The 72,089-nt window shown below is 37.7% G+C and overlaps 1 protein-coding gene and 2 non-coding genes across 3 annotated transcripts; 2 read left to right on the top strand and 1 right to left on the bottom strand.

The window, feature by feature from the left end:
• Positions 1-4,360: 4,360 nt before the first annotated feature.
• LOC112785993 (uncharacterized mitochondrial protein AtMg00810-like) lies at positions 4,361-4,741 on the bottom strand. The gene has a single exon (XM_025829416.1). The coding sequence runs from the start codon at positions 4,739-4,741 to the stop codon at positions 4,361-4,363; it is 381 nt and encodes a 126-aa protein (XP_025685201.1).
• Positions 4,742-27,410: 22,669 nt separating this feature from the next.
• Positions 27,411-27,518, top strand: LOC112787403 (small nucleolar RNA R71). The gene has a single exon (XR_003194819.1). It is a non-coding gene; the product is annotated as a small nucleolar RNA R71 (small nucleolar RNA).
• A 21,429-nt stretch (positions 27,519-48,947) lies between these two features.
• On the top strand, positions 48,948-49,055 carry LOC112787985 (small nucleolar RNA R71). The gene has a single exon (XR_003195368.1). It is a non-coding gene; the product is annotated as a small nucleolar RNA R71 (small nucleolar RNA).
• The last annotated feature ends 23,034 nt before the right edge of the window (positions 49,056-72,089 follow it).

Below are 72,089 nucleotides of genomic sequence, written 5' to 3' on the forward strand. Positions count from 1 at the left end.
CTGGCCTGACCACGATAATAAGGGTACTGATTTCGAGGAGGCCCCCGATGTCCCAATTGTGGATTACGCCGATACAGATGATCTCTTTTCTGAAACTCCTGACAGTTTCGAATCCACTGAACACGTATAGCTTGAGATCGGCTTAAAGGTGTAGCAGTGCTCTATTGAGGGGTCTTAGAACTTTGACCCTCAAAATGCCGGATAGGTTGTCTCTGGCGCGCCTACTCTTCTTTGTGAGCCAATTCTTTCTTCATTCTCTCCTTCTCAAAAATTTCTGCTGCCTCGGCATCAAAGACGGCATTACACCGTCGACACAGAGATACGTCCCGGTCTTTGATCCTTTGCTGAACTAGAAAATCCAAGAAACCGTCTCTTGCTCGGGGATACACAGACCTAACCTGTGACTCAAAATCATCAAGAGCCACATCAAAATCATAGGACATGCCAACCATGTTAACCCCAAAACATGGTTCCACAAAGCTTGCATCTGCTTTGAAGGGATCAGTATCAACCTTTCTTTCCTTCTTGCCATCATCAAATTTCAACCGTCCTTCCATAATTGCTTCCTGAATTAAGTCCCTGAAACGAACGTAACTATTAGTCGAATGACTTGTTGCTTGGTGAAATTTACAAAAAGGCTTTCCTTTCAAATTTTTCACCGAAAGTAATGTTTTACCCTCAGGTAGAATTAACTGTTTATCTTTAAGCAACACATCAAAAATCTGATCAGATTTTGAAATATCAAAACTATATTTCTTTCCACTTTTTAGTTTTGAATCATTCGACTTCTCATTACTAGGAAGATTTTTGAGTAATGAACAAATATAAGGAAGGCCTTTCTTAAGTTCAGCCAAATCGACTTCAGTTTCGAAATCGAATTCCTCTTCGGAGGACTTCATAGTCACATAAGCAACTTTTTCTTTTCGAATAAAGAGTTTACGCTTCGTTCATTGCTCACTCCTATACTTCTCTTTCTCCTTTTTCATAAGTTCGGTTTGACGAACCCTTTCAGCCAAATGGGCTAAATCAGGGATATGGACATTAAGTAACTTCCTGTGCATATAAAATCCTAACCCCATAGTTGTTATTTTCATCACTTCACTTTCTGGTAATGAAACATAGCATCTGCTCCTAGCATTCTTGAAACGTATCATGTAATCATCGATGATTTCACTATCTTCGAATTTCAAGGCTACTAAATCAGTAACTACTACATTCATTTCTCCTCGATAAAACTGTGCATGAAAAGCAGTTTCTAATTGATTACATGTTGTTACCGAATTTGGTCGAAGATTCGAAAACCAAGTAAATGCATTCTTCGTTAACGACGAAGGGAAAAACTTCATTTTCAAATTTTCATCATTGGCTAAATTTCCAATCTCTACCAAATATCGGGCAACATGTTGAGTAGTTGATTGTCCGACTTCTGCAGCAATTTTTGTGATAATCTTTAGATTCTTCACCCCTCTTGGCACTTCAGCCATTTGAACAACTTGGGGAAAAGCAGACACCAAATGGGGTTGATTCATAAAACCAACATTCAAACTAATTCGGTTCAACACTTCTTCCACAATTCTGGTGACTTGATAACGTTCACCGCTATGCTTATTACATAATCTGGCTAAAAAATCATCAGCATTTTGATTCCAGGGAACTACATGAGGAATCTCTCTATTACCAACAACATTTTCATTTTGAAAAATATTTTCAAACCCCTCAATATTTCCCCTGGCATTATTCCTTTCACCATAATCATAATCAACAATTCGAGCAATTCGTTCAACGTCTCGAGCAAGGCATTCGAATTTCGATTCGTGATCAGCCATCATAGGGTTCAGAATTGTAGTCATTTGTTGAGTCAATAAATTAACTAAGTCATGATGACTTTCCTCTACTTTTTGTCGATATACTGCCAATGAATTCGCAGCATTCGAAGTAGAGCCCAGGTTATAATCACGAGAATACACGGAATATTGTTGTGGGTTTTGGGAATTACTCCCTCCATTTGTACTCCCAAAACGAATAGGTGGAACAAAACCACCCACTGGTAGTGTATAACAAGAAGGAAGACCATATGGAGGCCAACCAACGGTTAGTGGAGGCTGAAATGGTGGCAAAGTGCCACGTGGATAAGTATTATGTCCAGCATTTCCAGTTTGAATAGTCGTAACTGCTATACTCTCTATTCCGATTGCACTTTCCGAACATGAAGTTACGTCCGCTTGTTGCACAGACACTAGTATACTATCACTGGTGGTTGAACCACCATTCACATTTGACATTTCATCAGTCACGTGAAAGATCTTTCCACTTCGTAATTGCATACACTGAATGACACCACAAAATACTTATTGACACACTTCAAAATTTTTAAAACTGTGCCACCGGGCCTGCCAACTTGTTTTGTCGATTTTTAGCAAATCGATGATGGTTCGATATCTAGTGCTCTAGGAGTGAAACCTACTCCTCTTTGCAGGTACCAGTTTTCTAAAAGTGCATCAAAGTGTCTTTGATTAGATGGGATTTGGGAATAAAGACAAACTAAAATCTGTAATTCAAGATAAAAGATGAAAAAATAAAGTTTTCAAAAAGAAAATGTTAACTGGAATTTGAGAAATTGCGTTGAAATTAAACAAAGCAATAAAATGCTTTCAACTGAGTCAAAGGGCTTTAGCATGAAAAGTAAAGGTACTGAAATATAAATTGAACATGGAAATTAAAGATTAATTGAAGGATAATTTTACTTGAAAAAAATAAAATCTACAGAAAATGTAAATGAAAGATTAAAAATATGGAAAGAACCCTACAGAAATTGAACTCGAATGCAGACTCAGGAATTCTCTAAGGATGTGAGTGTGCTTGAGTGTATTTCTAAAATGAAGTTCCAACCCTAATCCCCTAAGACTTCCTAGTATTTATAATCTTCTTTTGGTAACTGACAATTAATTACAAATTTAAAACTTTGAAATGCCTTCTCCTTGGTAATCGTTGTCGCTTAAACGTTTCCCATGATTTTCTCGTGTGATAGAAGCCACTGACTTTTCCACTTCCACAATTACTTGAACCACTTTATTCGAATAACTTATCTCGATTACCTGACTTAAGTACCTTGTTCGATTTGACTTGCTCGACTTATCGAAAACCCTTAAAATCGAATCTGTGTCAAGAATCTTCATCTAATGCTTGCGCATGTGTCTTTTCAAAAACTGCTTATGTTATCGACTGCTTTACCGATTTGAACAATTCACCTTCATCAAAAATATTTTCCCGATCAACAATTTCATTTTATTTTCTTTTTGAATGAAAAAAATAAGATAACTTAAAGAAATAAATGGCTCCTGATCAAACATTAAGAAATTTAGAAAGCAATTTTTTTTTAGGTATTAGCAGCTCAATGAAAAAGAAGATCAAATTGCAGTGAAAGCATGCAAGTGAACAGAGAGAACAGAGAGAGAAGTAGAGAAGAAGAAAGGAAAACAGCTTTGCATTGTTGATAGAATGTGCAAAATTATAGTGATTGAAAAAAGTAAAAGTGGAAGATTACAATGCTGATATATATAAACAGAAGCTAAGTGACGTGTGAAAGGTGCGATGACACAAATTGGTTAAGGGTTTAATTAATTGAGGATGAGCTGGCATAACTATTTTTCAGTTTGCACAACTACTTTTCAATTTGGAGAAGGTTCTAGGAGGTACACTTCACTAACATGCCTCCTCAAGACAAGGGCCTTCTAGGAAGTATACTTCACTAACATGCCCCCTCAAGACCAGGGCCTTCTAGGATTCTACATCAAAGGCTCTTAGCAAGCTCCTAAACTTAAGAAAGGCTGCAGCTGAGACGGGTTTAGTTAAGGTGTCAGCTAAATGATCATGAACTGGGATGTGCTGAACAAAAATTTCTTTTCTTGTGACATAATCACGAACAAATGATTGGTTGAGGACAAAATATTTTGACTTGTTGTGAAAGATTGGGTTGGCAGAGAGGAGAACTACACTCTAGTTGTCACAGTACACCACAAGCTTAGTGGAGCAAAAACTCTGATTTTAGTCAGTAGATTTTGCAGCCAGATAATTTCTGTAACAGCATCTGCTATTCCTCTAAATTCAGTCTCAATACTATTCTTTGATACTGTTGTTTGCTTCCTGCTGGCCCAGGAAACTAAATTTGTTCCAAGATAGATACCATAACCATTGATTGATTTGCAATCATCAATGTCACTGGCCCATTCAGAGTCACAAAACCATATATTCTAAAGCTTGTAAACTTGCTGAACCTCAAACCATATTGTACAGTGCCTGCTAAGTACCGAAGAATTATTTTGACTACCTTCCAATAGGACTCAAAAGGTTTGTAAAGAAATTATGCCACCTTATTCACAGAAAAAGATATTTCAGGCCTTGTGATTGCGGCATATTGCAGACCACCTACGATGGACTTGTACAGGGATGGATTGCTAAATGAACCATCTCCAAAGGCAGACAGTTTCAGTGAGGAAGTCATAGGGGTGGGCACAGGATTTGCATTGCTCATTTTAGCTCTTATCAGAAGATCCTTGATGTACTTTGTCTGCTTGAGAGTGATTGATCCATTTGGGGTTATAACTACTTCAATGTCAAGAAAGTAGTGCATCTCACCCAGCTTTTTCAAGGAGAAGATGTTGTGATGTTGAGTCACGGGCTCCTTGTAACTAGATGAAGAGGAGGTGAATCTATGGTCAACCCTCCTTAAAATCGTGACCATAGCCCTATCTATGGTCACGGTTTTTCACCGTGGCCAAAGCCTCTATGGTCACCCTCCTTAAAACCGTGACCATAGCCCTATCTATGGTCACGGTTTTTCACCGTGGCCATAGCCTCTATGGTCACCCCTCCTTAAAATCGTGAGCATAGCCTTATCTATGGTCACAATTTTTTAAAACGGTGACTATAGCCTGTTGTTGTTTATAAGATTCAAGTTTTTTAAATTATAATCACATCCCAAAATGATAATAATCACAAAATAAATCTAAAAATAAGAAATTCAAGAAATCTAAATCATAAAATTTTCATTATAAGATAGATATGTTTAATTTTTAGTCTAAACAACACAAATCAAAATAGAGTGTAATTTTTCCAATTACATGTAATACCTCAAAAAAGTACATAACACATCAAAATATTACATTTACATAACTAAGGTCATTGTAAGACCCATCCCATGTGATATTTGTATGGAACATATTTTCTTCATCACATCATGCTTTCCTGCACATAAAAGAAATAAACATGTTAGATATCTTGCAAAAATGCTTTTGATGATACAATACATATGCAGCAAAAGAAGGGAAACATTCATCCACAACAACACTCAAGAATTATTCACAACCATCATTCACTTCAAACAGCAGCTATTGCAAGAATGCAGCAGTAGTGATAGCTTAGACTCAGAAATTCATCAAAGTTATCACTACTGCACAAATAATTCAGAATTTGTTCATTCCAGCAGCAGCTAACACAAGAATAAGGCAGCAATAATACTATGCAGCAGCATCATATAAACCAGTTTAGCACAAAAGTAAATCAATGAAACAGCAATATAGTATCAATAACAGTTTAAACCTAATCAATAGCACCAAGCAAACTAATTTAGCACAGGGCAGATCAATGAAGCAGCAGCAGAAAACTAAATTAGAACAAGGCAAGTCATTACCAGCACAGGAAAACCAATTTCAGATAGAATAAACATCAAAGTTCAAACCTAAATCCACTACAAAATCAATTGACTACCTAACCACCTAATTCAACTAAGCTAACCTAATCAAACAACAACCTAATCAACTAACACTAACAAGGAGTTTAATCAAAGGAAATTTTTAATAGAAAAACTAATTCCACTCAACTTTGTAAACTCAATCCCATTATTCTTGCAATTAGCTATCACTACGACAATTAAGTTCTCAAAAAAATACCAAGTGACAAGCAATTGAGACATATTCTTAATATATTCTTTCATTAACATAGAATAGAGAGCAACATATATACAGCCAATATCCATGCATAATTATAAATGATTCACAATCCTAAAAACTTAACTTTAACTCAAATTCATGATATATCATTTACCAAAAGCATACTATTAATTTAACTAGAAGTTTTGAACAATACTTCCTTCCATATCCTTTGATACATGGTTCGATCCAAGTGAAGGAGGAATGCTTCGCCGCGCATCATTTGGTGCACTACTCGCGTCAGGCGGAGATTGTTGGGCGGCTTCTATCATTACTTGCACTTGTTCTGCACTCATACCAGGATTGACTTGTTGCAACAACATTTTAATCAAGTTTGTTAAACCATCCAACTTGGAAGTTAAGTTATTTTGATTTTTCTCCATAGTTGAAACCACTTCATTATGTTGTTGCTGTATTTGTCGGATTTCCTTCTCCTTTTTAAGAGAGGATTTTATGACTGATCGACCATAGAAAAGAACTCTTCCATGTCTCTCTGACGATGCAGAAATTGGCAGATTAAGAAATTAATATAAGAGATACGTTGCAAGTACAGTTCTTAACCAACAAAAATCCGCTTATCAATTTAGAAGGGTTGTCACAAAATTAGAATTAAAATACTGGGAGTATGAATCCCAGGTCGTCTCCCAACGAGTTGCAGAAAGATATGCTATTTTATTAATCAGATGTTTTCGAAAATGGTTTTGAGTTTGATAAATAGGAAACTAAATCAGAGAATTTATGTAATTTAAATAAAAATCTTGACCGGGAGTAAATTAGTCGGAAAGTCTATCCTTGTTGGAGTTCTCCCAAGATTAATTTATAATTGAGGGTTGCTCTGCTTAGTTATCCTTTACCAGATAGAGGAAAGTCAAGAAAGTTGGAAGTCTATTTCTATTCATAAGTTCTAATCCTCTCCCTTGGGAAGGATTAGTGTCAGTGACTAGAGGACGATCCAACAATAAACCCAATTACAATTTTACTCTTGAGTATTCCAACTCAAGGTTCTCCTTTCAATCAACTCTCAATCAAGTGATGGAACTACTCGCTCATTATGAATGTAAACTTCACAAAATAAGAAAGGGAAATAAAGGAAGACATGATAAATAATAATCCAAAAGACCAATTAAAAATAAAAATAGTTCTTGTATTAATAAATTCTAAAAATAATCCAATAGTAACTCTGAACAAATTAAGGATATGAAAGAGTAAGTGACAAGTAAGGAAAACAAACTAGAGTGATGAAGTCTTGGCAGAGGTAATAACTCTTCTCAATATTCCAATCCAAAAAGCAATAAAAACAAAATCCTAAGAACTATGAATGTGTAGAGAGAAAACCTAGAGGAGGAGTAAATTCAGATCTAAAAACTTAAAATTATGTAGAATGAATGTCTCTTGGTCTCTGCATGTTCCCTGGCTCTAATCTGCTTTTCTGGGCCGAAAACTAGGTCAAAACATGGCCCAAAATCGCCCCCAGCGAATTCTGCAAATTCTACAGATCGCGCACGTCACGCGATCGCGTCATCCACGCGGTCGCGTCATCCAGCATTTTGCCTTGCCACGCGTGTGCGTCGTCCACGCATTCGCGTCATCCGTGCAGTTTCCAATCCATACGTTCGCGTCAGGCACGCGAGCGCGTCACTACGATTTCTCCGTTTCGCGCGGTCGCGTGAGCCATGCGTCCGCGTCGCTTCTCTCTGGTCATCTCCTTAATTTCTTGTGTTCCTTCCATTTTTGCAAGCCTCCTCTCCGATGTCCAAGTCATTCATGCCCTATAAAGCCTGAAACACTTAACACAGGGATCACGGCATCAAATGGAATAAAGGAGAATTAAAATACATAATTAAAAGTCTCTAGGAAGCAAGTTTTCAACCATGGAGTAATTTTGGGAAGGAATTGTAAATACATGCTAACCATATGAATAAGTGGGTAAAGATTTGATAAAACCACACAATTAAACACAATATAAACCATAAAATAATGGTTTACCAACCTCCCCACACTTAAACATTAGCACGTCCTCATGCTTAGTTGAAGGAGATAAAATAAATGAGTAGGAACATGTAAAGCTCATGCAATGCAATGCAACCTATATATATGAATGCAACTATATGGTTCTTGTCCACTTGGTTAAAAGTAAATAAGCTCTTCAAGACAATCACAAATCAAATTCCACTAACTCAATTCTTATACAGTAAGAACAGATAAAAATGCAAGAAGGTAGTTCATGAAAGCAGGGAACATAGAATTTAAGCATTGAACTCTCACTAATGATGTATGTACACTCTAATCTCTCTAGTGTATAGGGTAATCACTCTATCCTTCTCTAATCATGCTTTCTAATTTTTTTGTTCTTCACCTAACCAATCAACAATATTTAATGTACCAATACAAAATCATGAGGTCTTTTTAAAGTTGTGATGGGGCCAAGGTAAGGGTAAGGGTACATATATGGCTAAGTAAGCTTATAAATTGAATCTTTAATTAACCTAAGCTTTCACCTAACACATACATATATTTTATATAACTTTAAATTTCATACCTAGCTACCCAAAATATCCCTTTCACATTCCATACTCATGTATCAATTGTATTTTAATTTTATCATATATGCATTGATCTTTGAATTTTAACTTAGCATTGGAGTAATTTTGTCCCCTTATTTATTTATTGAATATTTTTGGATTATTATTATTTTTTATTTTTATTTATTTATTTATTTATTTTAAAACATGAAAATAAACATAGCTTACCAATGCACATGGATTTTTAATTTTTATAAGTTCACATGAGTAGGTACCCAAATTCCCATTATGTTATCATGACACATTCCCTTATTATCTTTTGTTCCCACAATCTTCCCATACTCAATTAACATATAATTCTATCTCAAGCTAACCAAAGATTCAATTGGGATATATAATTGTTTCTCTGCTTAAGTTTAGTAATGTGGTAAAATACAGAACAAATGGGATTTAAAGGCTCAAAGTGGCTAACAAAGGTAACTTAAGGGGTAGGCTTAATTTGGATAAGTGAGCTAAACAAATAATGGCCTCAATCATATGCAAGCATATAAATATATTAAACATTTGACATATAGGATGAAACAAAATATAGATTACAATCATAGAGAAGTAAACACACAAGAATTAAATATTTATGGTTAAATAATGTAACCATGTAACTAAGCTCAAATCTTACGGGTTGTGTGTTCTTAGCTTTTTGAAACTATGTTCCAAATACAACTTCAAGCAAATTTAAGATAAAAGTTTTGATTAAAATTAGTGAAATTTTTGTTCTAAAAAAATAGGGTCTTAGAAGAAACTTATTATCTTTTCAATCAAGTAGAACATGCATGCAACTAACCTATTACTATACAATTTATCCTATTATAGAAAAGAAAAACTAACTAAATATCCTATTTTATTGGTGTTAAGGAAGAGAAATTACCTTTGGAAGTCAGGTACTGACCGACCTCCCCACACTTAAGGCTTTGCACCGTCTTTGGTGCCATCTGTCAGGAAAAAAGGTGGGTTGGTAGCAGTATCTCCACAGTCGGGACCGTCGTGGCTCCCTGTGCTGGTAAAGGAAGTAGAGTCCGGGGTGTCTGGGTCTTTGTAGTTTCCCATAAGTAGCTCCTTGAGGATTGTGAATCGGCGCTTGTTACGGCGCTCTCGTAGCTTTGCTTTGTGTTCCTGCCGATCTAACCTTTCAAGTATCTGATAGAGCAGTTGGTTTGTTGTAGGTGCTTGTGGTGTTGAAGGAGGAATGTCTTCAGCCGGTTCAGTATATTGGCTTGTAGTGGCTGCTGGAGGTCTGATATACTTTCCGTTAGGGACGTATTGATCATCCCGTGGAAGCATGGCTTTGGTGTCTCTAGCTCTGTAGGAGACTCCGGCTGCTCAGACGAGATCTGAAACCAAGGCGGGAAAAGGTAAGTTGCCCGCAATTTGTACATGTCTCATGGCATTCCGGATGTGTCTTGGTAGGTATAGAGGCTAGTCTGTAAGGATGCACCAGAGTAAAACAGCCATGTCTGCAGTGAAGAAGGACTCGTGAGTGCTCGGAAAGACATAATGGGACATGATCTGTGCCCATACGCGAGCCTCCAAGGTAAGTGCAGAAGCTGATATTCCCTTAGGACGGGAACGATGGTATCCATAAATCCATCTGCTGCCAGGTAGTGCGATAACTCTAAGAACAACGTCCAAGTCAAATTGGTACGTCTGGCGCTTGAGTGCGGCCTCTTGAAATGCGTCTAGTCCTTCTGGAGTAAGGGGAAGATCTAGAGCTCGTTGAATGGCCTCTTCCGTAATGGGGACTTGCTTCTGCCGAACGTAGACAGACTGCAGGGTTGGCAGGTGGAAATTAGAGTAGAACTCGACTATCCAGGAAAGATTTACCTGCCGTGGCTGTCTTTGTAGGAAACCCCATTGTCGTTGCTCAATTCGTGGCTCAACAAATTCAGCAATATGGTTCGGAAGGATAAGAAGGTATTCGTTGTTGTAACTCCTTTCTGCCAGGATAGGGAACATCTGCTCACAGTAGTGGTTGGTAAAACGCGCAGTGTCCTTTACTGGGAAGGCTTTCTCTTTTTCATCAACCTTTATAATCCTCTTAATTCTTTTTGTTGAGGGCTTAACTGCAGTTGAAGATGGCTCTGCCACTAATGCTCTTTTTGTTCCTCTTCTTGCTGGTAGTTTGGGAGTAGCTTTTTCTTTTCCTTTCTTGGTGGCCATCCTAAAAGAAAGAAAAGAGAAAGTATGTTAAAATGTCAAGGGTTAGGGCAACGAAGAGGGCGGGAAAGGTGGTAATCAATGCACAGCAAGGAAGAATGACGTTAACACATGGTCATGACTACATGTGAAAAATCATCAATGGAAATATAGCAAGTGCATATGTTGACAATTAAATGCAAGGTGTTTATTGGCATGCTGGCAAAGGCATGAGTAGCATAGATCAAGCATTCAATGTCCAAGTTAGATTACCAAGCCTTTCAAACTAATAACCTGTTTGTAATAACAATTATATTTGAATAATATAATATAAAAAGGGTTTTGTGAAAAGCAAGCATTTAGAGTAGTAGAATAAAAGATATCGAAAAACAGTGCACAATGCCATACGGACGTTTTCACAAACACATAGCATGCATGGTAAATAAGCTATTGAAAGTATTAAATTGAACATGCAAGTAACCCTATAAAATTAATATATAATTGTCAAACAATTCCTTAACAATCCACAAGCATATCATAAGAAATAATAATGACGTAAATAAATTTCCAACACCAATTAAAAGAAAAAAAAGAAAAAGAAAACATGGATAATGAAATTAAAAAGAAAAAAGAAAAGAAGAAAACATAAAAACAAGAAGAAGAATAGAAAAGTAAGGAGAGAAGACGAAAAGGAAAACCTTGATAATGGTGGTGAGAGAGAGAAAGTAGAAAGTGACAAAGAAGGAAGAAGGAAGAAAGGGAAAGAAAGAAATAAGGAGGGAAAAGAAAAATAGGATTTGGGGAAGAGAAAGATAAGATATTTTTGGCAAATATGGATATGTTGTGCGGCGCTAGCGACGTGGACGCGTGAGGTACGCGTTCGCGCGAATGGCGCTTAGATGAAATGATGCAGACGCGTCAGTCACGCGGACGCGTGACTCGTTCTGTGCTACTGGCGTGAGGGCAGCCTCGCGCTCGCACAACTCTCTGTTTGAAACTCATTGTTGCCAAATTCCAGGGTGACGCATTCGCGTAGTGGACGCAATCGCGTGAATGGCCAAGATTGAGAGACGACGCGGACGCGTGGGGCACGCGTTCGCGTGGTAGGGCTTGTGCGTCTAGCGCCATTCCAGCCCTACTCCTTCACAACTTGCTGCCATGCACCCTTTCTTACGTCGATTTTTTGGGCACGCGTTCGCGTGGTTGATGCGGACGCGTGGGAGGCATTTTTCCCACATGATGCGGACGCGTCGACGACGCGGTCGCGTGGGTCAAATTGTGCCAAAGGCACGCCTCCAGCCACGCTCTCGCGTGACTTTCTGTTCGATTTCTTTTTCTTCCTTATGCATCTGTGACGCGGCCGCGTCAGTGATGCTATCGCGTCGCATATATATATATGCAAATGAAGATGCAAACTAAATGTGCTAATAATGAGAAGAGTTATTGAAAGAGAAAACTAAGAAGAAAGAAAGGAACGATCATACCATGGTGGGTTATCTCCCACCTAGCACTTTGCTTTAACGTCCTTAAGCTGGACACTCCACTAGCTCAGTCTTCTGCTGTTGGTGGATCCTCCACGAGGAAGATTTCTAACTCCTTGTTTTTCGTCGCCTTCTCACCATGATATAGCTTTAAGCGATATCCATTAACATTGATGAATTCAGAGCTTGAAGGATGACTCAGGTGGAAAACTCCGTATGGCTCAGCCTTCTCTACTCTATATGGACCTTCCCATCTTGATCTCAACTTGCCTAGCATGAGCCTCAGTCTAGAGTTGTAAAGGAGGACTAAATCCCCAGGTTGGAAATCTCTCCTCTTGATGTGCTTATCATGCATAGCCTTCATCTTTTCCTTGTACAGTCTTGAGTTCTCATAAGCTTCTAGGCGAAGGCTTTCTAATTCTTGCAGTTGCAAGTTCCTTTTAGCTCCGGCTTTCTCAAATCCCATGTTGCACTCCTTCACTGCCCAAAAGGCTTTGTGTTCCACCTCAACTGGGAGGTGACAAGCTTTTCCATAAACTAAGCAGAAGGGACTCATCCCAATGGGTGTTTTGTAAGCCGTTCTGTATGCCCAAAGTGAATCTCGTAGCCTGGTGCTCCAATCCCTTCTACGAGGCTTGACTATCTTCTACAATATAAGCTTTATTTCACTATTTGACACCTCGGCTTGCCCATTAGTCTGAGGATGGTAGGCTGTTGCCACTTTATGAATTATCCCATACTTCTTCAGTAATCCTGTTAGTCTCTTGTTACAAAAACGGGTGCCTTGATCGCTCACGATTGCTCGTGGTGATCCAAAGCGACAAATAATATGGTTTCTAACAAAGGAAACAACAGTGTTAGCGTCATCAGTGCGGGTAGAAATTGCTTCCACCCATTTAGAAACGTAATCTACAGCTAACAATATATAAAAATAACCATTAGAATTTGGAAATGGACCCATGAAGTCAATGCCCCAAACATCAAAAATTTCACAGAAAAGCATAATCTGTTGAGGCATCTCATCCCTCTTGGATATATTACCAAACCTTTGGAATGAGGAACAAGATTTACAAAATTCAACAGCGTCTTTAAAAAGAGTAGGCCACCAGAATCCACAGTCTAAAATTTTTCTAGCTATTCTTTGAGGGCCAAAATGTCCTCCACTCTCAGATGAGTGGTAGGCCTCTAAAATGGACTGGAATTCTGATTGAAGCACACACTGTCTAATTACCTGGTCAGTGCCACATCTCCATAAATATGGGTCATCCCATATATAATATTTGGACTCGCTTTTCAGCTTATCTCTTTGATGCTTAGTAAAGGTTTGAGGAAAAGTGCGGTTGACTAGATAATTAGCTACAGGTGCATACCAAGAGACTACTTCAGATACTGCTTGCAGGTTATCAAATGGGAAATTATCATCTATAGGAGTGGAGTCATCCCTAATATGCTTAAGGCGACTCAAGTGGTCTGCCACTAGATTCTGGTTACCACTCCTATCCTTAATTTCTGAATCAAATTCTTGTAGTAGCAGTATCCAACGTATAAACTTTGGTTTGGATTCCTTTTTAGCTAATAAATACTTTAGAGCTGCGTGGTCTGAGTACACTACTACTTTAGCACCAAGTAAATAGGCTCAGAATTTATCCAGAGCAAAAACAATAGCAAGAATCTCTTTCTCAGTAGTAGTGTAATTAGACTGAGCGGCGTCTAAAGTCTTAGATGCATAAGCAATTACAAAAGGATCCTTACCTTCACGCTGAGCCAGCGCCGCTCCTACTGCATGGTTGGAGGCGTCGCACATGATTTCAAATGGCTGGCTCCAGTCTGGTCATCTCACAATTGGAGCTTGAGTCAAGACGGTCTTCAGCTTATCAAATGCTTGTTTGCAATCCTCACTGAACTCGAACTCAATATCTTTCTGCAGTAGTCTGGATAATGGTAGTGCTACCTTACTGAAGTCTTTAATAAATCTTCGGTAAAAACCTGCATGGCCAAGGAACGAACAGACTTCCCTCACAGAGGAGGGGTAAGGTAAACTAGAAATAACATCCACCTTTGCTGGATCTACAGAAATGCCAGTATTAGACATAACATGTCCTAGTACAATCCCTTGTTTTACCATAAAGTGACATTTTTCAAAATTCAATACAAGGTTCGTACTAACACATCTATCTAATACTCTAGATAAACTATCTAAGAAAAGGCTAAATGAATCACCATAAACACTAAAATCATGCATAAAAACCTCCATACAGTTCTCAATAAGGTCAGAGAAAAGACTCATCATGCACCTTTGAAAAGTAGCTGGTGCATTGCATAAGCCAAAGGGCATTCTCTTATAAGCATAAGTTCCAAAGGGACATGCAAAAGTAGTATTTTCCTGATCTTCAGGGGCTATATGAATTTGAAAATAGCCTGTATAACCATCTAAAAAGCAATAATGGAATTTACCTAATAGGCAATCAAGCATCTGATCAATGAATGGCAAGGGGTAATGATCATTGCGAGTGGCTTGGTTGAGATGCCTATAGTCAATACAAACTCTCCATGAATTCTGCACTCTAGTTGTCAGAAGCTCTCCATGCTTATTTCTTACTGTTGTGATTTCTGACTTTTTGGGCACCACTTGTACTGGACTGACCCATTCGCTATCAGAGATGGGGTAAATGATATCTGCTTCAAGTAGCCTGGTCACTTCTTTCTTGACAACTTCTAAGATGGTGGGATTCAGTCTTCTTTGAGGTTGATGGATAGGCTTTTCTCACTCTTCTAGGAATATTTTGTGCTCACAAAGTTGAGGGTTGATGCCTACTATATCTGCTAGGCTCCATCCAATTGCTTTCTTGTGTTTTTTCACCACACTGAGTAGTTGTTCTTCTTGTTGAGAAGTGAGCTCCCTTGCAATGATAACTGGAAACTTCTGCTTGTCCTCAAGGTAAGCATACTTGAGGTGTGGAGGGAGGGGTTTTAATTCTAATTTCTGCTCATAGCCAGGTTCTGGATCATTTGGAGCTGGTGATAATGGTGAGGTGCTCTCATTATCCTCTGAAAATGTCCCCACACTTGGACCTTGTCCTATGTACTTCTCTTCTAATTCCTCCTGGTGAACTTCAGCCACGGTTTCATCTATGATGTCACACTGGGAGCTAGAATGATCATCCGGAGGGTGCTTCATAGCTTCATTTAAGCTGAATTTCACTATTCTGTCATCTATTTCAAAAGAATAAATTCCGGAAAATGCGTCCAGCTTGAACTTTGAAGTCTTCAGGAATGGTCTTCCAAGCAGGATTGACGATGGCCTTCCTGAGTCATTAGGGGGCATTTCCAGGATATAGAAGTCAATGGAAAATGTGAGCCCCTTAATGCTCACTAATACATCTTCAGCAATTCCAACCACTGTAATAATGCTTTTATCTACTAACACAAAACGAGTTGCCGACCTTTTTAAGGGAGGGAGCCTCAAAGTATCATATATAGACAAAGGCATTATACTAACACACGCTCCTAAATCACACATGCAGTCAGAAAATATCACACCTCCAATAGTACAATTAACCATACATGGACCTGGATCACTACACTTTCCAGGTATACCTCCCATTAAAGCAGATATAGAACTACCTAAGGGACTAGTTTCTAATTCATTAATTTTGTCTTTATGTATACATAAATCTTTTAGAAACTTTGCATATTTAGGTACTTGCTGAGTAACATCAAAAAGGGGAATAGTTACCTCAACCTTTTTGAATATTTCTACAATTTTGGGATCAAGTTCCATCTGCTTCCTGGGCTTCCTAGCAATTTGTGAAAATGGAATAGGAAGGGCGTTTCTACAGCGTCGGCAACCTTTGGTGCTTTTTTCTGTGGTTGAGCTTCTTCTTCTTCAACCATGTCTTGTACATCCTCTTCCTCTTCAGCATCTTCTACCTTCACTACCTCTTCAAATGAGGCGTGTTCTGGTAGGTTTGGCTCCTCCTGATTCCTCTCTTGCAGTGTGGTTCCGGACCTTAGGGTGATGGCATTGATGCCACCCTTTGGATTGGGTAGTGGTTGAGAAGGAATTCCACTGGAGCTTGCATGTTGAGTATTTGAAGTATTGGATGATCCTGACGTCGGGTTTTTCTTTGCCAGTAAAGAATGTCATAAAACCAGTCGCGTTGTAGATATAGTCTCTAAACCGACAGAAATCCCTTCGTACAAACGTTTGGGTGTCACAAGTAACAAACCCCTTTGAAATTGATAACCGAGTATTCAAACCTCGGGTCGTCTTCTCAAGGAACTGCGAGGAAGTGTGTTCTTATTATTGGTTATAAGGGTTGTAATCGGGGTTTAGAAGGTGAGAAGCAAGTAATTTAAATGACGAGTGAATTAAATAGCAAGTAAAAATAAATAATAACTGTAAAGCAACTTTTGGCAAGATAAGGAAAATTAGAAGTCCAACTTAGTTATCCTTCTCAACAATAATGAAAGTTGTATCTTAATTCTACTCGGTCAACCTTTACCAGAGCAAAGGAAAGTCAAGGGACTAATTAAATTGACCCTTGAATCCTAATTATTTCCTAAGAAAAGGTTGGGATTATTTAAGTTCAACTCAATTAGCAAGGTAACGATTATCAATTATGTTGAGTTTAATAACTGTTGAGTTACTGAATTCTTAACCAAAACCAAAAGGGGAAAAAGTAAATCGCTGAGATAATAAAAGTGTCCTTAGATGGGAAGCAATGGCAACTTAAATCAAAGAGAATAATCATAAACTGAAAGTACCTCAAATTATCATTAATTCAATTAGAAATCTGTAACATGGAATAATTCGTAAATTATAATAATCAATTCAAATGTTGGAATAAATAAATAAAAGTAAAACTAAAAGAACATTAAACCTGGATCCAGAGTTACTCCCAAAACAAGAAGAAATCCTAAATCCTAAAAGAGAGAGAGAGAAGATCTCCCTCTCAACTAAATCTAAATCATTGAAAGGTGAAAATATGCGAGCTCCCTTTGAATGGGTGCATTCCCACACTTTATAACATCTAGTCTATGCTGTCTGTACTTGGATCTGGGCCAAAAAGGGCTTCAGAATTCGCTGGGGGCGTATTCTGTAATTTCTGGTGTGTGGCCTCTGTCACGCGTCCGCGTGGGTCACGCGGTCGCGTCATTCAGAGCTTTTCCTTGCCACGCGGTCGCGTCAGTCATGCGGCCGCGTCGCTGCTGACTTGTGCTTGGCACACGATCACGTCATCCATGCGATCGCGTGGATATCGGTTTCTTTAAAGCTCCGTTTTGCTTTCTCCTTCCATTTTAGTATGTTTCCTTTTTCATCCTTTAAGTCATTCTGCCTTAGAAAATCTGAAACTACTCAACACACTAATCATGGCATCGAATGGAAATAAAGGTAATTAAAATAATTAATTTTTAAGGCTTAGGAAACATGTTTTTCACAACATGACATAATAAGGAAGGGAAAGTAAAACCATGCAATTAATGTGAATAAGTAGGTGAAGAGTTGAATAAATCACTCTAATTAATCACAAAAGAACTCATGAAATATGGGTTTATCAGATCCCATCTGAGAGATGAGAGCTTGTATAGCGGATGTTAGACCGTTAAGTAAACTTTCCATGTTCTTTTGTCCTTGCGCAATGGATTGAAACATCTCGTCATTCGGAGAGGAATTAGAGCAAGTGATCTGAGAAATTTGTTGTTGGTTGTGCTGTGGTCCTTGGGATTGCCTCAGGTGGGGTGCTCTGTAAGGCTGGTTCTGGTTCTGTTGCCTGTTGTTGTTATTATTCCACCTCTGATTTCCCTAATTTTCTCTGCCTCCTCTGTTATTATTGTCTCTCCAGCCCTGGTTAGAATTATCTCTCTAACCTTGGTTGGAATTGTCCTGCAATCCATAGTTGTAGCTACCAGCTTGATTGTATCCTTGATTGCGGCGGTCATAAAAGTTATGAGTGGCTGCTACAGTATTGTCTTCCTGTTGGAGGTGCGGACATTCACCAGTATAATGACTATAATCAGCACAGATTCCGCACACTCTCTGTGGAACCAACTGTTGGCTTTGCTGTGGTGGAGAAGGCTGAGCTTGCTGAGCTTGTTGTTGACTCAACTGCATCTGCTTCAGTAAGTTGGTCATTTCACATATACTCTGAGTTAGAGCAGCAGTTTCTCTGCTAGAGGATACCTCTGCAACAGCTTTTGACTGGCTTTGTTTCTGCCTGTGATTCCGAGTAGATTCAGCTAAGTCGCTGATCAATTGCCATATCTCATCAGTGGTCTTGTACTTTTTCATAGACCCATTGCTAGCACTTTCCAATGTGGTCTTATCTTGAGGCCTCATACCCTGTGTGACGTAGCCGAGCAACACTATCTTGTCAATCATATGGTGGGGCATGCTTCCAGAAGATTGTTAAAGCACTCCCAGTATTCGTATAGAGTCTCGAATTCGTCCTGAACAATCATGGAAATGTCTTTCCTCAGTTTATCAGTAACTTCAGCTGGAAAGAATTTTAATAAAAATTCTCTTTTTAGCGTATCCCAGTTAGAAACAGTTGCTGCGAGTTGAGTGTAGTACCACTCTCTCGCCCTTCCCTCAAGAGAGAATAGGAAGGCTTTTAACAAAATAGAAGTTTCATCTGCACCATCACGCCTGACAGTAAAACAGGCTACTTGGAAATCCCTAAGGTGCTTGATAGGCTCTTGAGCAGGTAAGCCATGAAACTTAGGCATCAAGTTGAGTAGTGCGGTCTTGAGTTCAAAATCCATAGCCACCGCTGGGTGATGTGCTTGATATGGTTGCAGTGAAAAATTAGGGGCTCCAGCTTCTTGGATAGTAACTCTCCTAGGTGCTGCCATATCACCTGCACGTAAATCAACCGAATCAGTAGAAAGGGAACTTGTTTCTTCCTCAAGTGACGTTTTAGATTCGCCCTCGGAGAGGACTAACTGACGCCGAGCTTGCCTTATACATGAAATAGTTCTTTCAATCTCAGGATCAAATACTGGCAAGCTTGGATAAGGAAGTGAACGCGTCATTTAATGAAAGAAACATGCAGCTCATAGTAGCAAAATAAAATAAAATGCAAATAAATAAATTCCAATCAATAACTTAGCACTCTACTGCACCTCCCCGGCAACGGCGCCAAAAATTGATGATGCGGAAATTGGTGGATTAAGAAATTAATATAAGAGATACGTTGCAAGTACAGTTCTTAACCAACAAAAATCCGCTTATCAATTTAGAAGGGTTGTCACAAAATTAGAATTAAAATACTGGGAGTATGACTCCCAGGTCGTCTCCCAACGAGTTGCAGAAAGATATGCTATTTTATTAATCAGATGTTTTCGAAAATAGTTTTGAGTTTGATAAACAGGAAACTAAATCAGAGAATTTATGTAATTTAAATAAAAATCTTGACCGGGAGTAGATTAGTCGGAAAGTCTATCCTTGTTGGAGCTCTCCCAAGATTAATTTATAATTGAAGGTTATTCTCCTTAGTTATCCTTTACCAGATAGAGGAAAGTCAAGAAAGTTGGAAGTCTATTTCTATTCATAAGTTCTAATCCTCTCCCTTGGGAAGGATTAGTGTCAGTGACTAGAGGGCGATCTGACAATAAACCCAATTACAATTTTACTCTTGAGTATTCCAACTCAAGGTTCTGCTTTCAATCAACTCCCAATCAAGTTATGGAACTACTCGCTCATTATGAATGTAAACTTCACAAAATAAGAAAGGGAAATAAAGGAAGACATGATAAATAATAATCCAAAAGATCAATTAAAAATAAAAATAGTTCTTGTATTAATAAATTCTAAAAATAATCCAATAGTAACTCTGAACAAATTAAGGATATGAAAGAGTAAGTGACAAGTAAGGAAAACAAACTAGAGTGATGAAGTCTTGGCGGAGGTAATAACTCTTCTCAAAATCCCAATCCAAAAAGCAATAAAAACAAAATCCTAAGAACTATGAATGTGTAGAGAGAAAACCTAGAGGAGGAGTAAATTCAGATCTAAAAACTAAAAATTATGCCGAATGAATGTCTCTTGGTCTCTTCATGTTCTCTGGCTCTAATTTGCTTTTCTAGGCCGAAAACTAGGTCAAAACATGGCCCAAAATCGCCCCCAGCGAATTCTGCAAATTCTGCAGATCGCGCACGTTACACGATTGCGTCATCCACGCGGTCGCGTCATCCAGCGTTTTGCCTTGCCACGCATGCGCGTCGTCTACGCATTCGCGTCATCTGTGCAGTTTCCAATCCATGCGTTTGCGTCAGGCACGCGAGCGCGTCACTACGATTTCTCCGTTTCGCGCGGTCGCGTGTGCCATGCGTCCGCGTCGCTTCTCGCTGGTCATCTCCTTAATATTTTGTGTTCCTTCCATTTTTGCAAGCCTCCTCTCCAATTTCCAAGTCATTCATGCCCTATAAAGCCTGAAACAGTTAACACAGAGATCACGGCATCGAATGGAATAAAGGAGAATTAAAATACATAATTAAAAGTCTCTAGAAAGCAAGTTTTCAACCATGGAGTAATTTTGGGAAGGAATTGTAACTACATGCTAACCATATGAATAAGTGGGTAGAGTTTGATAAAACCACACAATTAAACACAATATAAACCATAAAATAATGGTTTATCACTCTCCTTTTCGAAAACTGTTTGAATTGCTTCATCATCATTGTATCCTGCTTCTTTCAAATTTTGAAGATGTTCCTATTACACACAAATAGGATCAAAATAAATGCATGCACCCAACAGCTTTAGAATAAATAAAAATAGCTAACACATTTCTTGTTTGGTGTACTTTGCTAGGAGACCAGGAAACTAACAATTGTCTCTTGTGTTCCCGAATCAATCTCTCTTTTTTTGCTCGTATGAGTTACAACAAACATCTCAGATTGTGATGGATCTTTATTGTCCTCCTTCTTTGCACGCTACAAAGAAACCACCAACATGTGACTAAGTAAACACACATAACATGAAAGATGCAAAAATACTTAAAATAAAAAGCACAAAAAAATACCAATTCAGCACGTACTAATTCAAAACTAACTGGACCCATTCGATGATTTTATTTTTGCTTGGATCTGTTTTCATGATTTTTGTCAGAAATAACCTACATTTGTTGCAATATAAAATTAGATAGAGTTAGTTAAATACACGATACCATCATTAAAGCCAAGAGAGTTGTGAAAATAACTTACTTTGATGATATCAAGCCTCCAAAATTGAACTAATTTTTGAAAATGCAGTTCAGGTACAGTCATTAGACGATTTTTTATCATCTCTCTAAATGAGTTGTACGGTGTATAGTGATATTTCTTTATGCGTTTCTTAAATTGCTTTCATGCCTCTCCAATGGTATCTATCACCCAAGGCTCAGCATCACTAGGAATGTTATATTTAGACTACAAATTGGTGCACGAAATTGTGATCTCTGGTAATGGCTTCTTAGGCCAGATACTCTGATCTAGTTTTACAGTCTGTCACAACTTCGATACAACTAACCAGCAAGTGCACTGGGTCGTCCAAGTAATACCTTACGTGAGTAAGGGTCGAATCCCACGGAGATTGTTGGTATGAAGCAAGCTATGGTCACCTTGTAAATCTCAGTCAGGCGAATATAAAACAGTTATGTGGTTTTCGAATATTAATTAATAAAATAGGGATAGAGATACTTATGTAATTCATTGGTAGGAATTTCAGATAAGCGAATGGAGATGCTTTTCGTTCCTCTGAACCTCTGCTTTCCTGCTATCTTCATCCAATCAGTCTTACTCCTTTCCATGGCTGGCTTTATGCAAGGGCATCACCGTTGTCAGTGGCTACATCCCCTCCTCTCAGTGAATAATATGCTCATGCACCCTGTCACGGCACGGCTATTCATTTGTCGGTTCTCGATCATGCTGGAATAGGATTCACCCTCCTTTTGCGTCTGTCACTAACGCCCAGCAATCGCGAGTTTGAAGCTCGTCACAGTCATTCAATCATTGAATCCTACTCGGAATACCACAGACAAGGTTTAGACTTTCCGGATTCTCTTGAATGCCGCCATCATTCTAGCTTACGCCACGAAGATTCTGGTTAGGAGATCTAAGAGATATTCATTCTAGCTTAATTCATGTAGAACAGAAGTGTTTGTCAGGCACGCGTTCATAAGGGAGAAGGATGATGAGCGTCACACATAATCATCACCTTCATCACGTTCTTGGGTGCGAATGGGTATCTTAGAAGCGAAATAAGATGAATTGAATAGAAAACAGTAGTACTTGCATTAATCTTTGAGGAACAGCAGAGCTCCACACCTTAATCTATGGAGTGCAGAAACTCTACCGTATGAAAATACATAAAGGTCCAGGCATGGCCGAGATGGCCAGCCCCCAAAACGTGATCACAGGATCAAAATACAATCCAGGATTTCTAATACAATAGTAAGAGGTCCTATTTATAATAAACTAGTCACTAGGGTTTACAAGAGTAAGTAATTGATGAATAAATCCACTTCCGGGGCCCACTTGGTGTGTGTTTTGGCTGAGCCTGAGTGTTGCACATGCAGAGGCCATTTGTGGAGTTGAAAGCCAGTTTTTGTGCCAGTTTGGGCGTTCAACTCTGGTTTTGGATCCTTTTCTGGCGCTGGACGCCAGATTTGGGCAGAAGGCTGGCGTTGAACGCCAGTTTACGTCGTCAATTCTTGGCCAAAGTATGGACTATTATATTGCTGGAAAGCCCTGGATGTCTACTTTCCAACGCAATTAAAAGCGCGCCATTTCGAGTTCTGTAGCTCCAAAAAATCCACTTTGAGTGCAGGGAGGTCAGAGTCCAACAGCATCAGCAGTCCTTTTTCAACCTCTGAATCTGATTTCTGCTCAAGTCCCTCAATTTCAGCCAGAAAATACCTGAAATCACAGAAAAACACACAAGCTCATAGTAAAGTCCAGAAATGTGAATTTAACATAAAAACTAATGAAAACATCCCTAAAAGTAACTAGATCCTACTAAAAACATACTAAAAACAATGCCAAAAAGCGTATAAATTATCCGCTCATCACAACACCAAACTTAAATTGTTGCTTGTCCCCAAGCAACTGAAAATCAAATAGGATAAAAAGAAGAGAATATACTATAAATTCCAAACTATTAATGAAACATAGCTCCAATCATATGAGCGGGACTTATAGCTTTTTGCCTCTTGAATAGTTTTGGCATCTCACTTTATCCATTGAGGTTTAGAATGATTGGCATCTATAGGAACTTCAGATTTCGAATAGTGTTATTGACTCTCCTAGTTCAGTATGATGATTCTTGAACACAGCTTCTTTATGAGTCTTGGCCGTGGCCCTAAGCACTTTGTTTTCCAGTATTACCACCGGATACATAAATGCCACAGACACATAATTGGGTGAACCTTTTCAGATTGTGACTCAGCTTTGCTAAAGTCCCCAATTAGAGGTGTCCAGGGTTCTTAAGCACACTCTTTGTTTTTGCTTTGGACCTTGACTTTAACCGCTCAGTCTCAAGTTTTCACTTGACACCTACACGCCACAAGCACATGGTTAGGGACAGCTTGGTTTAGCCGCTTAGACCAGGATTTTATTCATTTAGGCCCTCCTATCCACTGATGCTCAAAGCCTTGGGATCCTTTTTATTTGCCCTTGCCTTTTGGTTTTAAGGGTTATTGGCTTTTTCTGCTTGCTTTTTCTTTTTCTTTCTATTTTTTTTTTCGCCTAATTTTTTTTTTCTGCAAGCTTTGTTCTTTGCTGCTTTTTCTTGCTTCAAGAATCATTTTTATGATTTTTCAGATTATCAAATAACATGTCTCCTAGTCATCATTCTTTCAAAAGCCAACATATTTAACATTCTTAAACAATAACTTCAAAAGACATATGCACTGTTCAAGCATTCATTCAGAAAACAAGAAGCATTGTCACCACATCAATATAATTAAACTAAGTTCAAGGATAAATTCGAAACTCATGTACTTCTTGTTCTTTTGAATTAAAACATTTTTCATTTAAGAGAGGTGATGGATTCATAGGACATTTATAACTTTAGGACAAAGTTACTAACTACTAATGATCATGTAATGAAGACACAAACATAGATAAGCACATAACATAGAAAACGAAAAACAGAGAAAGTAAGAACAAGGAATGAATCCCTAAACGAAAAACAGAGAAAGTAAGAGCAAGGAATGAATCCACCTTAGTGATGATGGCGTTTCAATGATGTTCTTGGGCTCTTCTATGTCTCTTCCTTGTCTTTGTTGCTCCTCCTTCATTGCTTTTTAGATCTTCTCTGATTTCATGAAGGATGATGGAGTGCTCTTGATGTTCCACCCTTAGTTGCTTCCAATAATTGTGTGGAAGAAAATGTATCCCCTGAGGTATCTCAGGGATCTCTTGATTTGCAGTCAAATGTTCTACCACTGAGCTATAGACCCTTGATGGAAGCTTTTGTCTTCCCTTTCCTCTTTCTATAGGTTTCTCTGGCCTTAGTGATGATGGCGTTTCAATGATGTTCTTGGGCTCTTCTATGTCTCTTCCTTGTCTTTGTTGCTCCTCCTTCATTGCTTTTTAGATCTTCTCTGATTTCATGAAGGATGATGGAGTGCTCTTGATGTTCCACCCTTAGTTGCTTCCAATAATTGTGTGGAAGAAAATGTATCCCCTGAGGTATCTCAGGGATCTCTTGATTTGCAGTCAAATGTTCTACCACTGAGCTATAGACCCTTGATGGAAGCTTTTGTCTTCCCTTTCCTCTTTCTAGAGGTTTCTCTGGCCTTAGGTGCCATCAATGGTTATGGAAAAAAACAAAAAAGATATGCTTTTACCACACCAAACTTAGAATGTTGCTCGCCCTTGAGCAAAAGAAGAAAGAATAGAAGAATAAGAAGAAGATATGGAGGAGATGGATGGGAGTGTGTATTCGGCCATATTGGTGGGATTGGGTGGGAGAGAGAGATGTTGAATTTTTGAAGGTAGTGGGTGTATGGATGTGAGTGGTAAATGGAAAAGAAGAAGGGATGATCATGAATGGAAAGAGAGCTGATGAGGTAGGTGGGGATCCTGTGGGGTCCACAGATCCTTAGATGATCCTGTGGGGTCCACAGATCCTGAGGTGTCAAGGTATTTACATCCCTGCACCAATTTAGGCATGTAAAATGCCCTTGTACACAACTCTGGGCGTTCAGCGCCAGGTTGGTGCCCATTTTGGGCGTTCAACGCCCCTTTGCTGCCATTTCTGGCGTTGAACGCCAGAACCATGCTTGTTCTGGGCGTTCAGCGCCAGGATGCTCCCATTCTGGGCGTTCAGCGCCAGAACTATGCTCTGTTCTGGCGTTTGAACGCCAGACAGATGCTCCTCCAGGGTGTGATTTTTCTTCTGCTGTTTTTGATTTTTTTGTTTATTTTGTGACTCCACATGATCATGAACCTAAGAAAACATGAAAAACAATAAAAATAAGAATTAGATAAACATTGGGTTGCCTCCCAACAAGCGCTTCTTTAATGTCAATAGCTTGACAGTGGGCTCTCATGGAGCCTCACAGATGTGCAGAGCTTTGTTGAGACTCTCCAACACCAAACTTAGAGTTTGGATATGGGAGTTCAACACCAAACTTAGAGTTTGGTTGTGGCCTCCCAACACCAAACTTAGAGTTTGACTGTGGGGGCTCTGGTTGACTCTGCTTGGAGAGAAGCTTTTTCTGCTTCCTCTCCATGGTTGCAGAGGGAGATCCTTGAGTTTTAAACACAAGGGAGTTCTCATTCCATTGAAGGAATATTTCACCTCTGTCAACATCAATCACAGCTCTTGCTGTGGCCAGGAAAGGTCTTCCTAGGATGATGGATTCATCCTTTTCCTTTCCAGTATCCAGGACTATGAAATCAGCAGGGATGTAAAGGCCTTCAACCTTTACTAACACGTCCTCTACTTGTCCATAAGCCTGTTTTCTTGAGCTGTCTGCCATCTCTAATGAGATTTTAGCAGCTTGCACCCCATAGATTCCCAGTTTCTCTATTACAGAGAGGGACATGAGGTTTATTCCTGAACCAAGGTCACACAGAGCCTTAAAGATCATGGTGCCTATGGTACAGGGTATTATGAACTTTCCAGGATCTTGTCTCTTCTGAGGCAATGTCAGTTGATCCAGATCACTTAGTTCATTGATGAACAAGGGAGGTTCAACTTCCCAAGTATCAATGCCAAATAATTTGGCATTTAGCTTCATGATTGCACCAAGAAACTTGGCAGTTTGCTCTTCAGTAACATCCTCATTCTCTTCAGAAGAGGAATACTCATCAGAGCTCATGAAGGGCATAAGGAGGTTCAATGGGATCTCTATGGTCTCTAGATGGGCCCCAGAGTCCTTTGGTTCCTTAGAAAGAAGCTCCTTATTGATCACTGGACGTCCCAGGAGGTCCTCCTCCTTGGGATTCACGTCCTCTCCTCTCCTCAGAGGTTCGGCCATGGCGCTTATGTTAATGGCCTTGCACTCTCCTTTTGGGTTCTCTTCTGTATTGCTTGGGAGAGTACTAGGAGGGATTTCAGTGATCCTTTTACTCAGCTGGCCCACTTGTGCTTCCAGATTTCTAATGGAAGACCTTGTTTCATTCATGAAACTTACAGTGGCCTTAGATAGATCAGAGACTAGATTTGCTAAATTAGAAGCATTTTGTTCAGAGTTCTCTGTCTGTTGCTGAGTTGATGATGGAAAAGGCTTGCTATTGCTAAACCTGTTTCTTCCACCATTATTAAAGCCTTGTTGGGGCTTTTGATCCTTCCATGAGAAATTTGGATGATTTCTCCATGTTGAGTTATAGGTGTTTCCATAAGGTTCACCTAAGTAATTTACCTCTGCTATTGCAGGGTTCTCAGGATCATAGGCTTCTTCTTCAGAAGATGCCTCTTGAGTACTGTTGGATGCAGCTTGCATTCCATGCAGACTCTGAGAGATCGTATTGACTTGCTGAGTCAATATTTTATTCTGAGCCAATATGGCATTCAGAGTATCAACTTCAAGAACTCCCTTCTTCATAGGCGTCCCATTACTCACAGGATTCCTTTCAGAAGTGTACATGAACTGGTTATTAGCAACCATGTCAATGAGTTCTTGAGCTTCTGCAGGCATTTTCTTTAGGTGAATGGATCCACCTGCAGAGGTGTCCAGTGACATCTTTGATAGCTCCGATAAACCATCATAGAATATATCCAATATGGTCCATTCTGAAAGCATGTCAGAAGGACACTTTTTGGTCAACTGTTTGTATCTTTCCCAAGCTTCATAGAGGGATTCACCTTCTTTCTGTCTGAAGGTTTGAACATCAGCTCTAAGCTTGCTCAGCTTTTGAGGAGGAAAGTACTTGGCTAAGAAAGCCGTGACCAGCTTATCCCAAGAGTTCAGGCTGTCTTTAGGTTGAGAATCCAACCATAATCTAGCTCTGTCTCTTACAGCAAAAGGGAAAAGCATGAGCCTGTAGACTTCAGGATCTATTCCATTAGTCTTAACAGTATCACATATCTGCAAGAATTCAGTCAAGAACTGAAAAGGATCTTCAGATGGAAGTCCATGAAACTTGCAGTTCTGCTGCATCAGAGAAACTAATTGAGGTTTCAGCTCAAAGTTGTTTGCTCCAATGGCAGGAATGGAGATGCTTCTTCCATGTAAATTGGAATTAGGTGCAGTGAAGTCACCAAGCATCTTCCTTACATTATTATTATTTTCGGCTGCCATCTCCTTTTCTTGTTCGAAAATTTCTGAAAGGTTATCTCTGGATTGTTGTATTTTAGCTTCTCTTAATTTTCTCTTCAGAGTCCTTTCAGGTTCTGGATCTGCTTCCACAAGAATGTTCTTATCCTTGCTCCTGCTCATATGACAATGAAGAAGGCACAAAAATAATAATAATAATAATGGAGATCCTTTATACCACAGTATAGGGATCCCTGTGTGAGTGGAAGAAAAAGGGGGAGACAAAGAATGTGATGTAAAGGAAGAAACACAACTGTACGGATGGAAGAGATGTGAGATGAGATGTTAGGATATGAATGAATAAATAGAATAGGATGGGGGAGGGATAATTTTCGAAAATTATTTTGAAAAAGAGTTAGTGATTTTTGAAAAATGGTTTTTGAACATTGTTAGAAATTTTCGAAAAATTTTAAAAATTTAAAAATAAAAATAATTAGTTAATAAAAAAGAAATTTTTTGAAAAAGAGGGAAGATATTTTCGAAAATTAGAGAGAGAGAGTTAGTTAGGTAGTTTTGAAAAAGTTAAGAAACAAACAAAAAGTTAGTTAGTTAGTTGAAACAAATTTTGAAAAGATAAGAAGTTAGGAAGTTAGAAAAGATATTTTGAAAAGATATTTTTGAAAAAGATAAGATAAGAAGATATTTTTGAAAAGATATGATTGAAATTAGTTTTGAAAAATATTTGATTTTTAAAATCACAATTAATGACTTGATTCATAAGAGATCACAAGATATGATTCTAGAACTCAAAGTTTGAATTTTTCTTAACAAGCAAGTAACAAACTTCAAATTTTTGAATCAAAACATTAATTGATTATGTTATTTTCGAAAATTTGGTACAAAAATAAGAAAAAGATTTTTGAAAAATATTTTTGGAATTTTCAAAAATAACTAAGAATTTTGAAAAAGATTTGATTTTTGAAAAAGATTTTGAAAAAGATAAGATTTTCAAATTGAAAATTTGATTTGACTCATGAGAAACAATTTGATTTTAAAAATTTTTGAAAAAGTCAACTCAAATTTTCGAATTTGATGAGAGAAAAAGGGGAAGATATTTTTTTTTATTTTTTTGAATTTTTATGAAAACATGAAAATTATGCAATGCATGAAATTTTTAGATCAAAACAATGAATGCATGCAAGAATGCTATGAATGTCAAGATGAACACCAAGAACACTATGAAGAACATGATGAACATCAAGAACATATTTTTGAAAAATTTTTAATGCAAAGAAAACATGCAAGACACCAAACTTAGAATTCTTTAATGCTTACGCACTAAGAATTCAAGAATGCATATGATAAACATGAAAAGGCACAAAACAAAAAATCATCAAGATCAAACAAGAAGACTTACCAAGAACAACTTGAAGAACATGAAGAACACCATGAATGCATGATATTTTCGAAAAAATGCAAGATGCATATGCAAGTGACACCAAACTTATGATATGACTCAAGACTCAAACAAGAAACACAAAAATATTTTTGATTTTTATGATTTTCTAATTTTTTTTTTTGGATTTTTATTTTATGTTTTTCGAAAAATAATTTTGAAAAAGAAAATAAGGATTCCAAAATTTTTAATATGAATTCCAGGAATCTTATGCTCTAAAGCTCCAATCAAAGGGTCAGGCATGGCTTAATAGCCAGCCAAGCTTTAGTATGTAACTCAGACATGACACGCCTGACATTCCTTACATTCAACAGCCAATTGACTAAGAAAGATAAAGAAGCTCTTCTCTTGAGACATGGCTTTACAGCCAGCCAGGCTTCAACATGCTCCATGAAACACTAGAATTCATTCTTAAAAATTCTGAAAGGAAAATATATTTTTGAAAACATTTTTATTTTAAAAAATTTTTTTTTTTTCGAAAACAAAGGAAGAATTTTTGAAAAATTTTTTGAAAACAAGACAAAAAGAAAATTACCTAATCTGAGCAACAAGATGAACCGTCAGTTGTCCAAACTCAAACAATCCCCGGCAACGGCGCCAAAAACTTGGTGCACGAAATTGTGATCTCTGGTAATGGCTTCTTAGGCCAGATACTCTGATCTAGTTTTACAGTCTGTCACAACTTCGATACAACTAACCAGCAAGTGCACTGGGTCGTCCAAGTAATACCTTACGTGAGTAAGGGTCGAATCCCACGGAGATTGTTGGTATGAAGCAAGCTATGGTCACCTTGTAAATCTCAGTCAGGCGAATATAAAACAGTTATGTGGTTTTCGAATATTAATTAATAAAATAGGGATAGAGATACTTATGTAATTCATTGGTAGGAATTTCAGATAAGCGAATGGAGATGCTTTTCGTTCCTCTGAACCTCTGCTTTCCTGCTATCTTCATCCAATCAGTCTTACTCCTTTCCATGGCTGGCTTTATGCAAGGGCATCACCGTTGTCAGTGGCTACATCCCCTCCTCTCAGTGAATAATATGCTCACGCACCCTGTCACGGCACGGCTATTCATTTGTCGGTTCTCGATCATGCTGGAATAGGATTCACCCTCCTTTTGCGTCTGTCACTAACGCCCAGCAATCGCGAGTTTGAAGCTCGTCACAGTCATTCAATCATTGAATCCTACTCGGAATACCACAGACAAGGTTTAGACTTTCCGGATTCTCTTGAATGCCGCCATCATTCTAGCTTACGCCACGAAGATTCTGGTTAGGAGATCTAAGAGATATTCATTCTAGCTTAATTCATGTAGAACAGAAGTGTTTGTCAGGCACGCGTTCATAAGGGAGAAGGATGATGAGCGTCACACATAATCATCACCTTCATCACGTTCTTGGGTGCGAATGGGTATCTTAGAAGCGAAATAAGATGAATTGAATAGAAAACAGTAGTACTTGCATTAATCTTTGAGGAACAGCAGAGCTCCACACCTTAATCTATGGAGTGCAGAAACTCTACCGTATGAAAATACATAAGTGAAGGTCCAGGCATGGCCGAGATGGCCAGCCCCCAAAACGTGATCACAGGATCAGAATACAATCCAGGATTTCTAATACAATAGTAAGAGGTCCTATTTATAATAAACTAGTCACTAGGGTTTACAAGAGTAAGTAATTGATGAATAAATCCACTTCCGGGGCCCACTTGGTGTGTGTTTGGGCTGAGCCTGAGTGTTGCACGTGCAGAGGCCATTTGTGGAGTTGAACGCCAGTTTTTGTGCCAGTTTGGGCGTTCAACTTTGGTTTTGGATCCTTTTCTGGCGCTGGACGCCAGATTTGGGCAGAAGGCTGGCGTTGAACGCCAGTTTACGTCGTCAATTCTTGGCCAAAGTATGGACTATTATATATTGTTGGAAAGCCCTGGATGTCTACTTTCCAACGCAATTGGAAGCGCGCCATGTCGAGTTTTGTAGCTCCAAAAAATCCACTTTGAGTGCAGGGAGGTCAGAGTCCAACAGCATCAGCAGTCCTTTTTCAACCTCTGAATCTGATTTCTGCTCAAGTCCCTCAATTTCAGCCAGAAAATACCTGAAATCACAGAAAAACACACAAGCTCATAGTAAAGTCCAGAAATGTGAATTTAACATAAAAACTAATGAAAACATCCCTAAAAGTAACTAGATCCTACTAAAAACATACTAAAAACAATGCCAAAAAGCGTATAAATTATCCGCTCATCACAAATAAACAACGAATTATGTTATTTTACCATACATGCTAAGCGTATTTGTAAACAATTTAAAAAGGGGAATGATCGACTAACCTTTGCATAATCTAACATTGAAGTTTTAGTCTCAATGGACACAACTTGCCAATTAGTATATAACAATGTGACCAAATTAGAGTTTCTTGCAAGTGTTCCCAAGAACCGACTAAACAATTGAATCTGTGTCTTTGTTGGGCCTATGGGTTTGTCATTGTACCATGTTAACTCTATTTGTGTCTCCAAAGCATGAATATGCTTGAGTTGGGTGGGACCACGAATTTTTTTCTTTTTGCTACCTATTTCCAATCTCAATACTAGAAAATATTAACAAGAATACTAATCTAATGAATAAAAGAGTAATCTACTAAATACAAGATTCAGGTTGGTGCCTTTCACTATTTGCTATTGAAGAAAGGGATAAAGGCATTACCGAGTTGACTGTCACTACTATCACCAATGGTTGGATTGAGCTCATCATAATCATATTCATATTCTTCATCATTTTCATCTAATGATATCCCATATTTTTCAAAAAAATCGTCTAAAGTCATAGCAGGGATAAGAGGCTCAATCTTATATTCTTCTTCGTTGGCATCTTCTTCATTCGATTCCTTCATCGGTATTTTATTGGTCGGCTTCTTGCTTTGACCCTCAGCGTCATTGGTATTTATCACAGCTTTATCAGTCTCCACCTTTGATTTTTTCATTGGTACCTTCTTCCTAGACGGCTTCTTCCTACCTTGATCCTCATGTTCAATGGCTTTCATCTTGACTAGATGATTTTTTTCGTTGGAATTCTTTGTTGGCATCTTGATTTGATCCTCACCGTCTTTGATGTTTATTATCTTCTTGATTACCATTTTGCTTTAACCTTCATCGTCACCTCTTGTCAGCACCTTTTTTGACATCTTGCCCTTTTTCCTTGTCTCATGTTTACTACTATTAGCCCCACATGCAGCTAAAATATGTTCCCTTTCTATTTGAAATTATTTTAGCAAGGAATAAGCACTTGTGAATTGAATTTTTCCTAATGCTAAGTCTAACAAATTGGTGTATGAGGCAAACTGATTTGCCACTCACACACTGCCTCGGCCACACTATTGGGCTTTAATTGTAATATAAACTTAATAGTAAGCAATGATGCTTCCCACGGTGTCCAAATTGAGCCCAGTCCACTGTGGCACTATCATAATTCTTTATTCTTATTCTTGCCCACAAGCATTAATTATTTCTCTTGTCAAAACTCAAAAGAAATGCCCTCATGCACTGAACAATTCCTCCACGCAGCAAATTTGGCAAAGAATCATGTTATTTTTATTATAAAGTTAACTATATCTTCACATAAAAGTCATAACTAGGACAATAACATATATTAAGTATATCAAATTATCAAACTATTGTGTTTATATTAAAATGTTTACATTTTTATTATTTTATTACCGCACTTAAAATTTTGATTCGCTGCACCATTTATATATTGAATTATAACCCAAAACGGTAATACATGAATAGACTAAACATAAAGCTGATTCACCTTCTTATTCTGCTCTCTCACCTCAACTTTAATTTCTTTATCTACATCTATCACCATACTTCAACATTGGCCGTTATTCCGTTAATAAACTTGAATATCTTGTGATTTAAAACTATTGGCCAGAACCAGATTCACTTCTAGAAAATTTTATCATTCTAGAAAACCTTAATTGTGTGATTATAATAGTTAGATATTCTTAAATCTTAATCATAGACTCATAGTGATGAAAGTTGTGAGATTATGATAAACGAAAATTACTATAAGTGAGATCTTTAGAATATTGATTACCTAAGGAATGTAAAATAAGCAATTTAACTTCACAAAATAACCAAAACACAAGCTCTATAAACTGTTAGAAGTTCTCAATACCTTGTACCATAGGCACCATGACCTTTGAGAAGACTCTGTGTGACCTGGAGTCAAGTATAAACCTCATGCCTCTCTCTGTAATGGAGAAGCTAGGGATCATTGAGGTACAAGCTACAAGAATCTCACTAGAGATGGCAGATAATTCAAGAAAACAGGCTTATAGACTTGTAGAGGATGTCTTGGTAAAGGTTAAAAACCACTACATCCCTGCTGATTTCATAATCCTAGACACTGGGAAGTGTATGGATGAATCCATCATCCTTGGCAGACCCTTCCTAGCCACAGCAAAAGCTGTGATTGATGTTGACAGAGGAGAATTGGTCCTTCAAGTGAATGAGGACTCCCTTGTGCTTAAAGCTCAAGGATCTCCCTCTGTAGTCATGGAGAGGAAGCATGAAAAGCTTCTCTCAATGCAGAGTCAAATAGAACCCCCACATTCAAACTCTATGTTTGGTGTTAGGAGGCCATTATCATGCTCTGAGTATCTGTGAGGCTCTATGAGAGCCCACTGTCACGCTATTGACATTAAAGAAGCGCTTGTTGGGAGGCAACCCAATTTTATTTAATCATATCAATTTATTTTCTATTGTTATTTTATGTTTTCTGTAGGTTGATGATCATGTGAAGTCACAAAAACCAACTGAAAGAGCAAAAACAGAATCAAAAACAGTATTAAAAATAGCACACCCTGGAGGAGAAGCTTACTGGCGTTTAAACGCCAGTAAGGGTAGCAGAATGGGCGTTAAACGCCCAGTCTGGCACCATTCTGGGCATTTAACGCCAGAAAGGGGGCACAGAGCTGGCGTTAAATGCCAGAAATGGGCAGCAACCTGGTGTTTAACGCCAGGATTGGCAATCAAGGGGGTGTTTACGCGCCAATATGGTGCATGGATGAGAAATCCTTGACACATCAGGATCTGTGGACCCCACAGAATCCCCACCTACCTTATCTCTCTCTCCCTTCTTCACACCTCAATACCTCTTCCCCAAAAAAACCCCTTACCTATCAAATCCTACCTTCTTCTCCATAATCTCTTCACCAATCCACATCCACCCATCATAAAACCCCACCTACCTCACCATTCAAATTCAAACCACTTTCCCTCCCAAACCAACCCATACATGGCCGAAACCTGCCCCTCTCTCCACTCCTATGTAAACACATCTTCACTCCTTCATTTTCACACAACGTAAACACTCCTTCTCCCCCTTAGCCGAACAACTAAACCCCCTCCATCTCCTCTATTTTTTCTTCTTCTACTCTCTTCTTTCTTCTTTTGCTCGAGGATGAGAAAACCTTCTAAGTTTGGTGTGGTAAAAGCGTTGCTTTTTATTTTTCTATAACCATTTATGGCACCAAAGGCCGGAGAAGCCTCTAGAAAGAGGAAAGGGAAGGCAATTGCTTCCACCTCCGAGTCATGGGAGATGGAGAGATTCATCTCAAAGGGCCATCAAGACCACTTCTATGAAGTTGTGGCCAAGTTATCTGTACCCTATGCAATTCAGCTGGAATTGACATAGAGGAGACATCCTCATTGAAGAGGACAAGCCCATCACTAAGAAAAGGATGGAGCAAACAAGAGAGCCCACTCATGGACCTCAACAAGAGCATGAGGAAATTTCTCATCATGAAATCCCTCAGATGCCTCAAGGGATGCACTTTCCTCCACAAAATTATTGGGAGCAAATCAACACCTCCCTAGGAGAATTAAGTTCCAATATGGGACAACTAAGGGTGGAGCACCAAGAGCATTCCATCCTCCTCCATGAAATTAGAGAAGACCAAAGAGTCAAGAGGGAGGAGCAACAACGGCAAGAAAGAGACATTGAGGAGCTCAAGCACTCCATAAGATCTTCAAGAGGAAGAACAAGCCGCCATCACTAAGGTGGACCCGTTCTTTAATTTTCTTATTCTTTATTTTTCTATTTTTCGTTTCCTATGCCTTATGTTCTCTCTATGTTTGTGTCTTTACTACATGATCATTAGTGTCTTAGTGTCTATGCCTTGAAGCTATGAATGTTCTATGAATCCATCACCTTCCTTAAATGAAAAATATTTTTAATTGAAAAAGAAAAAGAAGTACATGAATTTCGAATTTTAAAATAGTTTAATTATTTTGATGTGGTGGAAATACTTTTTGTTTTCTGAATGAATGCTTGAACAGTGCATATTTTTTATATTATTGTTTATGAATGTTAAAATTGTTGGCTCTTGAAAGAATAATGAAAAAGGGGAAATGTTATTGATGATCTGAAAAATCATAAAATTGATTCTTAAAGCAAGAAAAAGCAGTGAGCACAAAGCTTGCAAAAAAAATGCAAAAAAAAGAAAGAAAAAGAAAAAGAAAAAGCAAACAGAAAAAGCCAATAGCCCTTTAAACCAAAAGGCAAGGGTAAAATAAAAAGGATCCAAGGCTTTGAGCATCAGTGGATAGGAGGGCCTACAGGAATAAAATCCTGGCCTAAGCGGCTAAACCAAGCTGTCCCTAACCATGTGTTTGTGGCGTGAAGGTGTCAAGTGAGAAGCTTGAGACTGAGCGGTTAAAGTCATGGTCCAAAGCAAAAAGAGTGTGCTTAAGAGCTCTAGACACCTCTAATTGGGGACTCTAGCAAAGCTAAGTCACAATCTGAAAAGGTTCACCCAGTTATGTGTCTGTGGCATTTATGTATCCGGTGGTAATACTGGAAAATAAAATGCTTAGGGTCACGGCCAAGACTCATAAAGTAGCTGTGTTCAAGAATCAACATACTGAACTAGGAGAATCTATAACACTATCTGAATTCTGATTTCCTATAGATGCCAATCATTCTGAACTTCAAAGGATAAAGTGAGATGCCAAAACTGTTTAGAAGCAAAAAGCTAACAGTCTCGCTCATCTAATTAAGACCGATCTTCATAGATGTTTTTGGAATTCATTATATATTCTATTTTTTTATCCCACTTTGTTTTTAGTTGCTTGGGGACAAGCAACAATTTAAGTTTGGTGTTGTGATGAGCGGATAATTTATACGCTTTTTGGTATTGTTTTTAGGTAGTTGTTAGTATGTTTTAGTTACTTTTTAGTATATTTTTATTAGTTTTTAAATAAAAATCACATTTCTGGACTTTACTATGAGTTTGTGTATTTTTCTGTGATTTCATGTATTTTCTGGCTGAAATTGAGGGACCTGAGCAAAAATCTGATTCAGAGGTTGAAAAAGGACTGCAGATGCTGTTGGATTCTGACCTCCCTACACTCGAAGTGGATTTTCTGGAGCTACAGATACCGAATTGGCGCGCTGTTAATTTTGTTGGAAACTAGACATCCTGGGCTTTCCCGTAATATATAATAGTCCATACTTTGCCCGAGATTGGATGGCCCAAACCGGTGTTCCAAGTCAGCATAAAAATTATGGCGTCAAAACGCCAGAACTGGCATAAAAGCTGGAGTTAAACGCCCAAATTGACACAAAAGCTGGCGTTTAACTCCAAGAAAAGTCTCTACATGTGAAAGCTTCAATGCTCAGCCCAAGCACACACCAAGTGGGCCCGGAAGAAGATTTCAACATTAATTACCTATTTTTGTAACCCTAGGCTACTAGTTTTCTATAAATAAGACCTTTTGCTATTGTATTTCATACTTTTGATCATAGAATCTTTCAAACTTGTATGTTCATCTTTGGAAGGCTGGCCATTTGGCCATGCCTAGACCCTTTTGTTCTTATGTATTTTCAACGGTGGAGTTTCTACACACCATAGATTAAGGTGTGGAGCTCTGCTATTCCTCATGAATTAATGCAAAGTACTATTATTTTTCTATTCAACTCAAGCCTATTTCTTCTCCAAGATATTCATTCGCACTCAAGAACATGATGAATGTGATGATTATGTGACACTTATCACCATTCTCACCTATGAACGCGTGCCTGACAACCACTTCCGTTCTACATGCAAACAAGCTTGAATGTGTATCTCTTGGGTTTTTAATCTCAGATTAGAACCTTCGTGGTATAGGCTAGAATTATTGGCGGCCATTCCTGAGATTTGGAAAGTCTAAACTTTGTCTGTGGTATTCCGAGTAGGATCTAGGAAGGGATGACTGTGACGAGCTTCAAACTCACGAGTGTTGGGCGTAGTGATAGACGCAAAAGGATCAATGGATCCTATTCCAACATGATCGAGAACCGACAGATGATTAGCCGTGTGGTGACAGTGCATTTGGATCATTTTCACTAAGAGGACGGGAAGTAGCCATTGACAACGGTGATGCCCAACATACAGCTTGCCATGGAAAGGAGTATGAATGATTGGATGAAGGCAATAGGAAAACAGAGGTTCAGGAGGAACAAAGCATCTTCATACGCTTGTCTGAAATTCTCACCAATGAATTACATAAGTGTCTCTATCTTATTTTATGTTTTATTTATATTTTAATTATCAATTCTCCATAACCATTTGAATCCGCCTGACTGAGATTTACAAGATGACCATAGCTTGTTTCAAGCCGACAATCTCTGTGGGATCGACCCTTACTCACGTAAGGTTTATTACTTGGACGACCCAGTGCACTTGCTGGTTAGTTGTGCGGAGTTGTGACAAATAGTTGAGATTACAATTGTGCGTACCAAGTTGTTGGCGCCATTGATTATCACAATTTCGTGCACCAGTCTCAACAACAGTGTAGCATGATGAATGAACAGGAACAAAATTCAAAGCTAATTAAAGAATTTAAACACAAGGCAAGGCAAATACCTGGTGCTTAGTGAGCCTCTACGAATGGCTTTGGTCTTCTTACTTCTTAGGGTGGAGATTAAGAGCTTGACGTGTACTTCTTCTTCTTATAAACTTCCCTCAAGATAGCCTTCTACTTTTGAGAAATCACCGTCAACACTTGAGCAAAGGACAACCACACAACCTTGCTGCAAAAAAAACCCCCAAAATAAAAATGGCATTAACACAAACACCTGATATGCATAACAGCATAAGAAATCAAACTGTTAAAGAAAGAAAGCAACCCATCAAAGTAAATAGAGAAAACTCAGAAAGGCAACCCGCCGTAGACCGTACTCACCTCGCCATTGTTGTAACTGAAGCCACCGTAGTTAGGATTACATTTATAGAGAACTAAGTCATCATCTTCATATGGGATTACTTTTATAGAGAACTAAGTCATCATCTTACTTATCTTGATGTATATCTCAATACTTAGATATTTTTCAATCCATTCTACAATCTACATTCATCTTACTTATATTCTTACTTATTTAGACATCAAAATTTTCTGCAAGTATCTTTAATTCATTCATTTACTCAAAAACTGACGTGAACCCACTTCAAAGTTTTTACCACTGTCTATGACCTCTTTATAAAGCCCATTTACACATATACTATCTGTTTTAGTTGTAGGTACATATAAAAACATTTTAATCAAATTGAAAATAAATAAACCCGAAGGACAAAGCTGTTACTTTCTATTCCCCTTCAACGTGTTCTTTTTACTCTCTTATTTTTTTAAGTTCTTATTGCATACCCCACATATATAATATATGCTACTTGTTCTGATATAGTATAACCTAATATTGTTAATTTATACCCTAATAACCATTACCTGATTATTATCATGTGGCAAATCCAGAGAAATACTAAACTAAGAGCATAAACTTAAACTAAGGTATGTTGAATATATTTTACCAGGCCGTGGCTGAGAGCTGTGATATTATAACTTCTCCCACTTCAATACCAGTCTCCTCCCATGTTCTCTTCTCACATGCAGCTTCCTCTAAACTTTCTCCACCCTAAATACAACAAGTGGATACATGCAAATTAAACTTCTACATGTGTGTACAACTGATTAAAACTATAAAAACTAGGAAATGATCTATGCAAAACTAGGCCAATGAAACCTGGTTCCATTTCTGCCAATCCAATATGCTTACCACTTAATAGCATCAAAGGTATTAAAACCCTATTGCTGAACCTGAAAATATTTACATGAGCACCCAAACCCTATTGCTTCTGTTGAACTTGAAAAGAATACACAAGGTGAGCTCACGGTGACAGGGAGCTCGCAGTGAGGCAGAGACACGACGCAAAGCAGTGACAGCGACACACGACGCGAAATAGGGAAGCAACAGCAAGCCTCGTGAGGACGCAAAGAAGCAGCGACGACCCTCGGCTCACACAGTGAAGAGAGACAGAGTTCAGGTCCGCGATGGTGGGATTTTTGCCTTCGGCGATGGCTGGAGCTGGGAGAAAGGGAAACGGCGCAGTGGAGAGAGACTGAATTGAGCTCCAAAGGAGGTAGAAGAAGAAGAAGAACGAAACAGTGCACCACCACACACAGGGGTTTTGATGGCTAGCTAGGGATTTCTTCTTTTTCTTTTTTTCCTAAGTTACCAGCTAGGACTAATGGGGATTTTGGGAGGGAAGGGGGGATTTTGAGAGGGAGGAAAAACGGCCACGTTTTGGTTTTGGGGAGGGATGATAAAAATAAATGATAAAATGGGATTTTATCTAAAGAGAAGAAACGACGCAGTTTTGGGGATACCTTTAAAAACAAAATTAAAAAAACCGTGACTATAGGGTACTTTAGGCCACCCTCAATAACTGTGACTATAGATACTCTATGGTCACCCTTTTTCAGAAAACCGTAACTATAGATTCTTTTAGGTCGTCCCCCAAAACTGTGACCATAGATACCTTTAGGTCACTCAACAAAACCATGACCATAGACTCTTTTAGGTCACCATTTTGAAAAACCGTGACCATAGACCTTTTTAGGCCACCTCCCAAAATCGTGACCATAGACCCTTTTAGGCCACCCCAAAAACCGTGACCATAGACCCTTTTAGGTCACCCTTTTTTGAAAAACCGTGACCATAGACCCTTTTTGGTCACTGTAAAAAACCGTGACCATAGACCCCTTTAGGTCACCCCAAAACCGTGACCATAGACCTCTTTAGGTCACCACAAAAAACTGTGACCATAGACCCTTTTAGGTCACTCTTTTTTGAAAAACCGTGACCATCAATCCTTTTTTATCACTGTAAAAAATCGTGACCATAGACCCCTTTAGGCCACTCTTTTTTAAAAAACCGTGACCATAGGTACCTTTTTTAAAAAACTGTGAACATAGCTTTTTTTTGTCATGGTAAAAAATCGTGGCCATAGAAGGTCTATAATCATGATTTTTTACCGTAAAAAAAATCGTGTCCATAAACCCAAAATGTTGTAGTGGATAAACTTATACATACATATATATCCCCGTAAGACACATTTAATACTTGCTAGAAAATTTTGATAACTACGTAGGTTGGTTTAAAATATTAATCCTTCGATCTTAAAATAATTGTTCGAAAACAAGAACATACACCCATATTAAAAGAATGTTAAATGAATTTAGTAATTTCACAATTATACGAAAAAAAATACATTTGAACGAGTGGACGTATATAATTAATGTTTATTGTACTATCAAAACAAAATTAAAGAATGTTATTAGAATAAAATAATTGATCTCATCTTAAATTAAAAATTGACATTTATTTTAAAATAATTTTTTGGGATAAATATCCTGAAAAACAAAGAGTTTTGGATGTGATATAAAAGAATAATTGTTATGTACGCTCACATAACATGAATGCTTATAGGATTTAATAAGTTAACTTTTCTTTAAGCTAATATTGGCCAATATTTTTAATTCTAAATTTTATTAAACCTAAGCACTAAATTCTCTTAAAAGATAAAAGTTGAAAAATGATTTTATAATAAAAAAATTAAATAATATTACATGTCCAGTACATATTATTATGTTTGGCTAATACTTAGTCAACAATAATTTGCACTCATATTTACAGGTATTTTATATACAAAAAATATATAATTTACAACTATATTTATTAGAGTTTTACAAACATAAATCAATATATTTTGTACCTATGAAATCAATATAATTTGCATCCATATTTTTTAAAATTTGTACACATGAATTAGTAAAATGATAATTTAGTATTTTTTGCTAGTCAAATGATAGTCAAAAATAATAAAAATTGCTGACCCCAAGAGTTTTTCTAAAAAAATTATTGACGGTTAAAGATATAACCATTAATGTTGTCTTCTCTTATTAGTTTAAGTTTTTGAGGTAAGTAATTTTATAACATAGTATTAAAACTTCATGTTCAAAAAATATAGAATTTAATTTTTGGTGAATGTCAAAAATAAAAATTAGTATAAGGTAAATAAATGAAAAAATAATATCTACACAAAAATTAAACAAACTAAAAAAAAAATTGCTTAAAAAATATTCAAATATAATTTTCTTCTATTAACTTACTTTAAGATGGGTGATTTTATAATCATAACTACCTAAAATTAATATCCTGTAAATTGTTTTTGGGATGTATTATTTTTTCACATAAACAATTCATGACCGGAAAATGGTTATCCAAAATTAATATCCTGTAAATTGTTTTTGGGATGTATTATTTTTTCACATAATAAACAATTCATGACCGGAAAAAGGTTATCCAATTTATTGTTTCGTTCTCAGTATACATAAATTGGGACAACCAACTTGTATTGTTATTGATAATGGTGAAGTTCAGATGTTGCATGCTGATTGGGAATCAACTAAATCTTGGAATGTAGGAGAATATAAAAATATATAACTATATATATTAAGTAGAGGATGCTGAATTAATTAGGTTTCTGTTTTGGTAGCCCTAAGCTCTTTGCTTTCGTAGATTATTCTTTTTTAATTTTCTGGTGATTGTTTTAGCAGAGAAGCAGGGAGGGACAACGGGGGAGAACATACCCAACAATTACATATCGTTATATATTTATATGGTTAATTTTCTATATATATACTATATTTAGTGGTCTTTTATAACGTAAAGCAAGTTTTGTTACTCTTTATACCATTTGAAAGATCTAAAGTCAAGAAAAAAAAATCACCAACTCGTACTAATTTAGTAATTTTTATTTTAATAAATTAACTTTTACGTTATTGACTCATAAATTAAAAGATCAACGAATAAAATCTAAAACAATTGGACATTATTATCGTGTTAACTTATTTATTGCTACAATTGACACTTAATTGTAAGAATTTGATAATAGATTTAAAGACAATATCGTGGAATAGTTTTATAGCTATGAAATATTGTGAAAAAAAATAAGGTAGAAGATTAATTTCTTACCAATTATCTCATAATAAATATTAACAAAAATGGCAAGCTTTATGTAGGGCATCACCGTTGTCAATGGCTACATCCCATCCTCCTGTGAAAATGGTCCAATGCGCTGTCACTGCATGGCTAATCATCTGTCGGTTCTCGATCATACCGGAATAGGATTTACTATCCTTTTGCGTCTGTCACTACGCTCAGCACTCGCGAGTTTGAAGCTCGTCACAGCCATCCCTTCCCAGATCCTACTCGGAATACCACAGACAAGGTTTAGACTTTCCGGATCTCAGGAATGGCCATCCATGGGTTCTAACTTATACCACGAAGACGCTAATAACTCGGACTCGGTCCCCTGTATTAGATATTCAAGAGATATCCATTCAATCGAAGATAGAACGGAAGTGGTTGTCAGGCACGCGTTCATAGGGGAATGATGATGACTTTGTCACGATCATCACATTCATGTTGAAGTGCGAATGAATATCTTAGAAGCGGAATAAGTTGAATTGAATAGAAAAATAGTAGTACTTTGCATTAATCTTTGAGGAACAGCAGAGCTCCACACCTTAATCTATGGTGTGTAGAAACTCTACCGTGGAAAAATACAGAAATGAAAGGTTCAGGCATGGCCGAATGGCCAGCCCCCAAACATGATCTAAAGATGAAACTAAAGATGAAAACTCAATAGTAAAAAGTCCTATTTATACTAAACTAGTTACTAGGGTTTACAAAATTGAGTAAATGATGCAGAAATCCACTTCTGGGGCCCACTTGGTGTGTGCTTGGACTGAGCTTGAAGTTTACACGTGGAGAGGTCATTCTTGGAGTTGAACGCCATTTTGTAACGTGTTTCTGGCGTTGAACTCCACTTTGCAACTTGTTTCTGGCGTTTGACTCCAGAATGCAGCATGGAACTGGCATTGAATGCCAGTTTACGTTGTCAATCCTTATTCAAAGTATGAACTATTAAATATTTCTGGAAAGCCCTGGATGTCTACTTTCCAACGCAATTAAAAGCGCGCCATTTGAAGTTCTGTAGCTCCAGAAAATCCACTTTGAGTGCAGGGAGGTCAGAATCCAACAGTATCTGCAGTCTTTCTTCAACCTCTGAATCTGATTTTTGCTTAGGTCCCTCAATTTCAGCCAGAAAATACCTGAAATCACAGAAAAACACACAAACTCATAGTAAAGTCCAGAAATGTGATTTTTAATTAAAAACTAATAAAAATATACCAAAAACTAACTAAATCATAATGAAAACATACTAAAAACAATGCCAAAAAGCGTATAAATTATCCGCTCATCACAACACCAAACTTAAATTGTTGCTTGTCCCCAAGCAACTGAAAATCAAATAGGATAAAAAGAAGAGAATATACTATAAATTCCAAAATATCAATGAAACATAGCTCCAATCAGATGAGCGGGACTTGTAGCTTTTTGCCTCTTGAATAGTTTTGGCACCTCACTTTACTCATTGAAGTTCAGAATGATTGGCATCTATAGGAACTCAGAGTTCAAATAGTGTTATTGATTCTCCTAGTTCAGTATGTTGATTCTTGAACACAGCTACTTTATGAGTCTTGGCCATGGCCCTAAGCACTTTGTTTTCCAGTATTACCACCGAATACATAAATGCCACAGACACATAACTGGGTGAACCTTTTCAGATTGTGACTCAGCTTTGCTAAAGTCCCCAATTAGAGGTGTCCAGGGTTCTTAAGCACACTCTTTTTTTGCTTTGGACCTTGACTTTAACCGCTCAGTCTCAAGTTTCCACTTGACACCTTCACGCCACAAGCACATGGTTAAGGACAGCTTGGTTTAGCCGCTTAGGCCAGGATTTTATTCCTTTAGGCCCTCCTATTCACTAATGCTCAAAGTCTTGGGATCCTTTTTATTTACCCTTGCCTTTTGGTTTTAAGGGTTTTTGGCTTTTTGCTCTTGCCTCTTGGTTTTAAGAGCTTTTGGCTTTTTCTGCTTGCTTTTTTTTCCTTTTTTTTCTATTTTTTTTCGCCATTTTTTTTTCGCAAGCTTTCTGTATTCACTGCTTTTTCTTGCTTCAAGAATCATTTTTATGATTTTTCAGATTATCAAATAACATTTTTCCTGTTCATCATTCTTTCAAGAGCCAACATATTTAACATTCTTAAACAACAACTTCAAAAGACATATGCATTGTTCAAGCATTCATTCAGAAAATAAAAAGTATTGTTGCCACATCAAAATAATTAAACTAGTTTCAAGGATGAATTCGAAACCATGTACTTCTTGTTCTTTTGTAATTAAAATATTTTTTTATTCAAGAGAGGTGATGGATTCATAGGACATTCATAACTTTAAGGCATAGACACTTAAATACTAGTGATCATGAAGACAAAAACATAAACAAACATAAAGCATAAAAATCGAAAAACAGAAAAATAAATAAACAAGGGGATTAAGGAATGAGTCCACCTTAGTGAGGGTGGCGTCTTCCTCTTCTTGAAGAACCAATAGTGCTTTTGAGCTCCTCTATGTCTCTTCCTTGTCTTTCTTGCTCCTCCCTCATAGCTCTTTGATCTTCTCTAATTTCATGGAGGATGATGGAGTGCTCTTGATGTTTCACCCTTAATTGTCTCATGTTGGAACTTAATTCACCTAGGGAAATGTTGATTTGTTCCCAATAGTTTTGTGGAGGAAAGTGCATCCCTTGAGGCATCTCAGGGATTTCATGGTGAGGAATTTCCTCATGCTCATGTTGAGGTCCATGCTCTCTTGTTTGCTCCATCCTTTTCTTAGTGATGGGCTTGTCCTCTTCAATGAGGATGTCTCCCTCTATGTCAATCCCAGCCGAATTGCAGAGGTGGCAAATGAGGTGAGGAAAGTCTAACCTTGCCAAGTTGGAGGACTTGTCAGCCACCTTGTAGAGTTCTTGAGGTATAATCTCATGAACCTCCACTTCCTCCCCAATCATGATGCTATGGATCATGATGGCCCGGTCTATAGTAACTTCAGACCGGTTGCTAGTAGGAATGATTGAGCGTTGAATGAACTCCAACCATCCTCTAGCTACTGGTTTGAGGTCAAGCCTTCTTAGTTGAACCGGCTTACCTTTTGAGTCAATTTTCCATTGAGCTCCTTCCACACATATGTCCAAGAGGACTTGGTCCAACCTTTGATCAAAGTTGACTCTTCTAGTGTAGGGGCGTGCGTTCTCTTCCATCATTGGTAGGTTGAACGCCAACCTTACATTTTCCGGATTGAAATCTAAGTATTTCCCCCGAACCATGGTGAGCCAATGCTTTGGGTTTGGGTTCACACTTTGATCATGGTTTCTAGTGACCCATGCGTTTGCATAGAACTCTTGAACCATTAAGATCCCGACTTGTTGAATGGGGTTGGTGAGGATTTCCCAACCTCTTCTTTGGATTTCAAGTCGGATCTCCGGATACTCATTCTTTTTGAGTTTGAAGAGAACCTCAGGGATCACTTTCTTCTTGGCCACAACTTCATAGAAGTGGTCTTGATGGACCTTAGACATGAATCTCTCCATCTCCCATGACTCAGAGGTGGAAGCAATTGCCTTCTCTTTTCTCTTTCTAGAGGTTTCTCTGGCCTTTGGTGGCATGAATGGTTATGGGAAAATAAAAAGCAATGCTTTTTACCACACCAAACTTAAAATGTTTGCTCGTCTCCGAGCAAAAGAAGAGAGAAAGAAGTAGAAGAAGAAGAGAAATGGAGGAGAGGGAGAGATAGTTGGTTTCGGCCAAGGGGTGAAGAGAGGGTTGTGTTGTGTGAAAATGAAGAGGGAATGAGGGGTTTATATAGGAGTGGGAAGGGGTTAGGGTTCGGCCATTTAGGGTTGGGTTTGGGAGGGAAATTATTTTGAATTTAAAGGTAGGTGGGGTTTTTGGGGAAGAGAGGATGGATGTGAGTGGTGAAGAGGTGATGGGAAAGAGTGATTGAGTTGATTGGTGAGGGGTATTTGGGAAAGAGAGTTATGAAAAGGTGTGAAGAGGAGAGAAGAAGTAGGTGGGGGCTCCTGTGGGGTCCACAGATCCTGAGGAGATCCTGTGGGGTCCACAGATCCAATGGGGCCAAGGACTTTAATCATCCCTGCTCCAATTAGGCGTGTAAACGCCCTCTGTAGGCAATCCTGGCGTTTAACGCCAGACTGCAACATGTTTCTGGCATTGAACGCCAGTATGGTGCATGTTTCTGGCGTTAAACACCAGTCTGATGCTTGTTTCTGGCGTTTAACGGTAGCTTTCCTCTGGGTGCAATCCTGGCGTTTAAACGCCAGACTTCTGCTTGTTTCTGGCATTTAACGCCAGTTTCATGCTCTGTTCTGGCGTTAAACGCCAGCCAGATGCTCCAAACTGGCGTTTAAACGCCAGTTAGCCCTTCCTCCAGGGTGTTCTGTTTTTAATGCTATTTTTCATTCTGTTTTTGATTTTTCAGTAGTTTTTGTGACTCCACATGATCATCAACCTAATAAAACATGAAATAACAAAGAGAAAATAAAATAAAAATGATTAAATAACATTGGGTTACCTCCCAACAAGCGCTTCTTTAACGTCAATAGCTTGACAGTGGGCTCTCATGGAGCCACACAGGTGATCAGGTCAATTTTATAGACTCCCAACACCAAACTTAGAGTTTGGATATGGGAGTTCAACACCAAACTTAGAGTTTGGTTGAGGCCTCCCAACACCAAACTTAGAGTTTGACTGTGGGGGCTTTGGTTGACTCTGCAGTGAGAGAAGCTTTTCATGCTTCCTCTCCATGGTTACAGAAGGAGATCCTTGAGTTTTAAACAAAAGGTTATCCTCATTTAGTTGAAGGATCAATTCTCCTCTGTCTACATCAATCACAGCTCTTGCTGTGGCTAGGAAGGGTCTTCCAAGGATGATGGATTCATCCTCCTCCTTCCCAGTATCCAGGATTATGAAATCAGCAGGGATGTAAAGGTCTTCAACCTTTACTAACTTGTCTTCTACTAGTTCATAAGCCTGCTTTCTTGAGTTGTCTGCCATCTCTAGTGAGATTCTGGCAGCTTGTACCTCAAAGATTCCCAGTTTCTCCATTACAGAGAGGGGCATGAGGTTTATCCATGACCCAAGGTCACATAGAGCCTTCTCAAAGGTCATGGTGCCTATGGTACAAGGTATTAAGAACTTTCTAGGATCCTGTTTCTTCTGAGGCAATCTCAGTTGATCCAGATCACTCAGTTCATTGGTGAGCAAGGGGGGTTCATCTTCCCAAGTCTCATTACCAAATAATTTGGCATTCAGCTTCATGATAGCACCAAGGTACTTGGCAACTTGCTCTTCAGTAACATCTTCATTCTCTTCAGAAGAAGAATACTCATCAGAGCTCATGAATGGCATAAGGAGGTTTAATGGAATCTCTATGGTCTCTAGATGAGCCTCAGAGTCCTTTGGTTCCTCAGAGAGAAACTCCTTATTGATCTCTGGACGTCTCAGGAGGTCTTCCTCACTGGGATTCACGTCCTCCTCCTCTTTTGTGGTTTCGGCCATGATGGTCATTTCAATGGCCTTGCACTCTCCTTTTGGATTTTCTTCTGTATTGCTTGGGAGAGTACTAGGAGGGGTTTTAGTGATCCTTTTACTCAGCTGGCCCACTTGTGCTTCCAGATTTCTAATGGAGGATCTTGTTTCATTCATGAAACTTAGAGTGGCCTTAGATAAATCAGAGACTATGTTTGCCAAGCTAGATGGAGTCTGCTCAGAACTCTCTATCTTTTGCTGAGTGGATGATGGAAAAGGCTTGCTATTGTTAAACCTGTTTCTTCCACCATTATTAAAGCCTTGTTGAGGCTTTTGTTGATCCTTCCATGAGAGCTTTGGGTGATTTCTCCATGAGGGATTATAGGTGTTTCCATAGGATTCACCCATGTAATTCACCTCTGCTATTGCAGGGTTCTCAGGATCATAAGCTTCTTCTTCAGAAGATGCCTCTTGAGTACTGTTGGATGCAGCTTGCATTCGATTCAGACTCTGAGAAATCATATTGACTTGCTGAGTCAATATTTTATTCTGAGCCAATATGGTATTCAGAGTATCAATTTCAAGAACTCCCTTCTTCTGAGGCGTCCCATTACTCACAGGATTCCTCTCAGAAGTGTACATGAACTGGTTATTAGCAACCATGTCAATGAGTTCTTGAGCTTCTGCAGGCGTTTTCTTTAGGTGAATGGATCCACCTGCAGAAGTATCCAATGACATCTTAGCTAATTCAGACAGACCATCATAGAATATATCCAGGATGGTCCATTCTGAAAGCATGTCAGAAGGACACTTTTTGGTCAGTTGCTTATATCTCTCCCAAGCTTCATAGAGGGATTCACCTTCTTTTTGTCTGAAGGTTTGAACATCCACTCTAAGCTTGCTCAGCTTTTGAGGAGGAAAGAACTTGGCTAAGAAAGCCATGACCAGCTTATCCCAAGAGTTCAGGCTATCTTTGGGTTGAGAGTCCAACCACACTCTAGCTCTGTCTCTTACAGCAAACGGGAAAAGCATAAGCCTGTAGACCTCGGGGTCAACCCCATTGGTCTTAACAGTATCACAGATTTGCAAGAACTCAGTTAAGAACTGAAAAGGATCTTCAGATGGAAGTCCATGAAACTTGCAGTTCTGTTGCATTAGAGAAACTAATTGAGGTTTCAGCTCAAAATTGTTTGCTCCAATGGCAGGAATGGAGATGCTTCTTCCATGTAAATTGGAATTAGGTGCAGTAAAGTCACCAAGCATCCTCCTTGCATTATTATTATTTTCGGCTGCCATCTCCTCTTCTTGTTCGAAAATTCCTGTAAGGTTGTCTCTGGATTGTTGTATTTTAACTTCGCTTAGTTTCCTTTTCAGAGTCCTTTCAGGTTCAGGATCTGATTCAACAAGAATGTTCTTGTCCTTGCTCCTGCTCATATGACAAAGAAGGGAATAACAAAGAAAATATGGAATCCTCTATGTCACAGTATAGAGATTCCTTTGTGTGAGTAGAAGAAGAAAAGAATGTAATGTAAAGAAGAGAAGAGGGAAAACTCGAACACAGAGAGGGAGGTGGTGTTCGAATTTTTGGATGGAAGAGAAGTGTTAGTAGATGAATAAATAAATAGAAGGAGATGAGAGAGAGAATTTCAAAATTTAATTAAAATAAAAATTAAATTTGAAAGTTAGATTTTGAAAATAAATTTTAAAAAGGAGTTGATGATTTTCGAAAATTAAAGGAAGAATAAAATTCAAATTAAAATTTAAAACAATTAATTAATTAAAAAGAAATTTTGAAAAAGGGGAGAGGGAATTTTCGAAAATAAGAGAGAGGATTAGTTAGGTAGTTTTGAAAAAGATATGATTGAAACAAAAATATGAGATTGATTGAAAAAGTTTTGAAATTTGTTTTTGAAAAAGATATGATTGAAATTTAAAAAGATATGATTGAAACAAAAAGATAAGATTTGAAAATCAATTTTAAAAAGATAAGAAGTTGGAAAAGATTTTGAAATTGAATTTGAAAAAGATATGATTGAAATTTTAATTTAAAAAAGATTTGAAAAGAAAATTAAAAAGATTTGATTTTGAAAACTAAAGTTGATTACTTGACTAACAAGAAACTAAAAAGATATGATTCTAGAGTTTAAAGATTGAACCTTTCTTACTAGGCAAGTAACAACTTAATATTTTTGAATCAATCACATTAAATGTTAGTAACTAATTCAAAAATCATGAACTAAAATTAAGAAAAAGATTTTTGAAAATTAATTTGAAAAATTTTCAAAAATATTAGAAAGAAATTTAAAAAGATTTGATTTTTGAAAAAGATTTTGAAAAGATAAGATTTTTTAAATTGAAAATTTGATTTGATTCATAAGAAACAATTAAATTTAAAAACTTTTTGACTAAATCAAATCATATTTTCAAAAATTTTGAGTAAAATAAGGAAAAGATATTTTTTTATTTTTGAATTTTTAATGAAGAAAGAGAAAAACATGAAAAAGACTCATAACATAAAAATTATGAATCAAAACACACAATGCATGCAAGAACACTATGAATGTCAAGATGAACACCAAGAACACTTTGAAGATCAAGATGAACATCAAGACATATTTTTGAAAATTTTTAATGAAAGAAGAACATGCAAGACACCAAACTTAGAAATTTTCAAACTTCAGAAACTAACAAATTAAAAATGCATATGAAAAACAAGAAAAGACACAAAAAAAGAAAATATGAAGATTAAACAAGAAGACTTACCAAGAACAACTTGAAGATCATGAAGAACACTATGAATGCATGAATTTTTGAAAAATGCATAAATTTTTTTGAAAAAATGCAATTGACACCAAACTTAAAAATTGACTCTAAACTCAAACAAGAAACAAAAAATATTTTTGATTTTATGATTTTATTAATTTTTTTTATTTTTGTATATTTTTATTTTTTTGAAAACATATAGGGAAAAGGAAGCAATGAATTCAAAGTCCTCAATCAAGATTCCAGGAATCATACCAGGTTAGTTTAAAGCTTGATGGCCAGCCAAACTTCAGCATACCATTTTGAAACTTTAGAATTCATTCTTAAAAATTTTAAAATAATTTTTGAAAAGAAAGGGAATTTTTTTTTTGAAAAGAAAACGAAAAGAAAGTTACCTAATCTGAGCAACAAGATGAACCGTCAGTTGTCCAAACTCGAACAATCCCCGGCAACGGCGCCAAAAACTTGGTGTACGAAATTGTGATCATTCCATTCCTTGGTAACGGCACTAAAAACTCAATACGCACGTTCATAATCTTATATCTATTTCACAACTTCGTACAACTAACCAGCAAGTGCACTGGGTCGTCCAAGTAATAAACCTTACGTGAGTAAGGGTCGATCCCACGGAGATTGTCGGCTTGAAGTAAGCTATGGTCACCTTGTAAATCTCAGTTAGGCGGATTCAAATAGTTTTAAGAAATTATAGTGGATGAAAATTAAATAAAATATAAAATAGGATAGTGGTACTTATGTAATTCATTGGTGAGAATTTTAGATAAGCGTACAGAGATGCTTTCGTTCCTTTGACCTCTACTTTCCTGCTGTCTTCATCCAATCAATCCTACTCCTTTCTATGGCAAGCATTATGTAGGGCATCACCGTTGTCAATGGCTACATCCCATCCTCCTGTGAAAATGGTCCAATGCGCTATCACTGCATGGCTGATAAACCACTATTTTATGGTTTATCTTGTACTCAATTGAGTGGTTTTTATTAACTCTTTACCCACTTATTCATACTATTTGCATGGTTTTATATTTCATTCCTAATTATGTGTTTTGATTGAAAACATGCTTCTTTGATCTTATATTTGCTTATTATTAGTCCTCTCTTATTACCATTAGATGCCTTGATATGTGTGTTAAGTGTTTTCAGAGATTATAGGGCAGGAATGGCTCAGAGGATGGAAAGGAAGCATGCAAAAGTGGAAGGAATACAAGAAGTTAGAGAAATTGCTAAGCTGTCCAGCCTGACCTCTTCGCACTCAAATGGCTATAACTTTAGCTACAGAGATCCAAATGATGCGTTTTCAGTTGCGTTGGAAAGCTAACGTCCGAGGCTTCGATTTGATATATAATATGATATAGTTTCCTTGATGCTAGGCGATGCGACCGCGTGATCTATGCGGCCGCATCGCAGTGACGGAAATCAGCGTGTTTGAATTCTTCTCCAGCGATTTCTGGGCTGATTTTGACCCAGTTTGCGGCCCAGAAAATACAGATTAGAGGCTATAAAGTGGGGGAATACATCCATTCATGAAAAGGCTCTCAATTCATAATTTTAGGAGTAGATGTAGTTTTTAGAGAGAGAGGTTCTCTCCTCTCTCTTAGGATTAGGATTTAGGATTTCTCTTAGTTTTAGGAGTGATTCTCAATCCCAGGTTTAATATTCCTTTTACTTTATATTCCTCTTTTTACTTTCAGATGCTTCAATGCTTGTATTAGATATGTTGCCCAATTGCCTTATGAACTTTTCATGTTAAGATCTGCATATTTTATTTAATATTATTTGAGGTATTTCAGATTTAAGATTGCTTTGCTTTATTTATATTAATGCTTTTAATTTAATTTAGATATTTTTCTCCCTTTTGGCTTTGTTCAAGTGATTGGTAATACTTGAGTTATCAAACTCAGCAAGTGATTGAAATTGGAAGATTTTGCTTTAGCTTGGATTGCTCTAACACTAGTCTTTCCACAGGAGTTGACTAGGACTTGAGAATCAAGCTAATCAGTCCACTTAACCTTCCTTTGTTTAATAAAGGCTGACTAAGTGGGATTAAAACCCAATTCTCTTCACACTTGATAAGGATAACTAGGATAGGAATTCCAATTCTTATACCTTGCCAAGAGATTTTGTTATTATTATTTTATTTTATTTGTCATATAACATATTCCCACCTTACTTCCTAAACCCCAATTTACAAACTCATAACCAATAATAAGAACATACCTCCCTGCAATTCCTTGAGAAGACGACCCGAGGTTTAAATACTCGGTTATCAATTTTAAAAGGGGTTTGTTACTTGTGACAACCAAAACGTTTGTACGAAGGGATTTTTGTTGGTTTAGAGACTATATCTACAACGCGACTGTTTTTATGACATTCTTTACTGGCAAAAATTCCGACGTCAAAATGGCGCCGTTACCGGGGAATTGCAAACGTGTGCCTTATTATTGGTTATTGTAAATATTTTTTTTGATTTTTGCTTGTTTATTTGTTTTTATTTTTATTTTTATTTTTGCTTTTCCATAAATTAAGAGGTTATTTATTTTTATTTAGTTATTAAAAAAAAAATTTCAAAAATTTGTTCTTAGTGTTCATCTTGATCTTCAAGTTGTTCTTCCCGTTTATCTTGACCTTCAAGCTGTTCTTAGCTGTTTTCTTCGTTTTGATCTAAAAATTTGAAATTTGGTGTCATTTTATTGTTTTAAAATATTTTTAATTAATTTTTTCTAAAATAAAAAAATTTCAGATTTTTATTTTTAAATTTTTTATCTTATCTTATCTTATTTCAAAAATCAAATTTCAAAATTCAAATTTCAAAATTTAAATACTCTTTTAATTTAAAATTTAATTTAATTTTCATTTTTAATTTTTATTTGCTACTATGAACTCTCACCCCTTTGGCTATGAGTCTGGTTACAATTATGTTGCAGGAAGAAGAAATTACAATGAGAACAGACATCAAGGTTGGAAGATTCAAAGATGGGAGGAGCCACAAGGATTTACTCAACCCTCATGGCAACAACCGCCTCCAACGGACTATCAACAACCATTCTGTGATGCATATCAAGGCAATGGCTATGGTGAGCGCTCTTTTGATTATCAACAACCACCACCATACGCCTATAAACCCCCTCCTCAACATAACTTTGGACCACCAAACTCACAAGCCCCTTTCCGCCATTCACCTCCATATGACTCTAACCCTCAACCACCATACCAACCACCTTATGAGCCATATGAACCATATATAGAACCACCCCAATTCCAATCCAATCACTCTCAACCACCACCACTTTCTTTTGTATCATGTCCAAGTTCGGCAACCCGAGAAGTAGAGGATCGCCTAAGGGAAACAGTAATTAAATTTCAAACAACCATTCAACAACTGGAGCAAGTAGTAATTCAATGGGTTTCAGGGCACTTAAATACACAAGGATCAGCCACAGCCCCATGTGGACAGTCTAGTGAAGAGCGTAGCATGAAGGAGATACTAGAAACCCCAGTGGACAAGACAGAGAATGAATTCGTACTAGAACAAGTAGAAGAAGCTGTCATTGTTCAAGAAGAAGAGTTGGTTGAAGATCTAGGAGATGCAGAACCTCCATGGGAAAGTCAAGACATAGAGCCTCCTTCCAAGACGGTTGAATTTGATGCTGAGGACGGTGTACCACCTCCAAAGCATATCATAGTTGAAGACTTGGAAGAGGTTGATCAAGAAATGGAGATTCAAGAAGAAGAAGCACAACCTCCCATGCCCTTGGAAAGCAATGAAGAGGAGATTAAATTGGAAGAGAGCTGCCAAGAGGAAGAGGTTGAAATTGAAGAAGCTTACAAAGAAGTGGTAATTATCAGAGAAGAGCACAAGGGAGTGGAACTTGCAATTTCATTAAAAATACCTCCCCCTAAGTTGCCATCATCCTTCACAATATTCAAGTGGGTAAAATTCATATCCCTTAGCTTTCTAATTCCACTTGAATATGGGCTACTGGAGATGGATGGTAAACTTAGAGCTCTTTGTGACATTAAGAGTAGGAGGAAGATGGCCAGTGGTAAAAATTGTCCTGCAAGGTTCATCATGGTTGGAAGCTTTAAGTTCAAACGCAAGGGTTGGTATAAAGCTCAACTGAATGGGTCTAGGAAGCTGTTTGGTCGCTGCAGTGAGAATTCAGATCACCTTTCACCCAGCTGGAAAAATGCAGATCGAGACAAAAACGGGTGTAAAAGTAAAGTTTGGGATCCTGGAATCTGTTCTGGCATTTGTCACCCCGTGAGCCTAAGAATCTGTTAGAAGCTTCTTAAGGGCTTTACATGCTTAGTTTGGGATCCCGGAGGTTACTGGAGATACAAACATTGGTGGAGATTCCTGGATGAATTCAAGCACAAGCCACCATAACAGGAAGCTCACCAAATGTCCAACTTAAGGACTCTAACTAAAAGTGCTAGGTGGGAGACAACCCACCATGGTATGATCGTCCTTTTTTATTTTTATTTAGTTTTATTTGTTTTTGAAATTTTATTTTATTTTATTATATTGAACCTGGAGTTTTGCATCACATTCATATTAACACTGCATTCTGCATATTTTCAGATTTAAAAAAAAAAAAAGCGAGCACGCAACGCGATCGCATCAGCGACGCGTCCGCGTCGCAAGGAGATGGGAGACAATATTAATATGAACAGAGAGTTTCGCAGGAGCAGCGCTGGAGGCGTGCCAATGGCACAAATCACCCCACGCGACCGCGACTGCGTCATATGGGAATAATGGCCTCCCACGCGACCGCGTCACCCACGCGGCCGCGTGACCTGAAATCGGCGTAAAAAGGGTGCATGGCTGAAAGTTGTGCTGAAGTTGGGCTGGACTCGTGCTGGCAGCCCAAGCCCTCCCACGCGAACGCGTGCCCCACGCGTCCGCGTGCCCCACGCGTCCGCGTCATATTAGAAATAAGGCCACTCACGCGATCGCATGCCCCACACGACCGCGTCACCCTGGATTTTGGCAATACTAAGTTTTGAACAGAGAGTTGTGGGACCGCGAGGCTGCACTCGTGCCACTAGCACAAATCGAGTCACGCGATCGCGTGCCCCACGCGTCCGCGTCACCCAACCTTATCGCGCACCACGCGACCGCGTCGCCATCGTCGCACAACATATCCAGATCAGCCGACTTTCTTATCTTTTCTTCTCTAATCCTTATTTTTCTTATCTTTTCTTATTTCTTTCTTCTTCCTTTCTTAACTTCTTTCCCTTCTCATTCTTCTTATTTTTATTTTTATTTTATTTTAATTTATTTGCATACTTTCATTCATTGCATTATTTTCATTGGTGTTAGAAATTTATTTGACTCATTATTTTTATATATTTTTGGATTATTAAAAAGGTTTGACAATTATATGTTACCTTTTAAAGGGTTGCTTGCATGTTCAATTTAATACTTTCAAATAGCTTATTTACCATGCACGCTCTGTGTTTGTGAAAATGCCCGTATGGCATTGTGCACTATTTTTAAGATTTCTTTTAATTTACTATTATAAATGCTTGTTTTTTACAAAACCCCTTTCATGTTTTATTGATTAAATATAATTGTTATTACAAACATGTTGATAGTTTGAAAGACTTGGTAATCTAATTTGGACATTGAATGCTTAATCTATGCTACTCATGCCTTTGCCAGCATGCGAATAAACACCTTGCATTCACTTGTCATCATATGCACTAGCTACTTTCCATTGATGACTTTTCACATGTACTCGCGAGCATGTGATAATGTCAGTATATCTTAATGTGCATTAATTACCACCTTTCCCGCTCTCTTCCTTGCTCTAACCCTTAGCTTTAAAAAGTTACTTTCTTTTTCCCTTTTCAGGATGGCCACTAAGAAGGGTAAAGAGAAAGCTACTCCCAAACTACCGGCAAGGAAAGGAACAAAAAGAGCCCCAGCTGAGGAACCACAACTCCCGTCCACTTGCAAATCTCAGCATGCACCGAGGACGGTGCAATCTTTAAGTGTGGGGAGGTCGATACTGATCTCCATGGGTTAGTTACTCCTCTATCTCAACACCAATGATTTATTTTCCTTATTCATTGTTGCATTTGCATGTTTGATTGCATATTTGTTTAATTTTTTTGCATATTTTACCACTTGGTTGAAGTAATATTTTCTTTTTCAAGAAAATTTTTAGAGAATTTCACTAATTTGAATAAAATTTTATATTAAAACTTGTTTGAAGTTGTATTTGGAACATGGTTTTTTGAGCTATAGAACACACAACCTGTGAGATTTGAGCTTATTTATATCGTTACATTATTTAACCATAAATATTTTATTCCTGTGTGTTCCCTTCTCTATGATTGTAATCTTTACTTTGTTCCATTCTATATGTCCAATATTTAGTGTATTTACATGCTTGCATATGATTGAGGCCATTGTTTGATTTTAGCTCACTTATCCCAAAATTAGCCTACTGACGAGAGGATTTTTACCAGTAAAGAGATTCATAGAAACGGTTGCGTTGTAGATATAGTCTCTAAACCGACAAAAATCCCTTCGTACAAACATTTTGGGTGTCACAAGTAACAAACCCCTTTAGAAATTGTTAACCGAGTATTCAAACCTCGGGTCATCTTCTCAAGGAACTGCGATGAAGTATGTTCTTATTATTGGCTATAAAGGTTGTAATCGGGGTTTAGAAGGTGAGAAGCAAGTAATTTAAATGACAGGTAAAGTAAATGGCAATTAAAATAAATAAATACTGTAAAGCAGACTTTTGGTAAGGTAAAAGAAGTTGGAGGATCAACGTAGTTATCTCTCTTAATTATAATGAAAGTTGAATCTAAACTCCACTTGGTCAACCTTTACTAAGGCAAAGGAAAGTCAAGGGACTAATTAATCTGGCCTTTGAATCCTATTTATTTCCTAAGAAAAGGTTGGGATTATTTAAGTTCAGCTTAATTAGCAAGATAATGGTTATCAATTGTATTGAGTTTAATAACTGTTGAGTTACTAAATTCTTAACCAGAACCAAAAGGGGAAAAAGTAAAATTGCTGAAGTAATAAGAATATCCTTAGATGGGAAGCAATGGTAACTTAAATCAAAGAGAACAATCATAAACTGAAAATACCTCAATTATCATTAATTGAAATAACAATCTGTGATATGGAATAATTCATAAATCAAATTATAATAATCAATTCAAATGTTGGAATAAATAAATAAAAGTAAAACTAAAATAAAAGAACATTAAACCTGGGATCCAAAGTTACTCTTAAAACAAGAAGAAATCCTAAATTCTAAAAGAGAGAGAGAGAAGATCTCCCTCTCAACTAAATCTAAATCATTGAAAGGTAAAATATGCAAGCTCCCTTTGAATGGGTGCATTCCCACACTTTATAACCTCTGGTCTATGTTGTCTGTACTTGGATCTGGGCCAAAAAGGACTTCAGAAATCACTGGGGGGGCATTCTGTAATTTTTGGTGCGTGGCCTCTGTCACGCATCCGCGTGGGTCACGCGGTCGCATCATTTGGAGCTTTTCCTTGCCACGCGGTCGCGTTAGTCATGCGACCGCGTCATGTGCGTTCTGCTTAAGGCGCGCGGTCGCGTCAGTCATGCGGCCGCGTCGCTGCTGATTCGTGCTTGGCACGCGATCGCGTCATTCATGCGATCGCGTGGATACCAGTTTCCTTAAAGCTCTGTTTTGCTTTCTCCTTCCATTTTTGTATGTTTCCTTTTCCGTCCTTTAAGTCATTCTGCCTTAGAAAATCTGAAACTACTCAACACACTGATCATGGCATCGAATGGAAATAAAGGTAATTAAATTAATTAATTTTAAAGCTTAGGAAACATGATTTTCACAATATGACATAATAAGGAAGGGAGAGTAAAACCATGCAATTAATGTGAATAAGCAGGTGAAGGATTGTATAAATCACTCAAATTAAGCACAAAAGAACTCATGAAATATGGGTTTATCACCTACCTTTTACATCACCCTTGTTAACCCCCTTGAGCTTTTAAATCCCTTCTATTTTATAACCACATTACTAGCCTTAAGCAGAAAAACAAAATAAGAATCCCAAGTTGAATCCTTGGTTAGCTTAAGATAGATATTGTGTAAAAATTTAAGTGTGGGAAATTTTATGGGAACATGGGATGATATGAAAAAGTAGGGAATTAAATTGAATAAGTCATTTGAAAATTTGGGAAGCATGCTCATGTGAAATCAAAATAATTAAATTACCATGTGCATTGAAGAAAAATATATTAAGTAATTAAATAAGGGGATACAAAAAAAAAAGAAGAAGAAGAAGAAGAAGAAGAAGAAGAAGAAGAAGAAGAAGAAGAAGAAGAAGAAGAGAAAAATGAAAAAAATATATATTACCCCAAATGCAAAATAAAAAGAATCAATGCACATGGGACAAAATTCAAAAATAAGTTTGATACATGAGCATGTAATACAAGTGGGAAAAATTTGGGGTAGTTAGGTAAAGTATTTTAAAATTATATAAAGTATGTATATGTTAGGTGAGATCTTAGACTAGTCAAGGATTCAATTTGTTAGCTCACTTAGCCTTATATATATATATATATATCCTTACCCTTACCTTAGCCCCATTACAACCTTGAAAAGACCTCATGATGTTTGCATTGGTATACTAAATTTTGTTGATTGGTTAGATGAAGAACAAATTTTTAGAAAGCATGATTAGAGAAGACTAGAGTGAATTACCCTATACACTTGAGAGATTAGAGTGATATATACTTCCAGTGAGGGTTCAATGCTTAAATTCTATGTTCCCTGCTTTCATGAGCTGTCTTCTTACAAGTTCACTTGCTTTTTATTGTCTGATTTGAATTAGTAGAAATTGGTTTGTATTTGTCTTGGAGAACTTATTTACTCTTAACCAAGTAAGTAAAAACATTTAGCATGTAGTTGCATTCATAGGTTGCATTTCATACCATTCCTCTTCATCTTTATAGCTTCTCTTGAGCTTAGCATGAGGACATGCTAGTGTTTAAGTGTGGGGAGGTTGATAAACCACTATTTTATGGTTTATCTTATGCTCAATTGAGTGGTTTTTATTAACTCTTTACCCACTTATTCATACTATTTGCATGGTTTTATATTTCCTTCCTAATTATGTGTTTTGATTGAAAACATGCTTCTTTGATCTTATATTTGCTTATTATTAATCCTCTCTTATTACCATTAGATGCCTTGATATGTGTGTTAAGTGTTTTCAGAGATTATAGGGCAGGAATGGCTCAGAGGATGGAAAGAAAGCATGCAAAAGTGGAAGGAATACAAGAAGTTAGACAAATTGCTAAGCTGTCCAGCCTGACCTCTTCGCACTCAAACAGCTATAACTTTAGCTACAGAGGTCCAAATGACGCGGTTCCAGTTGCGTTGGAAAGCTAACGTCTGGAGCTTCGATTTGATATATAATATGATATAGTTTCCCTGACGCTAGGCAACGCGACTGCGTGATCTATGCGGCCGCATTGCAGTGATGGAAATCAGCGTGTTTGAATTCTTCTCCAGCGATTTCTGGGCTGTTTTTGACCCAGTTTGCAGCCCAGAAAACACAGATTAGAGGCTATAAAGTGGGGAAATACATCCATTCATGAAGAGGCTCTCATAATTCTTAATTTTAGGAGTAGATGTAGTTTTTAGAGAGAGAGGTTCTCTCCTCTCTCTTAGGATTAGGATTTAGGATTTCTCTTAGTTTTAGGAGTGACTCTCAATCCCAGGTTTAATATTCCTTTTACTTTATATTCCTCTTTTTACTTTCAGATGCTTCAATGCTTGTATTAGATATGTTGCCCAATTAGCTTATGAACTTTTCATGTTAAGATCTGCATATTTTATTTAATATTATTTGAGGTATTTCAGATTTAAGATTGCTTTGCTTTATTTATATTAATGCTTTTAATTTAATTTAGATATTTTTCTCCCTTTTGGCTTTGGTCAAGTGATTGGTAGTACTTGAGTTATCAAACTTAGCAAGTGATTGAAATTGGTAGATTTTGCTTTAGCTAGGATTGCTCTAACACTAGTCTCTCCACAGGAGTTGACTAGGACTTGAGAATCAAGCTAATCAGTCCACTTAACCTTCCTTTGTTTAATAAAGGCTGACCAAGTGGGATTAAAATCCAATTCTCTTCACACTTGATAAGGATAACTAGGATATGAATTCCAATTCTTATACCTTGCCAAGAGATTTTATTATTATTATTTTATTTTATTTGTCATATAACATATTCCCACCTTACTTCCTAAACCCCAATTTACAAACTCATAACCAATAATAAGAACATACCTCTCTGCAATTCTTTGAGAAGACGACCCGAGGTTTAAATACTCAGTTATCAATTTTAAAAGGGGTTTGTTACTTATGACAACCAAAACGTTTGTACGAAGGGATTTTTGTTGGTTTAGAGACTATATCTACAACGCGACTGTTTTTATGACATTCTTTACTGGCAAAAATCCCGACGTCAATGGCTAATCAATTGTCGGTTCTCGATCATACCGGAATAGGATTTACTATCCTTTTGCGTCTGTCACTACGCCCAGCACTCGCGAGTTTGAAGCTCGTCACAGCCATCCCTTCCCAGATCCTACTCGGAATACCACAGACAAGGTTTAGACTTTTCGGATCTCAGGAATGGCCATCCATGGGTTTTAACTTATACCACGAAGACGCTAATAACTCGGACTCTGTCCCTTGTATTAGATATCCAAGAGATATCCATTCAATTGAAGATAGAACGGAAGTGGTTGTCAGGCACGCGTTCATAGGGGAATGATGATGACTTTGTCACGATCATCACATTCATGTTGAAGTGCGAATGAATATCTTAGAAGCGGAATAAGTTGAATTGAATAGAAAAACAGTAGTACTTTGCATTAATCTTTGAGGAACAGCAGAGCTCCACACCTTAATCTATGTTGTATAGAAACTCTACCGTGGAAAAATACATAAGTGAAAGGTTCAGGCATGGCCGAATGGCCAGCCCCCAAACGTGATCTTAAAATGAAACTAAAGATGAAAACTCAATAGTAAAAAGTCCTATTTATACTAAACTAGTTACTAAGGTTTACAGAATTGAGTAAATGATGCAGAAATCTACTTCTGGGGCCCACTTGGTGTGTGCTTGGGCTGAGCTTGAAGTTTACACGTGGAGAGGTCATTCTTGGAGTTGAACGCCAGTTTGTAATGTGTTTCTGGCGTTGAACTCCACTTTGCAACTTGTTTCTGGCGTTTGACTCCAGAATGCAGCATGGAACTGGTGTTGAACGACAGTTTACGTCGTCAATCCTTATTCAAAGTATAGACTATTATATATTTCTGGAAAGCTCTGGATGTCTACTTTTCAACGCAATTAGAAACACACTATTTAGAGTTTTGTAGCTCTAAAAAATCCACTTTGAGTACAGGAAGGTCAAAATCCAACAGCATCTGCAGTCCTTCTTCAATCTCTGAATCTGATTTTTGCTCAGGTCCCTCAATTTCAGCCAGAAAATACCTGAAATCACAGAAAAATACACAAACTCATAATAAAGTCCAGAAATATGATTTTTAATTAAAAACTAATAAAAATATATTAAAAACTAACTAAATCATACTGAAAAGATACTAAAAACAATGCCAAAAAGCGTATAAATTATCCGCTCATCATACATGCTTTCTTCCACTTTTGCCTAGCCAATCTTGCCTTTAGGGCCTAAAATCACTCAACAAACATGTCATGGCATTGAATGGCATAAAAGTGGGATTAAAATCACTAATTTAAGCACAAAAATGCATGTTTTCACATTTAAGACTAATTTAGGGAGAAAACACAAAAGTATGCTATTTAAGTGAATAAGTGTGAGTATATGGGATGAAATTCACTCAAATCAAGCCAAAATATATCATCAATTATGGACTCATCAATTTCCTCACACTTGAGCAGTGGCATATCCTCATGCTAAACCAAACAAGGAGAATGATCAAAGGGTAATCAACTTATTGAATGCAACTATCTATATGCATGCAAGTATACTATATACTATCTATATATCTATCTATACTATAGTATCCTATGGATTTGGTGAAAACAAACAATCAAATTTTCAAGCAAGAGTATAGACATATAGGGCTAAGCGAAGAAATAATTCAATGCAATAAAAAATCTAAAGAATTGATTCAACTCATCAAAATGAAGGAACTTGCAAGAATACATGATAAGAGGTATGGAAAAATTAGAATTGAGTGATCAAACCCTCACTAGATGTGTATGCACTTTAATCGCTCGGTGTTTAGGTTTTAATCACTCAAGTCTCCTCCCAATAATGTTTTCAAGGATTTGCTTTTCATCTAACAATCAACAAACGTGTGATGCATTAATGCAAGTATCATGAGGACTTATTAGGGTTGTAATAATAGGGTTAGGGTCAAGGTGGGATAGATATGGCCAAGTGGACTAAGATTGCATCCTTGATTAGTTTAGGTATCCAACTCAACCTATCTCAACCCAATAACAAAAATATGCACTCCTAACCTTCAACATATGCATTTCTTATTCATTTTTTTTTCTTTGGGGCAACCTTTATCCCCTTTTTGCAATAAATTTTTCTTTCATTTTTTTTCTTTCTTTTTCAATTTTTTTTCTTCTTTTTCTTTGACGAATGCATATGGTTAAGGCAAATTGATACATGAATGTGCATCTATTTTTCAAAAATTTTTCTTTCAATGCATACCCCAAAATATATTTTTTCTTTTCTACCAAGTTCCTCCTAAAGATTCCCCCACAGTTAAATATAATACACTCCTCAACCTAAGCTAATCAAAGATACAATCCAATGTATATCATGGTTTTTCACTTAGGGCTATGATGTGGTGATATTAAAAACAATGGGGTAAGTAAGGCTCAAAAGGGGTTAACAAAGGTAGATGCAAGGATAAGGCTATATGGGTGAGTAAGTTTAATTCAAAAATAACTTCAATCATGCTGAATGCATTCAAACATCAACTATTGGAAATAAAAAATCAAGCAAAACCAAGATTACAATCATAGAAAGAGAAAAACACACTATGAACAAAATTGTGGTTAGAATGTGTAACAACTCATGAAAGCTCAAAAACTTACAAGGTTATTTGTTCTATATCTCTTCTATGTTCCATAAAAATCATTGAAGCAAGTTTAAAAACAATTTTCCAAATCAATTCAATAGAACGCCCTAAAAATAAAATTCTTGAAAATTTTTGTTGTTTTTCACCAAAATTATTTCCTATATGTATGTATGATGTGATGGATGCAATTTTCAAAATTTTCCTAGTTCTCTTCCTATTTTTCAACATCGCAAAAAAAAAAAAAAACTAACATGAGCAATTAGGACAAAATTGAACTAGGTGCTATACTATTCACAACCTACAATCACAACTTCTATCTATAAAATATATACCATGCAAAAATGCAAAATGCAATAACTAGAAACTATGAATAGTCTAAGATATATGTACTAGAAGAGAATGAAATGCAACAGTAAAAAACATTCCAAATATCTACAAGAAACATAATAAAAGAAAATAAAAATAAAGTGTAAAGTATTTGGAAAAAGAAAATTTATGCCCCACAAATGGCGAATCCTCCCCTACACTTAAGCGTTGCACGGTCCTCCGTACAAGAACACCATCCAGGGATAATGTCTCTAAGTTTTTCCACCTGTAGCTGGTGGATGCGGGGGGCTCGGGTTGCATGGGAATTTCCAAGTCCAATGCATGCTCAGCATCTCCATCCTCAGTGTCCTCCTCCTCTCCTGACTCCTTGCCTTTATGTCTCATCCTCAAAAAGAATGAATAAAGCATAATTAGGAATCATAGGACAAGTAGCACAAAAAGGTAAAGGAGGGAGCAAATACATTGTATGCTTGGAGCAAAAAGAAAATAAACAAGCATTTAATTGAGGAAGTTTGCATAGTGGTGTGGTATGATGAAAATGCGCCGTTTGTGTATTCTAATTATGCACGCGGTTAGAACACACATAACGGCTGGTTAAAACGGTCACCACACAATCAAAAAGTAACATGGGTTCCTCAATTAAATGGCCTAAGATGCAAGCAATGAATGAGCATCAATTAAAAAATGCAAAGTATTAACAAGGAACAAATACCTTGTTATGTGATTATATCGATTTAAAAACCATGATGAACAATCAATTCAATTTACTTTACTAAATTCAATATGTACTTGTTAAAAATTTCACCAATTAAGAAACAAATGTCAATTTTTATGTCATATTGGTGCTAGCAACTCAAAGCAATAAACAAGTACATTATGGAAAGTCCAATCCAAAATAATATCATAAACATTCAAAAGTGCACAATTCTATATTAGAATGCCAAACAAGGATATAGTTTAACACATATGGTCGCGACAACATATGAATTAAACAAAGAATTCATTCAGGCATTACGTCAAACACATGGTATGTAGTGCACAAATTTAACAAATTCAAGCCAAAATTCAAACATCAACAACCCATGAGTCAAATATTGAACACTTGCAATTATCAATAAACAAACTATGAAGTAAAACTTAAACAAGGTAATCAAAATAAAATAAGAAAAACAAAAATTAAACAAGAAAATAAACAAAGCAAAGAAGGGTAAGGAAAGAGGAAGAAGAAGAAAGAAGAAGAAAAGAGATGGAAGAAGGAAGAGAGAGAGAGAGAGAGAGAGAGAGAGAGAGAGAGAGAGGGGTAGTGATGGTGGTAGCTCCGGCGGCGGCGGTGGTTCCAGTGGTGCCGGTCAAACGGCGACGGTAATGGTCGCTGATAAACCCCGATTTCGTGGTTTATCTTGTGCTTATTTTAGGGAATTTTACCATCTTTTCCCACGTTTATTCAATAAAATAGCATAGTTTTGTAATTCTCCCTTGAATTGTGCTTAAGTATAAAAACATGCTTTTTAGGCCCTAAATTGGTGATTTTGATTCACTTTAATTCCATTCGATGCCTTGATGTGTGTGTTGAGTGATTTCAGGTTTATAAAGAAAGTATTGGATGGAAGAAATGAGTAGAAAAGCATACAAAGGGGAGAATGCATGAAGAAACAAGGATTGGGAATGCACCAATGGGCGCGCACGCGCAAAAGTGGTTTTTACATAGAGACGTGCACGCGTACATGCCGCGTCCGCGCGGATGAAGAAATAGCCAAATCGACGCGCACGCGCACATGGCGCGCACGCGCCAATACTCTCACAAGGCCCACTTAAAGGCAAAACGCTGGGGGCGATTTCTGAGCTGCCCAGGCCCAAATCCAACTTGTTTCTGAGTGTATTTCATGCAGAATTGAAGTCCAAGCAATGGGGGAGCAATTAGTTTAGCCAACATGAGCCTTTAGTTAGATTTCTAGAGAGAGAAGCTCCCTCTTCTCTCTAGAATTAGGTTAGGATTAGGTTAGATTATCTTAGATCCATGTTAATTACTTGATCTCATCTTGTTTCTTTTTTAATTTCTTATTTCTACATCTTGATTCTCTTATTTATTATGTTAATTTCTCATTTTGCTCTTTTTTGTGATGTTGAACTCATGTTGGATTTGGTTTACAATTAATGCAAATTGATGTTGATATTTCTTTTTATTGATGAATTGAGTTGTGATTTTATTTTCCTTGCAATTGATAGTTGGTAGATTTTACTATTCTTGCAATTTATGATGTTTATTTCTATTGCACTCTATGTGTTTGATGAAATGTTCTCCTTAGTTTTTGAGTATTTTTGCCAACTCTTGGTCTAAGCTAAGGGAATCGGGTAAATTTGAGTTATTGTGTATAATAAATTTGGTAAATTGAGAACTCTTAGTGATCAATTTGATACCCATTGACACTAACCCACTACTAAGTTAATTAGTAGGTAGGTTGGGACTTAAGGGTTGATGTGATCAAATCTATTTGACGTACTTCAAAGCTTAGGAGTAGATGTTACGTACTTAAAGCCTTTGGGAAGTAGACTTAATAGGTTGGCCTCTCATGATTATCAATATTTGGTTTGTTAACAAGGATGATGATCTCAATTACCCAAGTCTTAGCCAAGAGTTCTTTATCTTGTTTTCTTTAATTACTTGCCTAATTTACTTTTCTTGCCCTCTTATGAACCAAAAACCCCCTTTACCCCTTTATAGCCAATAATTGAGCATTCCATTATTTCCTAGGGAGACGACCCGGAGTCCAAATACTTCGGTAAATTTTCATTGGGGTTCGTTATTCGTGACACAAAACCCATATTTTGATTTGATGGCGAGGATTCTTTGTTGGTTTGGAGCTATGCTTACAACGAATTAATTCCCTTCCTTAGGAAGAAAATCTAGACCGACAATGATTTATTGCATCATCAAATTAATGGCGCCATTGCCGGGGAACACAATGGTTCTATGTTTTTGGCTATGGTATATATTGTGAATAGCTTGAATTCGGTTTGTTTGCTAGTTTTTGCTAGTTTAGGATTTTATTTTCTTTATTTCTCATTAATCTTTGTTTTTATTTCCTCTTTCATTATGAATTCTCAGCCTTTTGGCTATGAGTGTAGTTCAAACTATGTTGTAGGAAATGAAAGTTCCAATGAGGATATACATCAAGGATTTGGAAATCAAGGATGGGAGGAACCCCAAGCTTATGAACAACCTGCATGGCAACAACCTCCTCTAGACTCTTATGGGTATAATCCTGATCCTAATGTGTATCAATCCAATGTGTGTGATGATCCTCATTGTGGTTGTCAACCACAATCGTCATTTGCATATGATCCCATTCCTCAATATAGCCATACAACATACTCACAAGCCTCACACCACCATTCAACTCCATATGATCATAACCAATACCCACCATATCCACCACCGTATGAATCACATCTAGAACAACCACCAACCCAATACCAATACTCCCAAGAACCACAAATTCCACATACACCACCTCAAGAATCCTACCAATATGAGCCACTTTCCAACATCAACAATCTTTCCTCAAACACTGAACCCTATCTTCCACCATCACTTCCCGACGAAGCCTTCAAATTAGAACTGAGAGACCTTGAATCTCATATCTTAAGGCGACAAGAGGAGGATGAAACTATGTTTAAGGAGCTAAGAGCAAGGATAGCTAGCATGGTAGAAGCCGTGAATCACCTAACATCCCACCTAAGCTTATACACCCTAAGTACCGCCATTGTTGAATGTGGAGAAACAATCAAGGAGCTTAGTGAGGGAATGAACTTGAAGCTCCATGGTGAGGAAGAAGAGTTGAAGCAAGAAGTGCAACAAGAGAAGAAGGTAGGGATTAGCGAACACAAGGAAGTAGTGGGTGGATGGATGGGATATGTTGAGCACATAAAGGATGTTAAAGAGGAGAGTAAAGTTGCGGAAGTAAACAGAGAGTTGAAGGAAATTGATCAAGAAGTGGACTCCATCACTAATGATTTTTTGCCCACATTGATCGATCCCCTTGACAATCTTGTTGAACCTTCTCCCGGTGGACTAGAATGCAAGGTTGAGGAGGATGTGCAACCTCCAAGACCTATTGTGAGTGAAGAACTGGAAGAAGTGCTCCAAGCAATATGCCCTCCTATCTATGATGACTCCGCACAAACATACGATCCTTTCGAGTTTGAAGAGTCCTTTCCCAAAATGCTTAGACTTGATGACGAGATAGACTTCACGAGACCTCCCATCTATGATGAGAGTGATGGAGAAGAGACAGAAGAAATTGGTGAAGAAGAATGTGAACTTGAGGAAGCCTGGCAAGAGGAGAAACTTGAAAAACCTTGCCAAGTGGTGGAAACCTCTAGAAGAGGATGGACGGGAGTAGAGCATGCATTATCAAGATCTTTGGGAACTCCTTCACCTAGTTCACCATCCAATCCTTCGCTTGAGTGGGTAAAACTTCTAGCTCTCAACTTTATTATCCCACTTGAGTATGGTTTGCTTGAGACGGACGGCCAACTTAGGGCGCTTTATGGGATTAAGCGAAAGAGGAGGATGTTTAGTGGATGGCGTTCTAAATCTAGACTCATTATGGTTGGAAGCTCAAAATTGAAGGGCATGGATTGGTGTAATGCTCAATTAAATGGGTCTAGGAGGATAGTTTGGTGCTTCCATGAGAATTCTACCTTCTCGTTACCCAGACAAAATCAAGGCGATCAACTAGAAGACGGGTGCGAAGATAAGATATGGGATCCTGGATTACCCTACGGAAACCAATTTTGGGAGCTCATATCTTGGAGAGAACCTTACCAAAGCTTGGTGTAGATGGTTGGAACTTCTGACAACTGATTGAAGAACAAGCACTCTTGGAGGTTCAAGGATGGATGCAAGCATAAGCCACCTTGACAAGAAGCCTCCCAATTGTGCAACTTAAGGACTTAAACCAAAAGTGCTTGGTGGGAGACACCCACCATGGTAAACTCTTTCCATTCTATTGTAGATATAATGAATGAATGAATTGGGTTCCATTGTATATAATTTCTTTACTTCTTAGCATATTTTGCTTTGCTTGCTAAGGTGTTTATACATTCTATGCTTTAATTAGGGATGATTCTTTGAATTTGAGTTTTTGCTTAGATTGCAAGTTTCCTCAATTTGTTTGAAAAATCCCCAATATTTCAAAAGTGTGTTTAATTTTGCATCTTAGCTAGTTTTAGAATTTCAGAGAAAGATGGGAAGGTTATGAGCTCTTTTTAATGCTTATTAAAAATAAAGAGAGAGAAAGCCAAGCCACGCGCAAGCGCATAGCGCGCGCGCGTCGGCTACGCATTTTAGCTTTCTGAGCCAAGGACTAGAGAGTTGTGCCACTTTTGGGCCAACTCTGTGCCTCAACCCACGTGGACGCACGCTGTACGTGTCCGCGCCACTTCTTGTTTCCTTACCCACGCGTTGGCGCACCTGGCGCCTCCGCGCCCATTCAAAAAACTCAAGCCATCCACGCGAACGCGCACAGTGCGCGCGCGCGTCGATGCGTTTTAGCATCACCCAGGGAAAAAGGACCCGAGAGTTGTGCCAACTCTGGGCCCCCTTTGTGCCTCTGGCCCAGCATACCCGCGTGGACGCGCACCGTACGCGTCCGCGCCCATCGCCAATTTTCCCATCTACGCGCGAGCGCATGTGGCGCCTCCGCGCCACTTCCCTACTCTCTCATCCACGCGGACGCACATGGTGCACGCACGCGTGGATTCAAATTTTTACTTACCCCAGGGACGCGAAGCCCTAGCGCATTCGCGCAACCTCCTTTCGTCCCTCATCCCAACGTCTTTTCTCCTTCTCCCTTACTCACCAGAAACACCCTTCTCCTTTCTCCTTCCACAACCAGCGACCTCCGGCGACACCACGCCGTCACCATAACCCCCTCTTCCTCGCTCTCCCTCTCTTTCTCACTCCTCGGCTCTCTCTCTATATCAACCGCCCCCCTGCTCTACCTCCATTCTTACTCTCTGCTCCCCCAGCATCAAGCAACCGCGACACCATTGTCGCCGGAGTGGGCATCACCGCTGGCAGCACCACCTTTCTGCCTCCTCTGTCCTTTTCTCCCATTTTTGCTTCCGCTCTGCTTACAGGTTTCACAAACTGAACCTCTACTCTGTCTTTCTCTTACTGCTTATTGTTAATTTTAGTTTAGTTAAATTAGTTTAGTTAGAGGTAGTTTGATTAGGTGGTTAGAGAACCTGGGCTGAGTAGTAGATTTAGGCTTAATTGAATTTCTGCTGCTATGTGGATTTGCTCTGTTTCATTGCTTTGCTTGTGCTGCATGTTTGCCTTGCCTAATACTGCTGACTATTTTAATGCTACTTTGTGTTTAAATTATTGGAATTCGGATTACTTACCTATTGAATGGTTCATTGTTGATGGAAGCAATTCTATTTTTCTCAAATTCGAATTGAATTGTCAACTGCTCCACTTCAATTTTCCATTTTACTCTTGTTTCAAGACCCTTGTTGTTGCTGAATTCCTATTTTACTTTATTCTTAATGTTGTTCTGGTGCTGTGTTAAAACCAGTTTCTCTGTGCATTGTGTAAGGAAATAAGGCTTTTGTAGCATGCTAGTCTGGTTAAATTGTTTTCTGATGAACTGCTACTGAAATATTGGCTCATTTGTTCAATTCATATGAACTCATACATAATCTTTGTGTTTTTGATATTCAATGAATTCATATGGATTAGACTTGCTTGTTTGACTTTGGAAAATAGCCATTTTGCTGCTGAAATGCTGCCGGATTTTTCCTGACCATGTTCCGTGACATAACAATGTTTTAATTGTTGCAACAAACTTCTATTCGACGATTTCTGTGTCGATAGAACTTTGTTAGGTAATTGGTTTTGGAAACTCCTCAAGGGCATATTTACAGGTTTTTGGTCATGCTTATTATATTCTTTGCTTGTTATTCATGATGAGTTGCTTATAGGCATTGAATTGTTTGAATGAATTTTTAGATTGGCCATCACTTGTAACTCTTTTGAGATTTCATGCCTCTTTTGCATAAACACACAAGTTTGAAAATTTTTAATCTATGTGGCTGAATTGCTTCACCTTATTCATGCATAATTTGTATTAAGCCACATAGACCATAAGGTTTTCCACTATTTTCTCAACTTGTAACTTTTATGCATTACTGAATTTGGTGTTGAATGCTTCTTGATTGATTCATTCTTTATTGATTTGACTTTACCAACACAAATTTATTTGACTCTAGTGATCTTTGCATTGACTGATGACTTGTTCTCTCATTAGTTATTTTCTGGCTATATCATATTTCATCATTAATGACTTGATAATTTCATGATTGTGAATGTGCTTACATTCCTACTTTGTACATTCCCTTTTGGAATTGAGCCGGTAACCACCATATCACTTATTTTCAACTAATTTCTAACTCTAACTTGTTTAAACAACTAATTTCTTTTAGTTTTCAACTTAACTCTTTTGATCATTATTTTGGATATGGTGTTTCCTAGGCTTAGTAAACAAGTAATGTGCAAATGTGGTTTAAATTCTTAGTTTGAAGTTTGATTTGAATTCTGAATTCTGTTGCTTGCATTCCAAGAAATCTCTTTTCTTTCTTCACTTCATGAATATGCTTTGCTTTGAGTGCTTTATATCTGCTTGGCTATCTGCTTATATTATATCATCTCTG

This window comes from Arachis hypogaea, chromosome 20, assembly GCF_003086295.3.
Source record: "Arachis hypogaea cultivar Tifrunner chromosome 20, arahy.Tifrunner.gnm2.J5K5, whole genome shotgun sequence".
Taxonomy (NCBI): Eukaryota; Viridiplantae; Streptophyta; class Magnoliopsida; order Fabales; family Fabaceae; genus Arachis; species Arachis hypogaea.

Bases quoted from the DNA above. Each gene is read 5' to 3' on its own strand.
- LOC112785993 (XM_025829416.1), bottom strand. From the start codon at position 4,741: ATGGTCACGATTTTAAGGAGGGTTGACCATAGATTCACCTCCTCTTCA.